The sequence below is a fragment of the Amblyomma mixtum genome, chromosome 1 (genome assembly GCF_055824585.1).
Source record: "Amblyomma mixtum isolate Tamu chromosome 1, ASM5582458v1, whole genome shotgun sequence".
NCBI lineage: Eukaryota > Metazoa > Arthropoda > Arachnida > Ixodida > Ixodidae > Amblyomma > Amblyomma mixtum.
The window spans coordinates 146705345-146777433 of NC_143012.1; the positions used below are offsets into that span (position 1 = coordinate 146705345).

The 72089-nt window shown below is 46.0% G+C and overlaps 1 protein-coding gene and 4 pseudogenes across 1 annotated transcript; all 5 read left to right on the plus strand.

Annotated features, from left to right (window-relative positions):
- Positions 1 to 6166: 6166 nt before the first annotated feature.
- Positions 6167 to 11176, plus strand: LOC149367875 (uncharacterized; annotated as a pseudogene).
- Positions 11177 to 23916: 12740 nt separating this feature from the next.
- LOC149367876 (uncharacterized) lies at positions 23917 to 26406 on the plus strand (annotated as a pseudogene).
- A 5133-nt stretch (positions 26407 to 31539) lies between these two features.
- LOC149367877 (uncharacterized) lies at positions 31540 to 37800 on the plus strand (annotated as a pseudogene).
- Positions 37801 to 37905: 105 nt separating this feature from the next.
- LOC149367878 (uncharacterized) lies at positions 37906 to 47946 on the plus strand. The gene is made up of 3 exons (XM_089575345.1): positions 37906 to 37922; positions 38844 to 39392; positions 47904 to 47946. The coding sequence occupies exons 1-3, from the start codon at positions 37906 to 37908 to the stop codon at positions 47944 to 47946; spliced, it is 609 nt and encodes a 202-aa protein (XP_089431471.1).
- Positions 47947 to 71482: 23536 nt separating this feature from the next.
- LOC149367879 (uncharacterized) overlaps positions 71483 to 72089 on the plus strand; it is a 2958-nt pseudogene continuing 2351 nt past the window's right edge.

The following is a 72089-nucleotide window of genomic DNA, read 5'->3' on the forward strand; positions in this document are numbered from 1 at the left end:
TTGGCTCGCAAGTGACTAATAATGCCTCGAGTGCCGGAGGAAGAACGAAGGCGTATAATAGATTTATCTTTAAGAGAATATTCTCAGCGGGCAATTCCTGCTATGACAAACCGTCCTCTTCCAACTGTCAACCGAATTATTCAGGCATACAGGGACAACGGTGCATTCAAGATGCCTCTCGGCAGCCCCGTCACTGAGTAACTACCAAAGAAAAAGACAGGGATATTGTGGCAGCCATAGCCGAACAACCAACCTCTTCTGTCCGCGTAATGCAGGCTGAGCTTGGCCTTCACCGTGTTTCAGCTACGACTATCAAGCGCCGCCTCTATGAGGCATGGCTGAAAAGCAGCACGGCAGTTAGGAAGCCACTTATGCGTGCGGACAACATGGTGAAGCAGCTCCAGTTCGCTGAAGATCACGCTGACTAGTCTGTAGCTGACTGGAAGCGTGTGGTCTTCACCGATGAGTCCACATTCACAACACGGTGGGATCAACGAACACGAGTTTGGCGTTCCGTCAACACGTGGTATGTAGCAGCGGTTGCAAACTTAAAAATTGTATATGTGCGAATGCAACCATTACATCTTGAGGGATTAGTTAGCTCTGATGCTATTTTGAAGTTTATTGTAACACCTTGTATTCTGGAGTGGAGTGATGGTCCTGTAACTGTGCAGTAATGATGTGTAGCAATTCAAGCGTGGAAGTTTACGAAAGATCACAGCTACCGCGGTGACATATTGAAACTAACGGGCTTTTTCTGAACACTTTAAATAATGTTAACATGTTAATTTATAGGGGTCTCATATAATGGAAACAGATTAAAGGATGGTATGTATTGCTGACGTGTAATAATACAAACTTAGCATCTCTTGGTGCTTCAATAGTCATAACAAAATCCCATGCCCAAGGTAAATTCAATACTCTTCGACCATTATAAGTTAGCAGCGCAAATGATGCAAAAATACTCCTTTCTTTTGTGAGCAGATAGTGCGAGTGATACAGAGCACGATAATTATTTGTTTCAGCTAAACGGATACACAGAGCAATGCTATGACTTTTCGTTTTTAGTAAAAAATCTATTCCAGTGCCTCTTTTCGGGTAGGTGTCACCTAAAACCATATGTAGTACATCCGGAAAATTTTCCCGCAAATCCATGAAACTCCTCACGTAAACGGGGAAAAGGACTCCATTACCTTTGCTTTCCAGAGGATGCATGTGTAGTGTATGGCCTCCGAGATGCGCGCAAGAAAATCTGCAGATGGCACGTAGCATAACTGCGAAATTGGACTGTAGTGGCGACGACAATATTGTCACGTTGGCGACGGTTCGCGCGTATCGCAGAGGTGACCAGCAGGTGCGTAGATGATCAGGAAAGAAGACCGGCGGGGCATCAGCAGTGGCGTAGTCCTGAAGCATTCACTCCAACAGCACTTCTTTCTTCTCTCGCTTGACACGTTCCTCTGTACGAGTGCTGGCGTCAATATTTCGTTGCTAGGTTTTTTGAAGTTTAAAAAACCTATTTTTGGTTATGAGAGAAGCCAACAGCCACAGAAACCAAGGAGCACAGGGGATTTTTTTTATTTATTTATTTGTGGTGTTGATCAAGTAAGAATATTACTGTCGCTTAAAGCTAATTGATTAAGTAAGACAGTAATATTCTTACTTGATCAACACCACAAATAAATAAATTAAAAAAATCCCCTGTGCTCCTTGGTTTCTGTGGCTGTTGGCTTCTCTCATATTTATAACGAGCCCCTCATTCCCCTTCCCTTGTTTGCTTATGTCCTTTTGATGGGAACGCAATTCGCTTCAGAAAGGCCGGCTTCATTTGATCCCCAGTGTCCCTTTAACACTATGACACCTATGAGGGAATGGAAATGTGAAATGAGTGTTCGCATTCCAGTGCTTATTCTTAATGTCACCAAGGCTGACATATGTTAGGGTGGGCTGTCTAAAAGGAAAGTAAAATAATAGAGCCCGGCCCGCAAGAAGGAAATCAAATGTACTTCTCCATTTTTTTTTTCACAGGTACACACCTCGGTACATCCAAAGGGGGCAATCACTAAAGATGGCCTCGGGCCCCTTGTTAGGATACTAGGCCGATTTACGGCTGAGAGCTACTGCTCCATCCTTGATGACGTCGCATTGCCGTTCCTTGTCGGTGAAGCGTTTCCGCAACAAGATTTCATCTTCTAGCAGGACCGTGCTCCCAACCACACCTCGAGGCTGGCTTCCTCTTTCCTAAAGCAGCGGGGAATCGTCGTGCTGAAATGGCCACCAGAATCCCTGGACCTGAACATTATTGAAAACTTGTGGGGCAATATCAAAACAGCATTGTGCTCCCAGAACCTGCACGGCTTGTCAGCAGACAACCTGTGGTCTGCAGTTTGAGAGCACTGGGAGGCCCTTAGGGCAAACGCTGAGCTGTGCCACACATTGTATGCATCTCTTCCGGGAAGGATGAGGGCCGTGATTGAAGCTGGTGGTGACGCAACCCGCTTCTAGACGATGAATAGTAGTGCCTACAACATAGCATTTCGTTGTTAAAGAAGTGTTGCTGACATCTAGCAGACTTGCGCAGTGCTTCTCTACATTGTCATACATCCTTAAAATCCAAGGAGACTACTGGCTGATTTGTTCAACTTGGAAAAAGAGCACAGGACTGCGACCAAAAGACCAGACACATGTGCCTGTGTTGGTCTTTTGCATACCGCCTGTTGAAAACTGTTCTGTTCATTCTTCTGTGCTGTATTCTTGAATGCCAAGTTATGAACTGCAATTTATTCTATTTTCTTATTTTTTGTCATTGTTTGCTCAGATGTGAAATTAAACATGTCCACATTTTTCTCTGGAACTACCTCATTGCAGTACATTGCAGCCGGTGCGCCCTACTAGAGCATGCATGCATGCTTTGCATCTATCTCTAGTATGCCGTGTATTTTATCATCGACTTTGGGGTGCCTAAGTTTGAAGTGATAAAAATCATTGTGTCAGTCGCGAGAATATTCTGGCTTATTGGTAGGAAGTAGCTAAGCAATTGACTTGAGGGAATGCCAGCACAGCAAAGAGCTTTGACTCAAGCACGCAGCAATTTGTACCGACGAGAGCCTTTACTTACGTGATCGCATGGAAAAAATAAAGAATATCTATTCTTTAACTTGGTTAAACATGGTTAGATGTTCGAAAGCACTGGCTTAACTTGGCTTTACTTGATTGGACTAGGAGTTTAGGTGAAAATGTTAACGTCATCATCATGTGGGGCACGGTCAATCATCATTTGACATCGATTTTAGTCGAAATCGGCCAAGGTCCAATTTGGGCTGCGGCCCAGGCCGAATTTTGGCAATGGCTCAGCTAATTTTGCAGGTCAACATCGAGTTGGGTACCATGAGTTATGTATGGTTCGACATCGATTTTGGTCTAAAAAGGCCAAGTTGAAATTCTGGCAGCAATGGCCCAGGCTAATTTTGCAGGTTACCGTCGTGTAGGGCACGGTCAATTCGTGGGTGGCTGGGCCCAAATTTGGAAATAATTATATGTTATGCTTATTTTAAGCCGACGTGGCTTCGCTGTTGCTAGACAATGGCACAAAAAGGAACGAAGAAAGAAAAATACTGATAGCTGTGCATAGCAAGAGCCAAGGTGGCCGCAAAGCTAGCGCGGTTCCGCTAGATCAGTGGACCCGCCGCGCTGTAGCAGACGACGCGGCCAAGGCCCCGCCTACAGCCGTCTCTGCGTCTGCGCGCGAGTTCCACAGGTGCCCCGCGGAGCGCTGGCTGCAGTGAGCGGTGTTCAAGATGGAAGTGGACGACCGTGTACAGTCACAATGAACGCTGGTTCGGGGACACTCTCCCCCACCTCGGTGAGCGGCCCCTGCTGCAAGGCGTTGACACGAATATGTGCTTGGCCATCTCTGTCGAGAAGCACGTTGCAGTGGCTATGTACAAGCTGTGCTCCTCGGTGGAGGATAGGTCTGTGGCCAATCTTTTCACCCTGGGGTGATCTGCTGTGAACACCATCTATCGGGAGTTTTGTGACACCGTAGTGTGCCTACTCGAGGACAAGTGGATCAACGTGCCCTCTACAGACGCAATGGGCCGCCGCGGTGGCTCAGTGGCTATGGTGCTCGGCTGCTGACCCAAAAGACGCGGGTTCGATCCCGGCCGCGGCGGCTAGAATTTCTTTGGAGGAGAAATTCTAGAGGCCCGTGTACTGTGCGATGTCAGTGCACGTTAAAGAACCCCAGGTGGTCGAAATTCCCGGAGCCCTCCACTACGGCGTCTCTCATAGCCTTAGTCGCTTTGGGACGTAAAACCCACAAAACCAAACCAACCAAACAGACGCAATGGGTGACCACATTAGAGAGTTCAGTGCTGTTTTCAATTTTCCGCAAGCCATAGGGGCACTCGACGGGTGCCATTATCCCGTGTCGCCGCCGAAGGAAAGCGCACCAGACTACTACATCTACAAAGGCTGGTGAGTTATCTCATACTTGGCTTATGTAGAGCTTGCATGTTGCAGCCATAAAGGCAGCATTGCAACAATATGAATTTGCTAATGCAAAAGTCTTCAGTTCACAACTCATTGTGCTTGTCCATGATTTGTGAAGAATTCTTTTAATGCTGTTTCTTTTTTTCACAGGCGCAGCATTGTGCTGCTCACCTTGGTAGATTACTGGTACCGCTTTCGGTACGTGAACGTTGGCTCGCCAGGGCGCTGCCACGATGCCTACATCTAACAACACTCCCAGCTGGCAGAGTTCATTGAAAGACCAACATTTCAGGCTCCAGCTGTAGTCATCAGTGGAACAGCTGTGCCTCCACTAATACTTTGCGATCAAGCATGTCCCCTCACAGCTCACTTAAACCCTTCAGCCACAGCTCCTATTTGGAGGCTGACATGAAAAGGTTAAATTACCACTTTCGAAGGCTAGAAGGGTGGTGGAGAGAACGCATTAGGCAGAATGAAGGCAAGATTTAGGTTCTTCATGAAGAGGATGGAGTGCAACCTAAATACAACTCCATTGTTGATTCATGCCTGCTGTACGCTGAACAACATCTGTGAAGTGTTTGGTGACCACGTCATGCAAGACTGGACCTTCGATGCAAAAGTTTCCGAGGCCCTGTTTGACCCTAGGACTCTATTGTGCGCAAACATTCCTGCAAGTCATCTTGCGGCCCCAGAGGAAGCACTTTCACCTTTGCAAGAGGCCTCATTCCATGTTATGCAGCGAAGCCATCGTCAACAAGCCAAGGGTGGAGCCACGGCTACAGGCTCCCTTCTTAACACACCGAAAGGGAAGATCGTGCTCTCTTCTCCAACACTCCTATGAAGAAACAGAAAACACTTTAACTATCTTTCCGAAATGGGAACAGAACATAGTGTGCGGCACGTAAGAACAAGAGGTGGTCCAACGCCTGCTCACAGACTTTCAACTCCCCTCTGGTTGGGGACTTATTTCGATGCGTGGACATGGCAAACTGACTGGTGATTGGTTTCACGGTTGTGCACTGTGACAACCCCACGAAACACATCATTTCAATCCAAAACCCTGTGGCATGGTGGTCATTCGCAAGATGGGAACAACCAAAGTAGCCATGCTCACTTTCGGGGGCTCCACTGTCCCCTGTCTCGTGCACTAAAACTGCAAGCTTGCCCCAGTTCGTGAGTACAAATGTACGATACCAGCCTGCTACGAATGTGGTGAACTGGGCTATCGAGTCGACATCTGTCCGGCTCTGGTCCGCACACGCTGCGGCCTATGTGGCCAAGTAGAGTTTTATGTTTTGCCCTTGAGTTGTTGCTATTTTTATATTGTGTACAATGTCGCCAAATATAGGAGTGATTGCATTTCTAGAGTTTACAGCTGTAAGTAAACTTAGGCAGGTTTCGTAGCGGTCCTTGAAAAACCCGGAATTTAAAAATAGCATTTTGAAGTCCTTAAATATACTTGAATTTCTTCAATAGGCTTTCGTTCAACCGGTTTTTAGCGGATGCCTCTTCAATGCCTTGCAACTATGTGCTCGGGCCAACCAAAGCATCCAATCCAATCCGTTTCTGTAGCCACAACACAGCAGCATGGTTACAGTTAGTTACAGTGGAGGCAACGACCGCAGCTAAGCCTACGTTCATTGTGGGAAAGTATGGTGCGCGAATAATTGCTGTCGCATCTTTCATAGCTGCAATATGCCGGGAAAGTGCAATTTCCAGCAGTCGTGGTTAAACAGTGCTGCTTATAGGGAGTGGATTTCTCCGGATACATCAAACTCGCATTGGGCAAAGTGCATGCATGTGGGAAAACCTTCGATGTATCATCAATGGGTGAGTTGGTCCTCAAAAGTCATATGAAGAGTGCAAAACACATTGCAAACACGAAAGCGACTGTGGCGCATAGCACCATGCGGAACTACTTGACAGCAATTGCTTATGAGCAACGCATCGAGCCGGCTCCATCAATGCCGTCGGATGTGAGCAGCCTGTGCAAAGCGCACGAGTGTGTGACTAACGCGGAGATACTGTGGACCCTGAAAATGGTAACACCACACTATTCCTACAACTCGTCATCATACACAGGGGAATTGTTCAAGAAAATGTTCCCGGATACTGAAATCGCTAAGTCATTTTCCTGCGGTGAAAGAAAACCTGCATACGTAGACCATTTTTTTCTCTCGTGCCTACAACCGTGAATTAGAGCAATCTGATGGGCTACACTGTTCTGTTTGATAAGTCTTTGAACGACTGCCTGCAGAAAAAACAGATGGACATCCATAGGTGGTACTGGAGTACTATGTCCGAGCGTATAACCACGAGATATTATACGTCAGTGTTCATGGGACATTCGACTACCGAAGACCTTGAAGAGAAGCTTCTGGCTGCCTTGGCAGATTTGCCGCTGGCAAAAGCTGTCCAGCTGTCTATGGATGGCCTCAGTGTGAACCTAAAGTGTTTTAGGGAAATGCAGGAATACTTGCAGCAGAACCATCAAGTTCAGTGTTTGGACCTGGGCACTTCATACAATACATAACGCTTACAGGGCGGGTGTTGTTGCCAGCAAATGGGGCATAGAGAATCTTCTTTCAAGCCTCAGTGCCATTTTTCATGATGCGCCAGCGCGAAGGGAAGACTTCTCTACTGTGACAGGCCAAATGACATTTTCTCTCAACTGTGTTGCTCATCGCTGGGTAGAAAATGTTGTGATCGAAAGTGCCATTGCGCTGAGGGGTGATGTGAAAAGCTACGTGGAATGTGCAAAAAAGAAAGGTGAACTTGCCAAAATGTGCGTCATTCACACAGCTCTCCGAATGTTACATATTTAGAAGAAACTGCGAAGGTGTGGCTGCCACTGTGAGTTGTCACACCGGTTGTGTTTCTGGGAAAATGGGTCAGCATGAGAGGCAAATCATTGCACAAAGTCGGAGCCCAAAGAGATGATCATAATGTTTAACAATTCTATTTCAGGCACCCAGACAGTGGCAGCATTTTGTGAAGAGAGTAACAGCTCCGTCCAAACTGAAGATGAATACTTGGATGAGCACTTCGTGTGGCACTCAACACCAAAAAAAAAAAAGTGTTTCAGATGTTGAGCACATCACTGAAGATGCGCACTGTACCTACGAGCCGTCCTTAACTGACTCAAGTACAGTGTAAGAGCATGTGACGAATTGCATGTTTTGGCTGATATGCAGCAGAGTCAGCAACTCCTTGACAATAGCCCTACTGCTCACATTTTACACGACAGGCTAGACTCATTTCCTTTCATATCTGCTTGTCCACTGTGTTCTGGCCACCTTACACTCTTTCATTGCAAGATACTCGTTGTGACACAGGACAGATTTTTTTTGTTGCTCTGATTAGTACTTGTGTTAATCGCAATGCACTGATGTAATGTACAGGTCCCCTGAAGCTGTCATATTGCCTTGACAGTTAAAGAAAAATAATTTTATGATAAACTCACTGATATCAGAAGCTGATGCTACATTATACATGAATCTTTCTTCCAGAAGTCCTGACTCCGCCAGTGTACAGAACCTGAGAAAATTCACTGCTTTCGAAGACAGGCTCGTTGAGCTGTACAAAAGTAGAAGTACCCATAGAGTTCTGCATTCTAATCGCAAAGGGACCAGTCTAGCCAAGAATGAATGTTTATAAGCTAGAAAAGACAAAAAAAAAATAACATAGATGTCGTCACCGATTAGTTATCGGTGTAGCCCAGAGGCTGGCCTACAACGCCAACGACTACATAAGGCCGCAACCCATCCTTTTCGGTAAAGACATCGTCAGTTTGAATTGGCCAGTGGTGAGATTTTTATATCCACCTTTCTAGTCTATAACTGAGTCTTTTGTTGCCGCACAAACGTCAGCATGGCCAGAAAGAGCCAGGTAATTAATTTTTATTGTGAGCAGTAAATGAATAGAGTTGTCTTTAGTGCCTCCCTGAATGATACTGCATTGGCACAAATGAGGGTTTTCGTCATGCCAAGGCAGGGTGTGCGCACAGGTCCTTGAAACCCTTGAAAACCCTTGAATTTGAAAATTGCGTTTTCAAGGCCCTTGAAAGTGCTTAATTTTTTTTAACCCTTGAAAGTCCTTGAAATTTCCTGTGCGAGATGGAAATCGCGATATACACAAAGAAAAATCGGTGCGAAACCCGTGCATAAAGTGGGAAAATGATTATTTTCTCAGCGCATAGTTTTCTACTGACCGTTACACGAAATTTCTTGAAATTTTAACAAGTTTGGTGGAGGCCGTTAGACAGCTGGCCACATTGAGGTGGCGTGATCGCCCGCTCAAAAGTGAACGGCCGTATCGCCATCGACATCACCGGCCGTTGGTTCGGCGTCTCGTGGTTTTGCGTTGCACGTGCGTACGCTGATGTTTACTCTGTGCAGCCGTGCGTTCAGACAGTTCTCTGCGTGTGACTGCAGCAATCCCGCGATCCGCAGAAATGCCCGGAAAGTGCAAATTTCAAAGCGCGTGGCTCAGTAACAGCGCCTACAAGGATTGGGTGGCACCGGATGCTATGAATCCACATCGAGCAAAATGCAAACCATGCGGGAAGTGCTTCGACCTGGTTGCTATGGGCGAGTCTGCACTGAAAAGCCACATGAAGAGTGCAAAGCACAGCGCCTGTATGAAGAGAGCAGCGGCAGGTTCTGTGCGCGACCCGTAGATACTCCATCGCAGTCGTCTGACGTCAATATCGCGTGCAAGGTAAACGAGCTGGTGACAGATGCGGAAATTTTATGGACGCTGAAGTTAGTCACATCCCGACGACGATCTGTAGGAGCAGTGGAAGTAGGCGAGTTGTTTAAACGAATGTTTCCTGATAGCGAGATCGCTAAAGGCTTCTCATGTGGCGAGAAGAAATGTGCTTACATAACCTGCCACGGCCTCAGACCTTTTTTTCTGTCATCGCTGCAACGAGATATAGAGCGGTGCGAGAACTATGTCGTACTTGATGAGTCTGCTAACGAATGCCTTCAAGAGAAGCAAATGGACGTGCACATAAGATTTTGGGATGCGTCCAGAAAGGTGGTAACGAAGTACTACACATCTGTTTTCATGGGGCACGCAACGGCTGAGGATATTAAAGACCAACTTTTGAGTGCACTAGAACTGTTGCCACTGGCGAAGATTCTTCAAATCTCAATGGACGGACCCAACGTGAACCTGAAGTTCTTCAAGATGCTGCAATCTCACCTGCAGGAGAACTTTCAAGTCCACTGTCTTGACTTGGGTACTTGCAGCCTCCACACTGTGCACAATGCTTACAAGGCAGGCGTCATAGCGAGCAAGTGGGGACTCGACACCCTTTTGTCCAGTCTGAGTGCACTGTTTGAGGATGCCCCTGCAAGGAGGCATGATTTTTCAGCACTCACTGGGAAGGCAGTATTTCCTCTGAAATATGTTGCCCATCGATGGGTTGAGAATGTGGCTGTCATCGAAAGAGCTCTGGAACTCTGGAGTGATGTGAAGAAGTTTGTGGAATCTGCAAGTGAGTCTGCCAAAGTGTGTGTCTTTTCAGAACATTGTTGAATTCATTCAGGACACATTAGTAGTGGCAAAGCTGAATTTTGCTCTTAGTGTTGCTGCCACACTGAAGCCATTCTTAATGGAATTCCAAACTGACAAACCGATGTTATTTCTTCTGGCAAGAGACTTGGAGACGATAGTCAGAAAGTTAATGACAAAATTTATCAAGTGTTCTACATTGTCTTCAGCAACGGGGATCACTGGCGTGCTGCAAATTGATATAGAGGACCCAAAGAATCATACACCACTGGAAAAAGTGGATGTTGGTCACACAGTCGAACAAATCCTGAAGAAGAGCAATGCAAGTGCAAAGGATATATTTCAGTTCAAGATGGAGTGTAAGCAGTTCCTAGTCGCAGTGACGAAGAAGGTCCTTGAGAAGAGCCCCTTGAGGTTCCCAGTGGTTGAGGCCTTTCCTCGCTTGACCCTCGACAAATGTGCTGCAGGCCTCAAGAAAGTGTTGGAAGCACTCATTGCGGCAGGGAGGCTGACAGATCAGCATCGAGACTCTGTACTTGCAGAGTACACGGAGCTGTTGCAAGAAAAACATCAACTGCTACTTTTCGAGAAAGCCACCAGTCTGGACACCTTTTTTAGTGAACTTCTGCAGTTCAATGCTTCTTATGCAGAGCTGTGGAAAGTTGTAAAATCTTTGCTTGTGCTAAGCCATGGTCAGGCAACTGTTGAGAGAGGCTTTAGCATAAACCGACAGATCTCCGTAGAGAACTTGAAAGGCCTCTCTTACATCTCACAACGAATTGTGTGCGATGCAGTGGAAAAAGCAGGTGGTATCTTTAACATTGTCATCACAAAAGATTTGAGGAAGGCGGTATCAGCTGCAAGGCATCATTATAGTGCTTACCTGGAAGCCCAGAAAAGGCTGGAACAAGAACGTGTCAAGCAGTCAAAAAAGTGCTGTGTTGAGGACCAGCTTGACAGCCTCAATAAAAAAAGGAAGATACTGGAAGCAGCTATTAGCGATCTGACTGCATCAGCAGACGACTATGCTGAAAAGGCGGAAGCAGCCAACGACCTCACTTACATAATCAAATCAAATTCTATGAGAAAAGCAGCAAAGGCTAAGGCTGAGCAATTGTTAAACCTGAACAAAGAGATTGAGGCAAAGCTTCAGCAGGTCTCTTGAACTTTCCTTGGTGTGTCTTGACGGATATGTTATTTTACATGGAGTGCAATAAAGATATTTATTTTTTGAAAATACTTTTGTGTTTCCCCCGCAGGGGCGTCTGATTTATGCAGACGATGGTGAGTTGCGACACCACGGGTACCTGAGCATCCGCAGGGACATCCCCGCAGGGGGATGATGGTGAGCAGTGTGCCACCACGGACCGAAGCACCCGCGCTTAGCCGTGCGTGGCATCGCCGTGTCCGGGGAAAAGGGGATCCTGGTGGTTGAGCCAATGCCGAGCGTTTGGACCCTTAAGGCCCCTCGGCGGAGGCAACACACCACTTTGGCCCCAGCTTCCTGTAGACGGCACCTCCGGCCTGACCCGACCGGGGAAAATTGGCAGTCGCCTTTTGCTGTTCTCCTCTCCATCTTTCACTTTCCTATCTCTTTCTTACAACTCTCCTGTCTCCTCCTCTCTTCTTAGTTTTTTCACTTTTCATAGGCGGCTAGGGTTAACCGTGTGTGAAAAACTACCCTGAGTTGAGTCATATTAGGTTATAGTTAAGGTGTACAGCTGGCATGGGCAGGACTTGCTCGCAAGTTCCTGTCCCATCCCCTTGTTGGGCTCCATGGTGGGTGGCTGGCACCATGACCGAAGAACCTGAATTTTTTATGGCTCCCCCCTTTCAAAACCTGATCACTCTCTCAAAAGAGGGCGGAACGAAGCAGATGACTTTTTTTCGAAAAAGAAAGCAACATTTGCCAAATTTCAGGTCATCCACAGTGAAGTTCAAGATAAACAGGCCAGAATTCTATCTCCATTCATGGTATCGAAATGCTTAACAGAAGCTTTGGGCCCCGGCTACAAAGTGTCAAAAATGACCAGTGGCGATTTATTGCTGGAACTCCGAGACAATGTCCAAACCACCAAACTCTGTAACATAGTGTCTATTGGGGACACACCTGTCTCCATCACAGCACACCGATCCCTCAACACTGTCCGTGGCGTCATCTCAGAAAATGATTTTCTACATCTCACAGAGAAAGAAATGCTGGAAGGCCTTTCCGACCAAAAAGTCATTGATGTGTACCGAATCAAAATCCGCAAGGACAACAAAGAAGTAGATACCAAACACCTGGTCCTGACCTTCAACACATGCACATTGCCTGAAAGCATCGACGGATACCTTAAAATAAATGTAAGGCACTACATCCCTAACCCCCAAAGGTGCTTCAATTGTCAGCGGTTTGGCCACGGATCACAGAGTTGCCGCGGCCGCAAAACTTGCGCGAAATGCGCGTCAAAGGACCACCATTCTGAGGAATGTGACGCAGCTCTATGCTGCGCTAACTGTGAAGGCGACCATGCTGCGTACTCCAGGGCATGTCCGTCCTGGAAAAAGGAGAAGGAAATAATCACCATAAAGACAAAGGAAAATATATCATTTCGAGAAGAAAAAGCGATTCGCACTCACGAACACTTTCTCTTTCACAGCAAAATCCAACTTCGCTGATGCGGTGCGCAGGGGCGTAGCACCACACAGCACTCCGGCACCTGCTGCGGCCACTTTCACCGATCCTAGGGCAGGGCCATCCACGCCCCAGGCAGGGACAGCGAAGGCTGCCCTGCCATCTTCAAAGCAGGGAGCGCCGGTCCATGGGTCGGCATCCCGCAAGGCTTCCCCCCGTCGGGGGAGGCCTGAAACCCACACACCCGCGGCTTTACCGCGGTCTTCCAGCACCTCTGACGAGGTGATGGATCTAACCCCCAGCCCGCCTGCTTTACAGCGGCGGAACAGCTCTCTTGAGCGGAAGAAGGACAGGGCCCTCATAACGGGCCCAGAAAATAAGTAAACCCTTTATCGTTCCTACCCCATACATAAACATGGCTTTTCTAGTTCAGTGGAATTGTAGAGGACTGTTGAAGAATTACAATGATATAACATATCTTAGCGTCAATGTTGCCTGTAGCTTTATGTCTACAAGAAACAAATCTTGGTCCACAACACATGAATATCCTGAAACGTTATAACACATTTAGACGAGATCGCGAGCAGGCAAATAAACTCTCAGGAGGCGTCGCGATTGTCGTTCAGAGTGGCGTCCCTGCTCAAGAGATCAGACTCAAAACAAAACTGGAGGCAGTTGCGGTCAGCATTGCCAGCTACAAAACCATAACTATGTGTTCTGTATATCTTCCTCCACATATAACAGTAACAGTCCGTGACCTACATGAACTCATCAATGAACTGCCAGAACCATATCTAGTAGTCGGGGATTTTAACGCTCACTCCCCTTTTTGGGGCAGCGAACGCTGTGACGCTAGGGGTCAGATGATCGAAGATTTTATTCTCACAAATAATATATGTCTTTTAAATACAGAAAAGGCCACATACTATTCCCCAACGTCTGGCAGAATGAGCTGTTTAGATTTGTCTTTTAGTTCGCCATCTGTTTTTAGCGATTTTAAATGGGATGTTAGACAACCCGTATGGGAGTGATCACCTACCAGTTTTTATTAGCCTATCATCCTCACCTGCCATCCTCCCATCTAAACCACGACGATGGAAGCTCCATGTAGCTGACTGGGCATTATTCAGCGAAAAAGCCTGTTTACAAAGCATTTTCGCAGACACACTCAGCATAGACGAACTAAATGAAAATCTCACGAAGTGTATCATCGATGCCGCACGCCTAGCTATTCCCCAGTCCACAGGAGTAGTGCGCCAAAACCGCAAGGTTTGGTGGACACAAGAATGTAGGATAGCGAAAAAACATCAAAATAAAGCCTGGGGCGTCTTTTGAAGGTATCCAAGTCACGAGAATCTCATAAGTTTCAAAAAGGCAAAAGCTAAAGCCCGATATATACGTCGTAACGCTGAAAAAACTTCTTGGCAAAGTTACGTGTCCTCCATAAACAGCACAATAACATAAAAAAAATGTGGGAGCAGGTTTGAAAAATAAATGGCAGCTACTCTCCATTCACAGTTCCTCTTCTAACAGACCCCTCTGTGCAGACGAGCATTAAAAAACAAGCAGACATTATGGGTCAACATTTTTCAACAGTTTCTAGTTCGTCACACTACACACAGTCATTCTTAGCATACAAAAACACAATCGAAAAACAAAGGCTCCCTACGGCAGGCAGCACAAAGGAACCCTACAATAATTTGATTACACTTCAGGAAATTCAGAGAGTACTGTCTATACGTAAAGAAACTGCACCAGGTCCTGATGAAATTCATTATGAAATGCTGTCTCATCTATCTGGACCCTCTGTAGAAGTTCTCCTACAATTTTTTAACAAAATATGGGTGGAAGGAAAAATACCAGCAGCTTGGAAAAAAGCAATTATTGTTCCATTCCTAAAATCAGGAAAACCACCAACCTCCCCTGGCAGTTACAGGCCTATAACTCTTACAAGCTGTCTAGCAAAATCTTTTGAAAGTGTTCTCAATATTAGGTTAATGTTTATTTTAGAATCTCGTGAGCTTCTTGATGTCCACCAGTGTGGTTTTAGAAAAGCATGCTCCACAGTTGACCATCTCGTCCGCCTGGAAAACACGGTCCGAGAGGCGTTTATACACAGACAACACTGCCGTGCTGTCTTCTTTGATATGGAGAAGGCATATGACACAACATGGAGGTTCGGGATTCTTCGTGACTTGGCAGAGCTTGGCATCCGCGGGAGAATGCTAAAATGTTTAAGCGACTTTGTGTCGAACCGTTCATTCCAAGTTCGTCTCGGTTTTACCCTCTCGAAGAATTTCACCCAGGAGAATGGTGTGCCTCAGGGATGCATTTTAAGTACTACATTGTTCATAGTAAAGATGAATTCTTTATCCAAAATAATTCCACAGTCCATTATGTACTCAGTCTACGTCGATGACCTCCAGATTTCGTGCACATCATCTAGCTTATCAACTTGTGAGAGACAAATACAGCTTACCATAAACAAATTAGCAATCTGGGCTGACAGAAATGGTTTTAGGTTTTCCCCACAAAAAACGGTTGCCGTTCTTTTCTCACTCCAAAGAGGACTGCAGATTGATCCCACCCTCCGCTTAAATGGAGCCGTACTTCCAGTAAAACAAGAACACAAATTTTTAGGCCTAACTTTCGACAAAAAGCTCACGTTCCTACCGCACATAAACACCCTAAAAAAGAAAGCAACCAAATCCCTGAATATACTTAAAGTGCTGTCACGAAAACGCTGGGGTTCTGATAGGATGTGCCTATTGCACATCTATCGGTCAGTAGTGCGCTCGTCCTTAGACTATGGATGTATAGTATACGGGTCTGCGAGGCCATTGTACCTTAAAAAGCTAGACCCAGTACTGAACCTTGGTTTGCGCCTCGCAACTGGGGCGTACAGAACATCCCCTGTAAATAGTCTTCATGTAGAAGCAAATGAGCCACCCCTCAACATAAGGAGAACAATGCTTACCTGTGCTTATGTACTTAAGGTCGTTGCCCAAGCATCTGTGTTGCCCCACAGTTACTAAATGCCCATCCAGAATACTCTTTACCAATAAACCTCAAGCTGTCAGACCACTCCTGCCCCGCTTCAAGGAAAAATGTCAAGAAATAAACATACTAGACGCACCTCCCGATGTTGCACGGAGACCTGATCCGTTGCCACCTTGGTACACGTTTCCTGATGTATGCGATTTTGCACTAACACACATTCAGAAAAGGCAAACCCCACAGGAATACATCCAGCAAGAGTTTTGTGCAGTATGAGAAAAATACTATAATTATGCTGATTTCTACATGGATGGTTCTAAAACAGCACTATATGTAGGGAGTTCGATAGTACAAGGTAAATGGGAGAAAGTAGTCAGGCTGCCCCAGTGCGCTTCAATTTTCACAGCAGAATGCTTCGCCATTGCTGTAGCTGTAGATCACATAATGAAGAAAAACATAAAGAACAGTGTTATCTACACTGACTCCCTCAGCGTAATTACAGCAATAAACCCCAAGAATGCAGTCGAACCCATAATAGGAAACATAATACACAATGCGATAAAAGCTCGCACACAAGAACATACAATAAAGTTCTGCTGGGTTCCTAGTCACGTGGGAATCAGCGGAAACGAGAGAGCTGATGCATGTGCCGCACTTGCCCGCAATCGTGAGATAAAACAAGTAAACATACCGCATAGGGACTGCATGAGGCTGGTTCAAAATAAACTTAGAGGGAAATGGCAAGCTTCATGGGACAACGAGGTAAACAACAAGCTGCACTTGGTAAAGCCCGTCTTGGGAGAATGGAAGACCTGCGGCACCAGGAACGCTTTATGGAAATAATTTTATGTCGTCTTCGCATTGGTCACACACACATTACACATAATTTCTTACTAACGAAACAAGACAAACCACTCTGTGAAAGATGTGGAGGCGAGCTCACAATAAATCATATTTTACTCTCATGTTCATACCTCGGAAAACTAAGGAAGAAACACTTTATCAAGTTTTATAAAGAATGCATTCCTTTACACCCTGCGTTGCTCAGGTGAAAATGCCATTGTTAAACCGTCTTGTGTTTTTAGCTTTTTAAAAGAAGCAGGTCTTCTTGAGAAACTGTAAATTTTAATCCACTGCTTCGTTTTTATATAATACACTTCAGCCTTGTTCTCATCCTCGAGAAGAAGTCTGAGGTCTTTATTTGATTGGCTGGGAACCTCAATTTCCTTGCCTAGCCAAGGACCGCTGATGAGGTTATCCGGCCTCCTTAAAAGCTTTTACTTCTAGATCTAGATAGTTCTAAAATTTCTTCTCTCTCTTATTACTCGGTACAAGAAACGTTATACCCTGTACACCATTTTTTCACATAACAGCACAAATCTGCATAAAAGAAATATCCTATACCTTGAGCTTGGCGCATGATAGCCTTAGCTGCTTATGCGCCATTAAACCCAACACAACGCAACACAAAAACTTTTGTGTTTCGAAACTACGAAATACAGCTTCGTAGCAAGTCCTTGAAAACCTCCTAGAAGGGCCTTGAAAGTCCTTGAATATCCTTGAATTTTTTTCTGTATAGCTTGTACGAACCCTGCAAGGCTTGAGCCTTTTTAAAAATTCAAAACGAAACAGGTTTTTGTGCATCTAATTTTGCTTCCAAATGAGAAGGCGAATAATCAGTTTTTATATTTTTGTAAATTTGCAGGCATAAAAAAGAAGCTCCTGACAACAGTTAAAACGAAAGGACTGCAAAGTGATTGAACCATGGGTGAAATCGATTGTTTCCCATTTATACCACTGCGCTCAATCGAGCCATGATGATGGCCAAGTGGTTGTCGATACTAAACTACATTTCAGAGATCCATAAAGACCACTAGGACATTTTTAAATCACGTGAGCATCCAAGTCATCTGCTGAAGAGGTGGATTAGGAAAGGTAAGCAACTTCATGCACTGCAATTGCCATTTCAGGCAATCTAAACATAGTGTTTCATTGTGTTCACAGTAATGAGTAGCGTTAGGACAAGTACTTGTAGACGCCATTGTAGTTCAAATGTATTTTTTGCAGAATGCATGACTTGGTTGTCTCACTTTACAGCTCTTAGTCTACCTTTAGAGAGCGCGTCTCTCATAGCCTTAATCGCTTTGGGACGTTAAACCCCATAAACCACCAAACCTTTAGACAGCATGCTTGCATTTCTTATCTATACTTGGCTTCTATATCAGGTGCAACGCTGTGAAAAGTAAGGAAGTAAGCCCACATGAAAAAATTAGGAATGTTATTCTGTGCTTGTTTAGTGGCAAAGTTCTCTAAGGTGTGAGAAAGTGACGGTACGCCATCAGCAATAACAACACATTTAATTAAGCTCTTGACAAATGTTTCATGCAATAAGCCTGCAGGCAAAGCATTTATTATTTCTTGCTCACCACAAGGAACATACGACTTTTTCACTGCAGATGCAGGCAGCACAAAAAGAGCACTTGTGTTGACAGAGTTGCACCTGATGTATGAAGTGGAGTATACAAACATGTTTACAAACAAACGAGGTGGTCAAGGTGGTGCTGCAGTCGTTAGCGACCTCGCGGTAGGTAAAAAGCGGCGAAGCTGCAGTCAGTTGCAGTGCAACCAAGCTATGCAGTAGCGAGTTGTCAGTCCTTTTTTTTGTCTGCAAGCTAGATAATGCTATCTGTAAGAGATTATTTTGTGAGCCTGAGTGGTGCGGACCAGAAGCGTTACATGGAGAAGCTCCATGTCTATGGCGTACAGCGTCCGGACCCGTACGCCGTGCTTGAAAGCTAGTGGGCGAAAGGCGTAGAAGAGAAGCGTCGATGTCCACCGGTGAAGTTGAGCAACGTGGTTGTTTATTTGCTGTTCTCTTCGAGCAAATTCACTGCAGAAAGCGTTGAAAATTACAAAGCTCTGGAGGCTTACAAGTACTACGAGTCAGGTAAGTTGCCCATGTGCCTTCTCGCGCCGCGCGTAAACAAACAGGGCGCGCAGACCGCGTAGCATGCCACGCACGAAGCATTGCTCGTGGTACTTTATTAGCACCATCGCATGGTACTTACAACTGCACGGCAAATAATTGTGTTAGCAAGGCAACGGTAGCAACACCAACATGCCGTAGCGACCACATGGCTGTGCAGTCCCTTGTTTCAGACGGTTGAAATCGCCACGTTGTGTGGTGTTTGTATCCGTTCTGTAGCTTTGCGTATCGCAGTCGGTTTTAACTATCGCATATCATAGAACAAAAAAGAACACTTTCGTATTCCCGCAATGGTACCTTTCAGCTATTTCTTCTAGTTGAATCGCTGCGGTAGCGCAGTGGCGGCAACGCACGCATCGCTTGCTGCGCGACGCATGGTCACGTTAAAAGAGCGTGTGTTCGTAATTACTCTGGAGCCTTCTCGTGTTAGAGATGACAAAAAAAGGGAGGAGGAGCGATTAAGGACACTTGACGCACACACAAATCATTGAGAATAAACAACGAATATATTACAGCGACAGCTCAATTGTTCGCGCACTTCCATAGGGCTCGCACTGTCCCATGCATGTTCGCTCGCCACGCTCTTGACCGCGCTTTCCACCGTCCACGCTGATGAGTCGACGCGCTGGACTCGCGAAAAACAAACATCACAAACACAAACGGCGTCCAGACAGCACTTGGAAGAGAGGAAAGAGGCAATGCAGTAGGCACTCTTATGGCCAGCACGCTGAGCCAGATGTCAAGTGCACCCCCCGAGGAGACGACTGCCGCCGTCTGGGCGGGAGCAGGTGCCGATGTGGAATTGCGTCATCTGATCGCTTACCCTCGGTAGCTTTCGTACTGTGGGACACCTACACGCTAAACTCCGGAGACCAAGCTGTTATCAGAGAAGTCCATATCTGATGTAGATACAACGGCTTTAGGTCAAAAAGTACCATTCGCCTTAAACGCTGGATATTTCACGCATTTAAATTTTTTGCCATCGCTGTGCCTTTGGATGAGAACATTGAGATTAAAAGCATATTTGTTAGTCTTGTGATGTTTTTCACTATCCCTCATGTGCAGGACTGGTCCGAAAGTGTCGACTGTAGAGGCCAGCCGATATGAAAATCAGTTTTGTGCGCGCCGAGGTAATGCCTTCGCAAACAGCGGCTGCAAAAGGCCACGATACAGGGGTGTGTGTCAATGACACATCAGGACAAATACTGGCAGGCCACTGCCAGTGCAAACCTGGGTAAGTTGACTTCTTCCTCTAAATCCTTCGTCGGAGTGATCATCAAGTGCATTGTTATGCAGGCTAGGTGAAGTGTGCAGCCACGTTGCGGCACTACTTTTTGTACTAGAGGCAGCCGCTCGTGGCAATGCAGATGTGGTATGCACCTCGCAGCCATGTGCTTGGGGTGCAGCTGTGTCCAAAAAAGTAAATTTAATACTGGCATGAGAAAACTTTCTTGAAACACGTAACACCTGCACTAAATTATTGTGCGTAATTGTGTTATATTTTAGGCCACCATGGTCCCAGCGGACAAGCTCAACTTGAGCAAGCCAGGCAAGAAGGCTCGAAAGCTTGCTGCGGAAGCCATTCACACCTCTCAGACCTACGACGCAAGGGACGTTGAAATATTTCAGCGGCTGAAGAAGACAAGCTCGAGTGCTGTCGTTCTCAGAAATATTCTGAAGATAAATTCAGAGGACACAGGCTCAGCATCAGAGGATGAAGAAATGTACACGTTTTTAAGATGAATGAACAGCCATCTTCGTACATTTCTCATGTTTGAGTGCCATAACCTGTCTTCATGAAAGCACATTTGCACAAAACTGGAGGTTACATGTATTAGTATGTTTTGTTATGTGTTTGCTGAATGGCAAATTCTTGTTGCCACTGTCATGCATAATTGAGTAACAGTTGAGGATCAACCCAGGATGTTCGTGTTCTGCTATTGCTTGCTTTTGTATATTTATTTCTCGATATGCAAGTTTCTGTGCTGCGTCAGGTAGCTACTACTAGCAGCTAAATTTTAAATCAACGCACAGGGGCGTCCACTTCTAGATTGAGCATGCGAACGGCATCACTACGCTCTTAAGAGCGCCAGTGTGTCCATTTCACACGTGCATCAAAGCAAAGTGGCATGCGACAAGAAGCACCAGCTGTAGGTCCTTTTACACCTGTGCCACTTTGCTTTGCTGCATGGCCATGTTGGACGCATTGGCTGTCCGAAGAGTGCTGCCGCACCTCTCGCACGTTCAAGCTAGGAATGGATGACCCTGTGCCTACTCTTTTGGAAAAACAATGCGTCCCATATTTTCAACTGCCTTTTTTGGTCATGCGAGAAGTGAATACATGACTCTGGATCTCGAACTCAAGCACATTCAATTGAAGCGCAAGCTGTAAAAAACAAAAATGAATAGGGGATCAATAAAAGCAGTAATAGCAGAACACACTGAAATGCTAGAAGGGTGACAGTACAAACAAGTGAAATGTGTGCAGATGCACTTAACTGCTCATAGTGAAAAAAATGGCATTACCATTTGCTTGCCAAGGCAGTGTAGATACTTTTTTAGGCCTGCACGTCTAGCTCTGAGTTTATCAGCTGGCGCATGAAAGCTAGTTGGTAACTGACATGGGTAATTATATGTCATTTAGCATTCCACCAACATGCACCTTTGATATTTTTTGCCCAATATTTTATTAAGTTGAAATGAGATGTTCAGCTTTTAACTGATTTTCCACCCAGGAAGGCTAAAAAAGTACGGAGCACTAAGGAAGAATTCTTTGAAGATATGTTTCTTCCACTAAGTGAAATTGAAAGAATTGAGAAATCCACGAGGCTAACGGCCAAATCACCGTAGTGGCATGAAGCCAGGTATGGAAGGTTCACTGGCACTACCATGCACTGGATGAGTTCATTTTTGCACTTGTAACTACTTGCTTATAGGGCCAGCATAGGAGCAAGTGAAGTAAAAGGGCTGCGTCTTTTTTTTTTAGATCCGAACACTGAAGGCAGGCACTTCTGAGCCACCAAGCAATATTGAATCTCCCCAACTCGTTGAGATTTAGAGACAGGGAGAACAACGCACCTCCTAAGAAGCCCGCTGTAACACAACCACGAATAACCGTGCAATCAGACGTTAAGGACACCATGGACGCCATGAGCGAGAATATGAGGCTAATGCACGAGAGCATGGTGCGAATAAACGAGAAAATGGACATATTTAGCACGCGAGTACAGAAAATGGAAATGTATCTAAACAACACAGTAGTACCGGCAATGGAGAGGATGAGTTCACAACACATCGATGGTCTCACTGCAAGCGAAGGGGGCTACAACACCAACATGGCAGTGACAAATAAGACACGCAATCTCCGCGTCTGGCAATGGAACTGCAGGGGGATCGCCTCCAAAAGGGCGGTCCTGCTGCAGATGGTCAAATCAGAAACCGAGAAGCCACACGTCATCCTGCTACAAGAAACACTCACAACCGAATTGTCCCTTACGGGCTATAAGGCCGAAGCCCACAGAAACGAGCAAGGCAGAGGCGTCGCTTTACTAATTGGAAAGAAGATCCCATACATTCGGCATGACATCCGCCACACAGCCTGCTATCTAGAGCACCTCACGATCGAGATCATACCGAACGACGACGTAGGGAACAAGCAAAGCATCTTCCTCACAAATCTGTACAGCAGACCTAAGGATACGAGGCAAGGGTTCAGAGGCATTCTGGGCAAGACTGCGCACATCGTCAAAGATGGTCTGCTGATTTTAGGTGGAGATTTCAACGCCCCACACCAGGCTTGGGGCTACATGTACCTCTAGCAAGGGAGATCGTCTTCACACGACAGCCTCCGATGTAGACTGCACACTGATCACAGACCCGGAAACCCCAACTAGATGTGGCACTTCCACACATCGAGACACCACACCGGACCTCACTTTCGTCCGGGGCTTAGAGAGAAATGTGCCGGCACAACTCGGGCAGTGACGACTATATTCTCCGAATCAATGCAGAGATACCGGGAAAGAAGCAAAGGGAGTACAAACTAATCAATTGGGACACATTTCATGCAATATGGACACAGCCATCCAGCTCACCAGGAGCAAACATAAAGCATTCATCAACTGCGAGTGCTTCACTATGGTGCACCTGAATCCTACTGATATATTGTAAAAGAGCTCGGGTCACGGCACTCCTTTAGTACTAATCTGCAGTTTATTTTAATAGGTCACAAAGCAGCTATTAGTGACAGAAGCACAGTGGATTTGGTGCGACCTCCTCAGTGTCGCCTACCAGATACGACAACCATTCTGTGCACACATCACTGGACTTCCAACAAGGGTCATTCTATGCCAACTGATCTAGACTTTGCGCTCTGCCATCTTCTATTATCTATAAAAGAATTTATTGTTTATATCACTACTATAGTCAGATACAATTGAAGAAAAAATAGAAATTTCCCCTCAAAGGGCCCCTCTGCAGTAAATCGCAATGACTGATTTTTAGAATGCCGTGGTTAACTCAATTAAGCTCTTGTTAACTGCCTCTGCTAAGCACTCCTTGCTATGTCACTCCCTGAGAACTGGTCGATGCCATTGTCTGGAGGGGGCTTCTTTGAGAGAAAATGCCGCTTTTTTTCAGCTCTATCCGACTATATGAAAAACATTATCCCTGCTATTTGTCGGAACCTGCAGTAGAAGCACCCTTGAAATTTTTTGACAAAATCTGGGTGTCGGGGAAAATACCCGAAGACGAATGCACGAAACTGGCCGCCGTATTCACAAGCAGCCCTCCACTCGAAGCGGCGCCCCCACTCCTGGGAGTGGAGGAAAGCGATCGTCCTCGGCCCGAGGAGCAATCGCACTTCACGAACACGCCTCGAAAATTCCTCCACCGAGGAGCTGGCCGAGTAGCCCTCCTCCACTCGACCGCTTTCGAGGAGGAGAACGAAAGTGCTGATGACGAGAGTATAAAATATTTATGCAATTAAAACACCACCTATTTGATAATATAGAAGAAAATTATCTATTTCAGGGTGAACTGCATAGTAAAAATAATTTTAATGCTGATTTCTGGTTTTCTCCATACAAAAAAAGTGTACTTTTAAAGGAAATAGCCAGTTTTCTTTCCCTGTCTGGCAACAGTTGCAGTTGGTCGGCGCGGCATTTTTGTGATGGTCCCTTCTCTTTTCTGTTTGCTCGCCGCGCGATCGTCTCGTCCGTTGGCTGCCTCCTATTCCTGGCTCGCTTCATGCAGCTTTGTTGGTTGCAGTGTGTCCTGCCCCCCCCCCCCCTTTTTTGCGTGCAAGATGTCAGACTACGACGAACTTCTGGAACCCAGCACGACACCGTCAGCATCCACTTCGGGCGCGTCCCAGCGCGCGAAGAAATGACCCGCAGGTCCGCGGTTCGTGTACACCGCAGATGAACGCGCTATTTTAAGGAATATTACAGCTAGATATCAAGCTGTTATAGAGAATAAAAAAAACTGATAATGCGTCAAAAAAGGCCAAAGACGAAGCCTAGGTGGGCCAAGGTTTGCGACGACTACAATAGCTTGGCCGGCACTCGTACTGTGTGCGTAGCACAGTTAAGAAAACTGTGGGATAATATGAAGTCCCGATGGAAGAAAAAGAAATCCGAAGAAACGAGGGAAATCTTTCGCACAGGTGAGCAAAACAGTTTTACATTCAAAAACTGACCCATACATTTTTCTGCATGTTCACACGTTTCATCTTCAGACATCATTTTAATCATAAGAATTTCGCGTGAATTCTTATTGTGACGAATCATCTCCGTACGTATTTTTGGCTCTTTCCTCGTTGCCGTTGCATAACCCACCGAGTGTGTTCGTCATATTTTGCCGTTTTCGTTTGTTTACTGGATATTTCAATTGCACTGATCTGTGCACCTTGCTTGAATTATTCGTGGCGGCGACTTCGGTTTTCCTGCGTTGCACTTACGCTGATACCGCGAAAACGTTGCCACGTTCAGGAATTGCCGAATAAGTGTTGTATTTGGCATACAAAGGAAAGTGACAGCTGGATGTATTCCTTCTAGGACTGTGGCAAGCAGTAGTCGACTGCTCACAAATTTATTTTTCTCTGGTGCAAAGTAAGGAGTGCAAACATTACAATAAAACCCAAGTCGCCACTACGAATAATTCAAACTAGGTGCACAGATCAGTGCAATGGAAACATCCAGTAAACAATCGAAAACTGGAAAATACGATGAATACACTCTTAGAGCGGAGAAGGAGGGGTGGCGCTGCGAGGAGGGTTATGCAACGCCAACGAGGAAAGACATTTTTGAGCAAAACATTACGTGTGTGCTGTTATAGTTATCGAAATGTGAACGAGATTTTTGTTTGTTTTCCTTTTCAAGCATTGCGTGCTGTGCACAGAATGCTTCACTTCAGTGTGTTCGGTGCTGTAGATGTATAATTAACAATTATACATTAAGAAGAATGTATAATAAAGAATTTGGTGGCACTCGAGAATGCCGGCCAATGAGCCCGACAACGGAACTGGTCGGCGCAGTCGCTGAGCACATGGCGACAAGGCTGCCAAATCCGTTTAACAGCGACGGGGCCCACGTCAGCGAGCCAGTGCTGTCCCTGCCACTTTGTTCGAGGCCATGGTGAATGGCAACGAGGCGAGCCAAGGAGACTTTTCCAGTAAATAAGGCTGCCCTCTTTAAATACTCGAAACCTGCGGCTGGGCTGGGTGCTCGGGAATCCAACAGCACTGCAGCAGGCGTTAGTTATTTTCTGCTTGTGTGTGCATGCACTGAAGCAGGCAAGGCCACATGCTTATTATTACTTCTTGGTGGGCTAGTACTGTGTCCATTTTTATCATCTCACATATATGTTGGAAAGTTTGTTTCTAGATGCCTATACTAGTCATGCCCATGTAAAGGAGTTTGTGATCCTCTGTTATGATCTGGACAGCATCTGTTTATGGCTGTATTTGTTCTTTGCATGTCATATCACACTAGTATGTACTGTGAGATGCAAGCCACTCGCCGCCCGGAACAGCCAAACTCATAAGTGGCCTGGCAACCCTGACTGGCTCCGCGCGTTCCCTCTCGGAGTGCCGAGGCGGGGAGAGAGCCTTCGGCCGCGAGCGGAGACGCCGCCGTCTGTATTTCAAGCCCTTTGTTTGTAACTGTTGTTCAACGGTAGAATAAATGCATCCGTGCTCACATATGGCGCAGTCGACGTCCCGAACCTCGGTGTAGCCCGCCCATTCGAAGCCGCAAGCCACTTCACCGAAAGCCAGAGTCAACACACATTGACTCGTTACGTAAGCATGAGTACACCAATTTTTTAACAGCATTGCAGAGTTGTCAAGAAGGCATAGTATATGTGTGCGCAGTATTGTGTTTGCGTGTTTTTGCAGGTGAGGTTCCTGCACCCCTTACAGGTGCACTTCCTGCACAGGAAGAAAGTACTTCACAGACACCTACTGAAGCTGCAGGCACACCACCAGTGGTCGTGTCAAGAACTGCAACCATATTGGAGAGCACGACCCTAACCCCAAGTGCTCGCTCGAGGGCAGGTGGCCCCCGTGTTGCTGCGGTGGAGCGGACGCTGGCTCCTGAAGTAGCCGCAAGAATCAAGGCTATTGAAGCAGAAGATCGGCGCAAGGAGGAGCTGCACCAGCTGGATGTAAAAATCCGCAGGAGCCAGCTGGCCGAGCAGCGTATGAAAAACTAAAATGCAGCGCAAGCTGCTTTCACTGGACATCGAAATCAGGGAACGCCAGCTGGCCGCAATGAAGCACCCAATGGAGCACTAAAATAAATTTGTACATATTTGTTTTGGAACACCTCTGTGTATAATTATCAACACTGTCGTCATTGTGATGCAGTTGTACAGTATTTGCTCATTCTTTCAATTCCTTAATAACAATGTCCTTTATTTAACACACTGCGCATGTACAAACAGGACAAAGAAATATAATATGGAAAGAATCAAGCAAGAAAAATGGAGGTAGCCTAAAAGCGGCCAAAAAGAAATCGGCCATTGGCAGAAAAATGGAAGTGCCATAGTCCTTCACAAGGATGCCCAGGGGTGTGACTCCCTTTTTGTTAAGGTTGTTTCGAAGCATGCTCTCTCATTTATTTTCTGCAGGAAGCATGCGCTGCAAGTCATTAGACAATGCCAGTGGTGAAGGGTGTCAGGCAGGGAGACACGTTCTCTCCAATACTATTCGCCACGTGCTTACAGGATATATTCACAAAACTGGAGAGGAAAGAACTGTGGACAAAATTTAACGGCGAATGCCTTAATAATCTCCGATTTTCTAAAAATATTTCACTGCTAACTGACTGGGGACAAGCATCCAAACGTGATTGAAGACAGACAGTCAAAGCAGAAAAGTGGGTGTAAAAATGAATATTGAATTCTACAGTTACGTTCACAAGCCCAGAAGGGAACAGCAGCCTACAAGCAAAGCAATAAGTTGCAAGGTAAATGCATCTATTTAGAGCATAGTAACCGCAGATCCGCACCACGTATAAAATGACTAGCAGAGTAAGAATGACGGTGCAGTGTATTTGGCAGGCACTCCCCTGCCATGCATGGCAGTTAAATAGTATCCCTCAACAGCCGTATATTGTGGGGCAGAGCCTATACCCTATGTGGCAGATATAGCACCGCGAACTGCGACAAGGAAAATGATAGACGCAACTGCTAACGAGCAGAATGGGTCAGGGAATAAATGCGAGTCAATGATATTCTAGCATAAATGCGAGTCAATGATATTCTAGCTGGAATCAAGAAGAAGAAATGGGCAGGGCATGCAGTGTGAATTCAACATAAATGTTGGACCACTGGTAACAGACTGGATTCCAAAAGAAGTCAAGCATGGCAGGAGGTGTTAGAAAAAATAAGGTGGGCTGATGAGATTTGGAAGTTTGCAGGAACAAGGTGGCCGTAGCTGGCACAGGACAGGGTTAATTGGAAAGATACGGGAGAGACCACGTACTCCCGCGGATGAAGTTGAGCTGATGATCACATTACATGCCAAATGAGCACATAGTTCAAAGAATGCAGATACCATAAAAGTATCAGTTGTATAACACTAGAAAGATATGTACGTTTTCTGAGAAGGTAATCTAAGGGCATCTAATGGAATGATCTGGCTATAAGCCCCACCCGAACATGAGGCCCATTCACTGTGTCGGCACGAAGCTGTGGTGGCACGCTGGGCCGTGGCTGCTGGGTGACGGGGAGGGCCACAGCAGGTGGCTCCGGGTCCTTCCGTAGAACGGCGAGGTTGTGAAGGGTGCCGCAAGCAGTTATATTCTGGAGTTGCAGATCTGAAGTCCACTGATGCTATGTCGTTTCAGAGTGTCCTTTGCTTTGTGGAGCGATTTCCAGCCTTACTGCCACTAGAGCAGCAAGCATCCAGAGACAGAGCTCTAAACTCTCTGGAACTGAATCTGTCAAACTGCAGGCATTTGACATACCTCGAGATGTGTTACAAGAAGAACAGGCCTACAAGCAGTGGAACACAATCTCCCAGCTGAAAGGCGGAGATGGGCTTTTAAAATTTAGCCGTATATCAGCAGTAATGCTCGGAATCCTCTGTATACCACATAACAGCGCTGAATGCGAAAGGCAGTGCAGCATTGTCAAAGAAATTCGCACCCAGTTCTGATCATGTCAGACACAACCCTCGGTCACATTCTTTTGGCAAAATGTCGCAGGGGTGAACAATGTTACTCTTAGCAGTACTTTCTGAAGGACTTTCTGAAGAAGGCAGCACCTGCCAAATCGAGGATTTGGCAAAAGTGATCAGTGATGTGGCATGCTGGAGGCTTACAACCCAATTGCCACTCTTCGTTGAACATTAACTACTAGGTCCTTGTAAATGGCATGAGATAAAAGACAGGCTGGCTAGATAAAAATTCACATTAGGACATTCTAAATGGGGAACTAAAGAGGCATTTTAAAATGATCATATTGAAGCTGTGTGCAGTCTCAGTCAGCATGCAAACAATATTTTTCAGACAAGACTGCAGTGCCACAGCATCACCTTGTCAAAAGAAGAAAATGCAGAGATTTCATATTGTTCTTACTACGACAGGCTAGCTCACGCCTGTGCATCGACAATTCTTTGTGTGTACAGAAAAATTGCGGTTCATCGTTGTGTGGCCTAAAAATGGTTTACGACGTTTACATAAAGTCTGTGCTCAACAATGTTAAGAAAGTAACGTCGTCAGTGCTCATAAAAGCATTTCACCCGAAGAGCATAAATGATTTTACGGTGAGACACATGTGTACTGGGAGAGGGATGAAAAAACTAAGGGCGGCTATTATGACGCAGAAATCCTTCAAATGAGAGGTAAGAACACCTTTATTATTGTCACAGTACTTTTGTAATTTGTACCTTCCGGTAGCTGCGGCTGAGATAGGAAAAAGCCTCAGCATAACACCCACTGAGATGGAAATATTTTTTGCCATTTCAATCACCATGGCCTGCCTAGGCTACTCTGGGCAAAACGAACGAGAATGCCTTTAGTGGGAAACAACATGACAAGGGAGTGTTATTTCGCACTAAGGTCGCGGCTAAAAGTTGTGAGTGTCCTCCAGGTAGATGAAGTAAGAGCGCAGGACAGGTTGTGGAGGTGCTGAAAGGTTGTCATCGTCTTCCCTGTGAAGAACTCGTTAGTATTGACGAGCAAATGATTAATTTCAATGATTGTACCCAACTGAAGAAATCTGTTCCTAGAAAACCCAATCTAGAAGGGTTAAAGAACTTTGTTTTAGTCACCCCATCTGGCCTTGATATATCTTGATTTCGAGATATATCTTGAGAAAAAACAGCGCTTGCAGACAAAGGACCAGAACAAGAAGGACACACAACTGCGCTCCTTCTTCTCCGGGGCCCTTGCTCGAGATATATCAGGGGAAAAAGCCGCTTCTGCATCCGGGGAGCTCTGGCATTCGTGAATCTGCCATGTTGAGGCTGACGCAAAGCCTGACTAAAGAGACGAAGCTCTTCTTCAACAGGTATTTTACTTCTCGGGGGCCCTTAGACAAGCTAGCCGAAAAGGAGGCTGCAGAGACTGGTATAGTTATGAATAACCGTGTGCCAAAGAGCGTCAAGCTTTCATCTGAATCACAGCTTAAAGTGCAAGGGTGAGGCACATCAGAGATGTGGGTGCAGAACGACGACAAACAGATCGTTGTCAGATGGTATGACAACAAACCAGCGACACTCATGTCATAATTGCATGCAAAACAACTAGAAGGCGCTTGTCGGCGGTCGCGCGCAAAAGAAAAAAGGCACATAGATGTCCCGAGAGCCCACATTGTGCAGGCATACAATGTTAACACAGGGGGGAGTTGACATGGTCGATCGCATGTTAAGCTTCTACCGCATGAAGGCACGCCTCAAGAAGTGGACCATACGCTGCATTTTCCACCTGTTTGACATGGCACTGCACTGTGTATTGCATGGATCCTGTACATGCAAGACATGCGCAGCTTATAGAAGACGCAAAAAGACATCTTAAAATTTTTAGTTTCGGATGTCGGTAGCTGAGGTTCTTGTCGCCCAGTGCAGCGAGCCAAGCAGTGATGGTGACGACACTCCCTGGTGTCCCCCGGAAAAACCGGCTGCCCTGCCTTCAGCTGAGGCTAAAACGAAAACATTGGGCCACATACCCAGGCTGGCCGACATCCCCCATGCTTCTCGTTGCAGGTGGGAAGGAAGTTTGATGAAAACAAAATTCTTCTGCACAAAATGCCAAATGTTCTTTTGCATCACCAAAGACAGATGCTGCTGCTGTGAGGAAGCATACTCAAAGCATTGATGTTTTGCTAGAGTAATTTTGTGCAGCACCGTTATTTTGATGTTTGTTTTCTTCAAATTATTGTGCAATCCCTGTACTAACAGAAATGACAAAAAATGTTGAAACAATGTCAAACAATGAAGGTTCTTGAAATACAGAAGTGCAAGGTATATTTAAAATAAACAGCTGTATTTCTGCTGAAAAGTTTATTTGCTTTATCACGCTAATATTTTCATGCAGTTATTTTGTCTTCTTTGTTTCTAGAACAATTTCACTTTACTTGTTTCTTCAGCAATATAGGTACACAAAGGCCATGAGCCCTGATGTCCAATATATTGGACATTATCCCATGCCCAAAGAATTTATGATGCCGCAAAAGTGCGTGACACATCTACTAATGAACTCGGAAAGGCATTTCTAAAAGTTTCACCAAAAGTCATGATCCTAATTTCACCCTGGGTCTCAGGAGGATATGCTAACCACCGGCAGGCCTCTAGTGATGGAAAAAAGAAAAGAGATTGGACACAGATCAGTAATGATATGTGCTAGCATGGACACATGTAAACCAGCACTGATTGCAAAAGAAAGTTCAAGAGGCTTAAGCAGATCAACATCATGAGCATAAAAGACAAGACAGGAGGAGAACGTTTGGAACGGAGTGGTCTCATCAATATTGGAGCAGAAGTATCATGTTACCATGCTTGGTTGTTAGGTAAAAGTCACATTCATACAATTGTGAAGATATGAGTTTAATTTGCAGGATCCTATATTAAACAGAAACCTGCAGTTTTGTTACGTCTTTCGAAACAGCATCCTAACTTCTTTTAGAGCTCTTTTGAGCTTATTCCACCCAACACTGTCTGTAACAACCTCAGTACATACAACTTGCCAAAATAGCATAGGGCTGAACGACCTGTTTTGCCTGTTCACCTTTTGCTCAGCATTTATAAGCCCATATTAGACAACATATTTTTATTCCTTGTAGTTCCACCTTGCAAAAGGAGTGGTCATCAGTGCCTCAAGTGCATTGAAAATAATGACAGCCAGAAAGCCAACTATTTTGCGCAAGGACACCGTGGAGGCTATATGGACCAGTGAAGTCCTGGCAACATGAAGCCTCAGTGGCAATGTTAGGGGCCTGGGCGAGCCATCCAGGCAGCCACTTACTCCTGAGGAAGTGGACGCGGTTGCAGGTAAGAAGGAGTGCTTATCTGGTGGTTTCTTGTGTTGAAGTGTGTGGGGCTGCTTTTCGTGACATGTGGCAGATCATGCTGGGCGCATGCTTTGGCACTTATATCTGTTTGTTACGTACTGCCCGTTATATACTTATTATCACAAGTGCATTCGGTATCTGTGCTACAGAGATAACGTATAGTTTCTCTTCATGCTATAGTAAAAAAAAAGTGTCACCATTGTAGTTACAGCTAGTGCTAGTAATTGCTGCAGATGTGGAATTTATATTGCTCATCTGCCTGTCGCGCTTAATTTGACATGCAAGCAACAACTAATATGTTTTTCATTGCATATGCAGAGACAGTTCGCTACTGGGGGCGCAAGAAAGGTGTTGACGTGGAGCAAACAGTCGCTGCAGTGCCGAAGCTCCTCTCAGAGAAAATACAAGATTTGCGGAGAACTGTGAACAGGCAGATGAAATAAATGGTTTCAGCCAGAAATGCAGTAGTGACCCATATTTCCTTAAATTGTTCATCACATTGTGCCATGTAATTCATTACATGACTGCAAAGTGAACAGCTTTTGACCCTACATGCATTCAGTACAGGCAGCATAAGTAGCTGAATATAAAAACTGGTATAACTGGTCCCAGTTGGCACTAGTCGGAGTTTAGACCAGAAGCCAACTGGTTCCAGCTGAGAACTGTTCCATAACCCAGATGAACTGCCAGTGAGGATTTTTTCACCTGGGTTGCATGACGTTCTAAGAACATGCACTCATGGCAAGTTCCTAAAAGTGCTAGAAACACCGACACACAGCAGCCCAAACACTACCACTGACAACAGAAGTAGCAACAGCTAAAATTGTTCACACCTTTCAATGAGTGCACCAGTTACTCCTGTACAGATGTGTACACGGGTCTGGTATTTGATGGAAGTGCTTTCGAAACCCCACATACTTTGCAGGTAATAACAGTAAAGCTTGCCTGCAGTTGTACAGAGATAAGTTTGAAGTGTGCAACCCACTCCTCAGCAAGAGGGGAAAAAATAAAACGACAGCTGTCTACTTCTCAGTGCTAAATTTTGATGAAAATTGTGGTTAGCACTCTCAGGTGTTCACTAATACTACTAGTCAAAAATGAACATATTGCCACGTATGGATTCTCAAAGATTCTTGAGCTATACATAACAGATGTCAGAATATTGAAAAAATCATTGCATGAATGTGAGTGGGAACCTGGTATAAGAATCTGTCATCATTTTCACAGGTGACTATTTATCTAGCCACAGAATAGGCATTCAAATGAACATTCCATTAAGGGAGAATTTGTACGTACTGCGTGGCTCTGCGAAGCGAAATTAACCACAAGCAATGCGCGGGTAACTTTGTGCTTCGCTCATCAGAAGGGCAATAACACCACTTAGGCATGCACAGCAGAGCGCAGTGCTACCAACTCTGTCACTCTATGGGGCAAAGAGCCATGTGCTCTTTTGTGCTCTGAATGATCCAACACACCTTCCATTGGATTTAACGCACGACCTGCACAAAGGAATCCATTTGTGCTCCACCATATATTAGTTTTGTTGGGAGCTGATTGAACAGTGCCGACAGACAGGACGGAAGAGAAGAACACAGACACAAGCACACAAGTGCTGTGTTGTTCTTTTCCGTCCTGTCTGTTAGCACTGTTCAATCGTTAACACGTTTTGGCGGGCTAGTTGGTTAAGCATCTTGAATAAACAGCGCGAATGAAGACGAGCACAAAAGACAAGAAAACGGACACAGAGCTGTGTCGTCCGTTTTCTTGTCTTTTGTGCTTGTCTTCGTTCGCGCTCTTTATTCAAGCTGTTCAATCGGTTTCTAGCAACATGCCTCAACCAGCCCGACTAAGCCCTCTTCTGGAATAATTTTGCTATTGAACAATGGTTCCTTTCACTTGGTGATTTGAACAAAAGCATTTCAGAATAGATTTACAATCTATCTTCAAGTAAAAGTTGTTTTGAAGGGATTCGCAACACAAATGTTTTGCCTATTTCGTGCCCTAACCTTTTTTGCAGAGGATAACATTCCTTCAGACAACAGAGTTAGGCAGTGTTACCTACTTGTCATAGACATTTTGAAATTGTCACGAGACAAAATTCGTTTCACATAGTGCCTACTTGCAACAAAAGATTCATGTTTTTTGTCCAGACTTTCAAGCACTGTTTCCTTGAGTATCACTTCCATGTAAACTACACTACCTTTACACTGCCCTTCGTATGTATAGGACCATCAAGCCTGCTATGGGCAATGCGATTTGACGCCAAGCACCAGTACTTTAAAGATACTGCTCGAAAAATACACCACTGGAAGAATCTTTCTCACAGTCTTGCAATGAGGCAGCAGCTCTTGCAGAGTTATTTACTGACTGCAGCTGACGACAAACCAATTCCTTGTAATTCAAAAGAAAACATTCGACAATCTATCTGGTTGGGAAAGGAAGTGAAGTTGGAAAATGCCACCCTCTGTCTATGGTCAGTGAAGCGGTGGCTGACTAAACGAGGGCTTAAAAAGTCAAGCTGCAACTCGCCCACTGTCACACCTGATGAAGGTACAGAGTAGGTTCTGAAACATCGCGATTTTCATTTTTAGTTGCCGTTCTTTTCTAACTTAAATTCCTTTCCCAGTCAGAGACTTCTGTCGAATGTTTTCTTTTGAATCTATATGCCAGGACTTTGGCACCGACATCATGCAGCTAGTAAAGCGGTACATCAACATCACCAAGGGCATTGCTGCCTTCTGGACACATCTCATCTTCAACACGAACCGCAAGGAGAAGGACGTTATACCCATGAGTCTTTGCCTCAAGCGCCCTGTCACCACACGAGAAGGCCTAAGGCTGGTGTCCAAAGCTGTGTGTCTGCCAAGCATGCGCGTACACGAGTGCAGCTTCGTTCCACGCAAAAAAGGAGCTGGACGTGTTCTTCAACCGATGTCAGCTGGAACACAGGATACTGGGACTCTTGCCATATATAGAAACTTTTGCCAGAGACGCCACAGCAACTGACGCCAACAAGCACCACACCTCGCAAGAAAGAAACTCTACGCTACCAAAGCGGCAACAAAAGCAACGAAACCCATCAACCAGAGGCTTGAGACCTCTCATCCCATAAACCAACCTCACATGAATCCTCAGTCCTTGCAAAAGGGTGCGGGTACCACCTGTCTTCTGTTCCCCCCCTTCCAAAAATCATCACAGCTGTTGAGGACAGTATGCAGTGCCTGGAGCCGCATTGGTATCATCGCCTCAAAGCTTCCGAGTAACCTGTCCCTGCAAGAAAGAAAGGCTCTAAATCGACTCTGAGACGACGCAACTATTGTTATCCTCCCAGCTGACAAAGGCAGCTCTACTTTAGTGATGGACCGCTGCAACTATGAAGACAGGCTTTGACACCGCTAAGCAGTGGGGCATATCAAAAGCTTCGTAGGGATCCAACCTCATGACCCCAAACCAACCTCAATAAAACCCTTGCAGAGATATTCAAATGACACCTAGATTTCAAAAGGCTCTATCTACATCCACCGCGTTTCCTAAAATGGTTCAGCTCCAAGCTTCTACAGCCTACCAAAAATTCACAAACCTACCGACATCCCTTTATGGCCAACAGTGGACTTCATCCTGTCTCCGCTACGGCATCTTTCGGACTACCTTCACAAGGTACTAGCCCCACTTGCCACAGAACACTGACTCACGTGCGACACTCAAGACATTTCTTCTAATTTGTCTTGGATCTGACCATTGAGGATGATGAGAGCTTGAACTTTTTTGACGTGGTGTCATTATTAACCAGCGTTGCATTGCCCCTGGCGGTGCCCGTCGCTTACAGCACACTACCGAACGACCGAACAACCCAGACTTTCATCCTTACCAAGTTTCCTATAATATTCACAGTCAATATTTGGAACGTGAGCTCACAGACAGCACTGGCGTCACCATGAGTGGCACATTGGTGCAGAAACTGTGTGAACACCTGAAGGAAATGATGATGAAAGTGACCAGAAATCTGAAAGGAAGACGTGCATCCTTCGAACGTTGAGAAAATGAATATGCTAGGCGTCATGCAGGTGTTTTTGCCCCAAGTCATTGCGGCGCTAGAGCATCTTCAGAACTCGCGAGGCAACTGTGCTCTTTCCGCCTTCAAGGATCCAACATCTACGATCAACTTCATGAAAGTGATGAAGAAATGGTTTGACATTCATGACACAACATACAAGGCAAGTGAGTGCAAAATGCCTGCCTCCAAAGAAATGATGACCGACTACTGTGGCTGCAGTATGAGTTTTGCAGCTAAGTGAAGAAGATTCATGACTGTTCCAGCACCACTGGTGTTAGATAAAACACACAATGCCCTGCACGAAGTCCACCTCAGTCGAAAAAACAATTGATTCCAATTGGCAAAATTCCAATTGGTACCAACTGGAATTTTCCAATAGTAAACTAGTACACAATTGGACCTATTGAAGCCAACCTATTGAAGTACGTCGTGCCACTGCGCATCCTGCCAGCACTTCATCAAGGGACGAAAGAATTGTTCATGTGAACCAGATGAAATGATTCCGGCCACCATATATCGACCAAGTACTGCTAGACCCACACCCAACGCCACTTCCATCATCAATTGAAAGTGCTGTGCACAGTGAAAGTGATGATATATCTGAACTCCCTCTTGAAACATCTGAAGTTATCACGGACTGTGTTTATGAGAACACTGAGAACATTGCTCAGGCAGAGCAGCTTGCCTGTGTTTCCGGTCACTCCTTGCGTCATACTCGGCCGCCGAGGTGGCTGGAAGACTATGAGAAGTAAAGAGAATGGGAGATTTTTTAAAGAGGGGTGGGATGTGAGGACTGCCATAATATAACTTCCGTGACGCCCGTGCCAGTGCACGTGTGCGCGCCTCGTTACTTGAGCCGGGCGAACGCGAACGGCCGCGCCAGCCCCGCACGCACCTCGGACTTACTCTCTCTCTTTCTACGCGTCGACGACATGTACCACGCCAGTGCCTGTTTTTGTTTGTTTTAAGCAGTACTCGCATATCCCAAGAGAGGCCGCTGGCTTGCTAAGCAGTCAGTTGAGTGCCACCGGGCTCGCCGGACGCCCATTCTCAAATAAACAGTTTTACTTCTCCACCTGCGCCTTCGTCTGCCCGGACACCCATCCACCTCACACCGGTAATGAAAATGTTCCTACTTCAGGCCATTAGTGTGACACAGCACCTCAGCCAACCGGTCACCTCACCTATACGCAAATTCCTGGGCAAGCACTTGCACACTCCCACAAGAAAGTCCCCACGCAAGCGAAAGCAGGTGTGATGCTATATATAAACACCTAGAACCTCAGGTCAAAACTGTTTCTTCTTCAGGACGTGTCTACAGCACAAACTCCCAGCTCAGTAGCAGCATCACAATGGAAATCTCCACGTAAGTGCTTGCAGGTAACATGTAAAAGGTAGAAGATGCACTGTCTCCTCTGACACACTCTTACTGCCTCAGCAGACGTCTACACCTGTTCTAGCAAGCTCAAGGATGCACAATGAGAACCAAGGCGCAACGAGCCCGGCCAAAACAGCAGTGAAAGTGCAACATAAGGTATGCACATGCAGACTATTAAGAAAGCTTCGTTGCAGACGCCATATCCTATTCCCCACAGACAACACCATCTCTGAAAAGCTGCAGCAAAAGAAAGGAGTAAGCCATGATCACCCGTGCAGTGCTTCACAATTTCCAAGAACTCGACTGTGGACAGTCAAGAAAAAGCTCTGTCATGCGAAGAAAACTCTATTCAGCCACACAACAGTTAAAAGAAGCAAAGAAAAGAATTACTGACCTCAAAAGCCTTCTAAATGAAATGAAAGAAAAACAACTGATTTCTCCGAATGGACAAGAAGCACTGGAGGCATTTGGAGAACTGCCACAAGAGCTTGTACAAAGCTGGCGCTCTAACAAGCCCAAAGCACCATCACAAAGACAATACAGTGAGAAGATGAGGAGTTCACCACTACACTGTATTATCAGTCTCCAAGGGCATATGAATATGTGGCCAGCATTTCCCCAATTCAACAGGATAGCGCTTGTTCCTGTGTATTCTTCCTTTCGTCCCCGTTTGTTCGCGCTGTTTTTTTGCATAATTTTCCCAATGCCCAGCAGGCAGACAATTCGCACCTGGTTTAAAGTGATTGACGCATCGCCAGGGTTTACAAGTGAAGCTCTCAATCATCTCAAAACATCATTTGAAACAAAAAAGTGACCGAGAGCGGCTTTGTTGCCTGATGCTAGACGGAATGAGCATTAGAAAAAGGTGTGAAATGGATACTAACACAGAAAAACTAATTGGCTACGTTGACTTGGGGAACAGTCAGAGTCCACTGGACACAGATGACACATCATTAGCTGGAGATGCACTTGTGCTCATGGCAGTTGGTGTGGCAGCTCCATGGAAAATTTCCTTCGGGTATTTCCTCAATAACGGACTAAGTGGGGAGCAACTGAGAAACATAGTAAATGAGGCCATTGAGCAGCTGACACAATGTTCCCTGAATGTTGTTGCTGTTGTGTGCGATGCTCTAGCAGCTAACGTATCCATGGGCAAGATGCTTGGCTGTCGGATCCATGAAGCCACAAGTGAGCAGTTTGTGACGGCTTTTCCACATCCCTGCAACCAATCAAAGACCGTGTCCCTGGTATTCGATGCTGCCCATGGATTAAGATTACTCAGAGACCTCCTGGGCGATAAGAAAACACTGCACAGCAAAGAATTTGGAGTAAGATATTCAAGCTTGATGTAGTGTAATTTGCCTCTAATATGTTTATTGTCTTTTGCAGTTAATTGAATGGGGCTTCATCGAAACACTGCAAGACCTGCAAGACGCTGAAGGTCTCTGAGCGGCAAATAAGCTCCGGAGAGCTCATATTGAGTACTACAGACAAATTATGAAAGTGCGACTGGCTGCACAAACATTCAGTGCATCAGTGAGCAAAAGCCTAAAGTTTGCCCAGGAGCTGGGAATTCAAAACTTCAGTGGCTACAAAACAAACAAGCTAAGCAATAACTATGCCGCTGTGAGCACTACTAGAAACTGCACTCACTGGATAAGCTTTCATTGTTTTTCACTTCACTGCATTAACAAGGAACTAGGAATGGAGACATATTCTCTCCATTCTGTTTGCCAAGGCAGGAAAACAATTGAAAAATATCACGGTGTTTTCATTTTCATTACAGCTACACTTGTACATACAGGCTTAGCCAAGACCACCTTGAAATGTCCTTCAGTTGCATCCACCAAAAAGGGGGATGGAACAATAACCCCTCGGCTCTGCAGTTCCGCTACGCATACAGAAGCCTACTGGTGCATGCAGATGTGCGGCCTGTGACAACCGGCAATGTTGCCCCAGATTTTATGGGAACTGCAACAGTGGCCCATGACCCTGTGCACAGAAGCAACGATGACGAAGCTGATGAGTCGCCAGATATGTATATTGCTACTGCCACAACTCACCATGACTACAGCAGTCCTGGCTACGGACTAGCTAATTTTAGCACTGAGGTTGTCACTTACATAGGTGGTTTTATTGCGAGGGTTGTGTCAAAAAGCATAAACTGCAGTTCGTGCTTAGAGATGCTTGTACAGGACGATATCACAAGTGTCCTCATATTCATTCGAAACAATAGAGGCCTGATAATGCCTTCAGAGCTCGTAATTCACACTCTGTGCACTGTGGAGCACATTTTCCACTGCTGCAACGAGGAAGGGCACAAAAATTTGAACAATTGCGCAAATTTGATCAACAATGAAAGGAGCTTCGTAGTTGACCACTGCAAAAGCTGTTCAAATTGTCGTCCCGAATTCAAGAAAACTAGATTTTTGAAGAGTGGAAAAGATAGAACTGAGAGAGAGATTGTTGAAGCATAGTTTATCGAGAAAGCTGGAAGCAAATGCGTTAGCGGGCCTTCCATTATTCTTAGCAGTGCCGAGACAACTTTTCTAGAAGGTTTTTTGTAGATCACAGGTTTCCCTTGGTTTCGTTCTTTTATTTCGTATTTCGTCCTTTCTTTTGGTGTTTTCCAATTTTTAGAACCTTTGACGCTAAGACAACTGTTCTTTAGGAATGATCTTCAGTTTTTTCACTTGATGCCAGGCGCTGTATCTTCAGACTTCATTCCCAGACTTCATCCCCACGTCATTGTTGGTCATGTCTTTTCCGGGTTGCTGTTGGTCATCTGCTTTTATTTTTCCCGTGGTTTTACCACTTAGTCGTCCGATTCTTGCTCTTTTTCGCTTTGACCACGCGTTTCATAAATTGTTGGTGTAGACTTGTCATGCCCCAGTGCCTTTTTGCTTTGGTTGTTGTTATGTTTCTGCTGGCCAGAAAAGATGTTGGCATCCCAAGCTTGGTTTAGGGAAGATTCCGTAGTAATCAGTGACACTGTGTTTCCAGTGTTCAGATAAATTGCCGATTGATATGTTCAATGTTGATGCATTTGTTGATACGGCTTGGTTGTAGTACAAAAAGGCAGGCTTGCTGCAATAAACCTCAGTTGAAAATTGGCGTCAGTCCTGTCTTTTGTGTGCCTTCCGTGTCCTTGTTTCTGGAGCCATTAACGGTTTTTTCTTTCAACACCACCCAAACCATTCACAAGTTTACAGTGTTGCTAGCATAATTGCTATCACTGCTACTTCATAGCAAAAGATTCCAATTTTTAATCAGTATTTTATAATCCCTTTTAGTTCCTCAAAAATAACCTTTATTATTTAGCACCTTATTGTAATTTATTAATTAAGGAAAGACAGTTAAGGAAGGAAAATCGCATCCCATATTCTGCCTTTCTACGGGTACTCGTGAGACAAAAGGGCAAAGTGACATCGACAGCAGACGAAAATGGCGTCTATCCTATTTGTGCAGGAACCACGAGCACCCTGGTGAGGGTAATTGTTTGGATTAGAAATAGTAATGGAGCCGCCGAACAAGCGCAAAAAGCGTGGACACTACAAAAAATATTTGAATCCCGGTGCCCCGTTCTGAGCGCCAAGATCCGCAGATACATCGGTGCAGACGCGAGCGGCAAAGGCTGCAGGTGTGGCTCAATCAAATATACCACTTTGCTTTCTAGTTTGGCAAATGAATGCTTCAAAGTAGCCAGACAGTGATATGTGCAGAACTCTGAACGGGACGTCGTCTCACGTGATATTCACCTGGCGCCAACGCTGCTCCTGGATGACAGCAGAATGCCTCAAAAATGCAGCGGTGAGGCGGCTGCGCCAGTCACCGCAAGTACAGACCTCACAGAAACCCAGAAAGTTCATGCAGCGCCTGTCATACACTCTAAACACTCCATCACGGGCACGCGCGAAAGTGTCCATCACAGAATTGTAGACCTGGTAAGCTCAAAAATGATGTTCTCGTTGATCAGACCAAATTACAAAAATACTTTTCTCCAATTTTCACAGTTCATGTGCACTCACAAAAACTTTTGTTTGTAGGAAGTTCCTGACTCAGATACACATGTGGAAACTTTTGATCAAGACGAGGACATCACTCAGCAAAGTGCACTAGAGGAAGTTACAGAACAAGATGTCCTTTCCTGCCAGTTGGATTCCTGTTCTAGCATACCACTACTAAGGGAAACTGTTCAGCCACATTGTTAAGGAGAAAGTTGCAGTGTCAAAGGGTGACATTCTGCTTATGGCCCTAAAGTATGCCGTCAAGAACAGCTTGCCATTTTCGGCACTTACAGGTTTGATTGAGATGATTAACTTGATTTTTGAAATTCCAGTCCTTCCCCAGTCACAATACATGCTGAACAAAGTAACTGAGGGGGCTGGCACATCAATGAGATTTCACTTCTTTTGCCCAAAATGTTCCATCTACATAGGTTGCATTAAGTCGGATTCATCCTTTCAGTGCTCGGTGTGCAAAAGTGGCATATCCTTTTCATCAGTCAACAACGTTTCTTTTTTTTGTGCTTTTTGATGTGCCATCACAGCTCCAAAAAACACTAAAGGGATGTGATATCCAGGATTCGACAGTACCTCTTGAAACTAAAGATACATTTTCAGACATTTGTGATGGGGAACAGTACCGTGCCTTTGTAGCATCAACAGCAAATGCTGGGCACAGAATTAGTTTTTTGCTTAATGCAGATGGTGCACTCCCTTTTTAAGTCAAGTGGCACTGCAATTTGGCCGATCCAGCCGCTTAGAGAATGCAAAAGTTGATCTTAGCTGCCTTATGGTTTGGCAAGAAGAAACCGGACATCGTGCTGTTTCAAGATGCATTTGTTGAGACAGTGAATGAACTTTCCGAAAAAGGCTTCATCCCTCAATATCAAGGCAAGGAAAAGAACTTCAAGGCCTTTTGCATTTGTTACGCAGTGGACTCAGTTGCCAGGGCACCAATGCAAGGCATAATGCAGTTTAATGCACACCAGGGCTGCAACTGGTGCCTTCAAAGGGCACAAAGAGTCTTCAATGCTACAAAATATCCAGTAGAACTAGAAACGGAGGAGAGAACGGAGCTCCAAATGATAGAAGACATGCAAACAGCAGTAGTAGTTAAAGGAAAGACAGTGAATGAGGTCAGAACTGTTTCGCCACTCATCGAGTTGCAGCAATTTTATATAGTGTGGGGGTTTGTCCCTGACTATATGCGTTGTATAGTACTTGGAGTGGCGAGGCAGTTCATGGAAATCTGGCTGGATGACACGAGTTGCCAGTTTTATGTTGGACCTCGACAAGGTGCCATTGATGCAAAAAATAATGGCAATCACACCTCCAGGACTCATAAAAAGAATGCCAAGGCCGACAAAAGAGAGAAAATTTTTGAAGGCGAAGGAGTGGGAAAATTGGCTTCTTTATTATAGGTTGCCTGTGTTAGAGAGTATACTCGAGCGGTCATGTGTCGAGCGGTCATTGGGCCTGCCGTGTTGAGGCCTTGCATATAATAGGTCCGTTCGATTCAGAACTGGTTCTCTGCACCAATTCCAGTTTTTTGGTACAGGTGCAGAACGTCAGCAGCGCCATAAATCACTGGTGCAGAGATTTTCAATCGAGCGCGTGCACGCACAAGCCTTGCCGTCTGCTATCCGGTTCTCGGTCCGTCGTGGTGTATTGTGTTGCGGTGCATCGCGTCTGTTTTTCGTGCCTCGTGGAGTCATGGACGACGACATCGCCGAATCCATTTCTATGGAATTTTCGGAATCGTCCGACAGCGAAGATGAGGAAGTCGACGCGGTGCTTTCTTTTACAGCAACACAGTTAGTTCGGATGAACCGCTACAGAATCCCTTACTACTACGAAAGCGTAGTAGCTAGGTGTTTCAGCTTCGAATTCAAGAGGCGTCGCAGAATGACGCCGGATCCGTCGATCACGGGGAAAACTTCCTTTAGTTGTCCATTGATGTTAACAAATATTTCGTCGGCTGCACGCGTCGTCTGCTTACGCCGTCAAACAAGTGCACCACTATCCTGCACCTCCGTCTCTGAGGGTGCCGGGGTTCTTTGCACCGAAGCAGCACCACGACTGCACCAAAATCAATCGCGGACGGTGGTGCAGGGGCGCTGTGAATCGAGCGCTTTGGTGAAGCGCACCGTGAACCGGTTCCGGCGGTGCAGAGAACCACGGCTGAATCGAATGCAGCTAATGCTGCAAAAAGAAATAACAGCATCTCAGCTGACTGTTGCTAAGGAACTCTTGCTTGAGTTCCATGCACATGCTCAGCTGCTATATGGGAAGAGTTGCATCACCTTTAACATGCACCAGCTGACCCATATTGGGAAGAGCGTGCATCAGCGGGGACTGCTATGGGCACATTTAGCATTCCCATTTGAGGTGGGTAACGGCAGCCTGAAGAAGGCAGCAAAAGTGGTAAACGTAATCCCTTATCAGATCTGCCGTGCGTTGCAAATTGAAGACACAGTTGATGTGCTCTAGGCCACAGCTGCCAAACCAACAGTTATTGTTTACTGCACCTCACTGGATGGCACGAAAGCACAGAAGACTGTAGAAGTAAAAATGGGCCAAATCCATTTCTTTAGAAAGGGGGAACTCCGTACATGCTAAAGGGAAGTGTTATTCTCACTAACAGCAAGTATGCTGCAGGAAAAAGAAGCAATAGTTCCATACTGCAGCTCCAGGACAAATCACATGCCGTTACAGAGAACATAATATGCAGGAACAGCACTGAGGATTTTGTTACTGTCAAGCCCATTCAGTGCATTGCACTGAAGTACAATCTCGTGACAATGCACTACATGCTTAAGGCTGTCAAAGAAACATCATCGAGTACTGTAATTCCAGCTGCAGCTATCCGGACCGCTTGCGTACTTGTAAAGATGGAAGTACCTATATCTCACCGCTACCAAGCTCTTTCACAATGTAACTTATTTGGTAAATAGTAGCATCAATACACCTTGCTTTTAATATATGCTGCAATACCTTTTAGCAAAATAGGTTCTGAGATTAGTCTCGAGAAGTTAATATATCTTTTTTACTGCACCCAGATTGCAGCAATGTTTCTGTGTAGATTGTGTTAAAAGTTGGGGCCATACAGGATACTAATGAATGTCTCTGGGTTACTTGTAGCATTTTTTTTCACCTATGGAGGCTCCTTGCTATTTCTAACAACTTTTTTTCCCACCACATAAGCCTATGCAGACTTCAAGAAAGCCAACTTGTCAGTTTTCCAATGCAAAGTATGCACAAAATTTTGTAAAAAGCATTAAAAACGTTGTAAATTATAAGACTGGAACACAAGAATTAGTCCACTGTGTTCATGAGATTACATATTTTTTTCCGAAAATGCTCATGATGCTAGAATTTATAAGCAAAATTGTATTATGTACTGAAAACCAGTCTGCATGAATGTGTCAAAAAATGTACTGCCAAGATCAGTGTTGTGAGAAATATTTCTTGCATTTTATGGATAACATACAAAAGAATCAAATTTGTGCTATGAGGAGTGCTGAATTTGTCTGCAAAAAAATAAATCCTTTCCAGCTGTAGCACACTTTTTGAAAATCGTGCAAAGATGTCTTTTGTGTTATGACCACTTATCAATATGTAGTGTAGCTATTCAGCTTGTGTATTAGGACTGAGTAGTAGAGTGCAACCGCTGGACACTTGATGCAGTGGGCTTTGCTGCGTCGCATATTCATTTTGTTCACCTCATGTACCAATGGAGTTTTAAGTACTGCACACGAGTTTAGGCTGTTCGCTTTAGTTCGTGTTTGATGTTCCATGAGCTTTAGTCGAAAGATTTCCGACAGCTTGCTGCTAGAAATGATTCTCTAGCTTGACATATAATTTGTTTATATAGTGATTTCGTATGCATTTTGTATGTAACACGCAAGATTCTTAACTTTCCTTTTTGTCATTGTGCTTTTTGTATGCAGTTTGTTTTTTGGTGCATTTCTGCTATGTAAAATAAGTCCTAGCTGGCTGATGCAAGCATGAGGTTGTTTTATGTATTTTTTGAAACTGAAAATATTTGCATGAAAATACTTAATGTGCAATTTGGTGTGTATTTTGTATGTAATACTAAAGAAACTTCCCTTTACGTCACTGTGCTCTTTTTATGCAATTTGTCTTTTAGCTGCATTTTATGCTGTATAAAAAATGTGTCCCTTGGCGGGCTTGTGCAAGCTTGAGGTTGAGTCATTTTATACTTTTTTAGAAACTGAAAAGATCTACATGATGCCTTGGCAAAGATATCGGCAAGTCTCATTGCAGGGCGGATCTTCATGGTTTCTTCTTGGAGCGTGCGCAGATTGATGCAGATTTCTTCCAACGAGTAATTAGAAAGTTGAATTTGCAAATATAAATTAACAAGCAACTCTAAATGTCAGATTCAGGCACTTATCTCACATTTATGTAATATGTATAGCAAATGCAGTTTGATTTTGTTTGAGCAAGCCTAAGCATGCCAAAAGTTGCAGAGCTTTAATACATAATGTGCCTAAGAAGAAGATTCATGGTGAGTTTCTTGTGACGACTTAGTCAGCAAATGTCCCAGCAGTCAGAAAAACACAGCTAGTGTGCTGTAGTACTGCTCATGACTAAACAAAATGAGAAAAAGTAGCTAAGCGTATGTTTACGATTTTCTCGAGCGAGGTACCCCATCAGGGCATCCCTTCACTGTCGTAACAAGTCCAATGGTTGGCACATATTTGCAGGCTAGATACATTCGATTCCAACAAAAGCCACAACAGCACAAGATTTCTCAGCAAGCACATCAGTTCTGTTGTGGCATCGCATCAGTTTGACCAGCTGTACCAGACTTCTGATGGTCATGAAGAGTGCATCATTGAAGCTGAATGTTTTTCAAGAAGTTGCAAATTCATTTCATAGACTAGTTCGGTTCTGTTTGTAATAGCGAGCATTCCGATTTCAACTGCAGGTTCAATTTGGAACTGTTACAAATTGTTCTGTCTTACTGCAGGTCTAAATGGAGTCAGCAGCCGTCTTCAGCTTATTTCAAGCAACTGGAAATAAATTTTTTGTGATTCATTGTGAGCAATTAGAATTTACCAAAATAATTGACTCCAAATTACTATATACACCTGGTGCATTTCAAGTCTCTTCTTCAGCCCAGTGAAGGAAACTGTTTTTTTTGCCAGATGGTTCCAACTTCACTGAACGGTATATGGCTGACCGTATATTTTTTTTTACCCAATCATAACCAACCCCAAGTAAGCTTTCTTGGTAGGCAGCCACAGAGGTCCTTGACTTCGTCAAAAGTATGACATTTTATCATTTTGGTCATCCGCCTTCTATTTATATTGATACGTGTTGCTCCGTGAGCAAAACAGATTACTTTCAAGGAAGCGCATTCGGCCCCAGTGCGCACTTCCAATGCGCGATAAAAAGAGTGGGCACAAGTATGTCACATGCCGTAGCAGACGACTCGGTTGTCTCCACCCTAGCAGAGGGCGCGCGTGCCAAAGGCGCGCATTGGGGCACCTTTAGTGCAGTGGGGTCCCCAGCTTTCACCCCTGCCGTCCCCTGACAGCAGAACAGGGCCTTCTTCTAGGGTGCCTCGATGCCAGCACCGCTTTTCAGGGTGGGGACAGCCTTTGAATCACACTGGGCCGCCTCTCAGCGCCATGTTGGTTCTTCCCCACAGGCCATCGACCTGAACAGACGTGCGTGTGTGTGCTTCGTTTCACTGTCCTTGTGGTGTTGTGGAGCAATAGCTTGTGTTTTGTGTAGTGCCTTATGATGTGTGTGCTTGTTAACAAAACATGACTAGCTGTTGTGTCCCTCTGTGCACTAGATCTAGCGCGAAAGGGCAACGGGTATTTCGTTTCCCCTGTGACTCTGAACGAAGGAAAAAATGGGCAGCGCAAGTAAAACACGACAACTGAGCACCGACGGACACAACGAAAACATGCGAGGTAAAGTACAGCCTTTGTCAAAAGTTTGGAGCCCAGGGGGTTTGCTTCTGAAGCACATTGTCTGGTTCGTAATGCATATCCAGCGCTCCAAATTCGCTGAAGGTGAGAAGATTCCTGGCCCTGCCTCCTCCAATGGGTAGGACTACCACGAATGTTACAGGAGTCCCACTGCGAGGCTTAGGAGTAAACCCCCTGGGCTCTAAACTTTTGACAAAGACTGTACATGATTTTGTGATACAGCGTTAAGAATATGTTCCTTTCTATTCCTTTTCATTTTCATAAAGAAGCAGCAAGTAATCTTGGCGTGCCTTTTGTAGTGATAAGGCGGCAGTATGGTGTGATCGGTTTGACTGGTTGCTACGGCGTAGGTTTATACTAGACGGGTGTGAACTGAGCTTTTTTTTTTCTAGCTAGAAGTGTCGGGGAACTTAGGAACTTGTTTCTTTGATGAGTTCGTTTGTTGGTTTGTATAGGCATGAGTAGTAATTTGTACGACACGGGTGTGTGTGAGGCAAGTGCATTACGATTCTGCTAGCTGACTCGTTGTTCAATGACATACTGTTGTTGGCTTTTCATTGTTGCAGCTCCACTTCAAGCAGGATCAATTTGAATTGAATCGTCAGGATGGATGACGGCTGCTCAAGTGGAATGCCTTGCCTACTCTCTTCGATTTCAGGCGTACGTAAATCTGAATATTTTTTTTTACTTTTGATGTTGTGTGAAATTTCTAAAGGGTGCAGTCATATTTCATGTGCTTTTTTTCTTTCTTTTTCTCTTATCAATTCTTTAATACAGTACATGGTTCATGTACAAATTTATTGCTTTTGTTCTCCTCCGACTGCACTCATTTAAGGTTTCTTTGTGCATGTTATGTGCACATGTTGCGTGCATGCTCATTATGAAGACGTTTAACAAAACTTGCAAGCGAGTTTGAGCAGTGCAAGCGTATATTAATTTTGTTTTTATGTATTTGTTGCTCTCATTGTTAGCAGGCTTTTTTCTCAAAGTCGCTGTCCTCCCTTTTCTTTCACCATGAATTTATGTATAATTTACTGAGACTGCCCAAACTGCGTACAAGCTTTGAAGCTTCAGCTAGGTGGTTTTTAGATATGTTTGATAATGCATAGATGGCTTGGTTTGTTTATGGACTTTAAACATCCGAAAGCGACTCTGGCTATGAGAGACATAGATGCTTATGATAAGTATATTATGTTTTGTCAGCCTCCCCAGGAGCAAAACCATATCGAGGCAAAGCGAAATGCCCTGCATGGTATTGCGTGCTTTGAGCGGTGAAACTTTATGACAGAGACTTGATACGTCTTTCTAGAAGTAAATGTTTCTTCGTAGCATGCTAATGCATAAGTCTGTTCAAGCATTTGCTCCATAGCAGCTTGAAAGCAACTTTGTATGTACATATAAAAATAACATTTTCTTTGTGCATGGACAAATCGTTCGGGACATCGCCATTTGTATACCTGATATTTACATTTCAGGGACGTTTCCAGCTCACCCTAAAACTTTTGTCGCATTTTCATGAATTTTATTATTTTTTAATTTTTCCACCTCGGCCCAGCCACAGAAAGCCTCCATGTCCGCAAACACTGCCAACAGCCCCTGTCATCGATCCTTCTCAGAGTCCACCTGTTGCACAAGGGGATTGTGAGGAGAGTAATGACTCCTCCGACATTACTGAGCACAACAAGAATGTGAAACAATCCAGTGATATCTTTTCTCTGCAACCAAGCAAGTTGATTAAGAAGTTGCAGGACTTGCAAAAAAAGAATACTGCACTCAATGAGCAGCTGTTACATTCCAGGAAGAAACTAAAGAAAGAGGCAAAACAAAGAAAGCGTCTTCAAGATAACATTTCTGCTTTGACTTCCAATCTGAAGTTTCTCATTGAGGACCAGAAGTCTGCCTCACACAAAAGAAACAGAAAGGAATGCGTGTGGAGTGCTGAGACTGTGAAAAAGGCTCTCCAGCTTAAGTGTGCCTGTGGCTCAACGGGCCATGACGCCTTGTTAGAGCAGGGACATCCGCTGCCCTCTAGAACTCTTTGCAGGCGTCTTCAGCATCTGTGATTTCAGCCTGGTGTCCTTAAAGAGATATTCGACATCATTGAAACAAAGGTTGCGGCAATGACAGACATTGAAAAAGACTGCGTTCTTTTTATGGACGAGATGGAAATAAGAAAGGGACTAGAACTCGACCGTGGCAGTGACACATTCCTTGGCACAATGACGCTTCCAGAGAGTGACCAACCTGCCAACCATGCACTTGTCTTTATGGTGGGTGTCATGAACACCCGATGGAAGCAGGTGATCGCCTACCACTTTACTGGGGCATATGTTTCCGGAGACACATTGAAAGACACTTGATCAGTCTGTGTACACTAATATTGATACAGCTCAGAAGTGGAGGAAGAAGAAGTGCTTCGCCATCTCGCTTGAGACCGCTCAGCAGTCTAGAACAGTTCTTGCGTCCCTAACTGTGTGGCGTGTAATATTCGTGACAAATCTGGAGGAGGTGCCAGGTACGCTTCGAGACCCGCGTAGGCTACCGACCAGTACGGATCTCACCCCAGTTCACCAGCGCCACAGCCTCCGCCTCCGTGGAGCGTCCCCTGAATTCAGACTCCTTCCGGCTGCAACCAGGGCTGCGCAACCTCGGTCTTCGGAGGCACCTGCTGCCATGGCAACTGAGATCAGGCTCCCGGCGCACATCCTCAGTCACCAGCCACAAACACCCCCGTCGTTTCATGGCGACGTGTTCGAGGACACCGAGGATTGGCTGGAGATCTTTGAGCGTGTTGCCCGTTACAACGGCTGGAGCGACGACCGTAAGGTCCACAATGTTTATTTTGAGCTTGAAGAATCGGCTCGGACATGGTTCGTAAACCATGAAGCTTCGTTCACATCCTGGGAAGCCTTCTGCTGCAATCTTATACTACTTTCCCGAATGCAGACCGTTGAGAACGAGCAGAAACTGCATTACTTGCGCAACCAGCGCCACAACGAGAGTGTACGCATGCACTACGAGGACATGACCCGCCTTTTTAAACGCACGGATCCCAACATGACGGAGGAGAAGAAGCTTTGCCACCTCATGCGGGGTGTCAAGCAAGAGCTCTTCGCCGGACTTGTGCGCAGCCCACCAAGCACTGTGGCAGAGTTTCTCACCGAGGCGGCAACTATGGAGAAGACGCTGGAACAGCGAGCCCGCCAATACAATCGTGATGTCAACACCTTTGGGTATGATCCCATCTCTATGCCTCTCGGTATCGACGTGACCTTTCTACGCGAGCTGGTCCGATCTGTCGTCAGAGAGGAACTGCGGGCCTTCCGGATGCCGTCCGATACACCATCTTTCCCGCCACTGAGTGAAGTCGTCCGGGATGAGGTGCGCCTGGCAGCACAACAGCACCAAATTTCTGAGGTTCCTCGCCAGCATGATGCAAGGCCCACGTATGCGTCCATCCTAAGTCAGGCCTCTGGGTATGACGTCAATGCTGCGACTCCAGCAGTGCTCTCGCCGAGCTCCCCTCGTGGCCACGCTCCGCCAGCCTACCAGCGACCGCGAAAGAGTGAAAAGTGGGGTGCCCCAAATCGTCGGCCCCCTCTGTTATCAGTGTGGTGAGACGGGTCACCTCTACAGGGCGTGCCCATACCGCCACGTGGGCCTGCGTAGTTTTGCGCTGGACGACCCGTGCCCACAGAACAGGGAACGACCGCATGAAATAGCGTATCATCTGTCGTTGCGCCAGAACCAAATCACGTCAGACCACCGCGAGGCTCGATCCCCGTCGCCGAGGCGCTACCGTTCTCCAAGCCCCCGTTAAGCCGCAGGATACTCCGGACGCCGTTCACCCAGTCCACGCTGGAAAAACTGATTCCAGCGGCCTCTGGAGGCAAGGCTGCTGATGCCGGGACTTGTGAAGATCCTCCTGCGCCACTACAACGCGACGATGTTTCTCCGGGAGTGAGTAGCGACAGCATCCGGCGCGCTGCCTCCGATTTGTACGTTAAAATTGATGGAGTCGACGTGACCACTGTGCTGGATACTGGTGCCGATTATTCTGTGATGTGCCTTGCCCTTGCCTTAGAACTGAAGAAAGTATTGACGGGGTGGTCGGGGCCTGGATGAAAGCCCATTCATGGGAAACCCCTGCCTTTATCATCAAATGCGCAAGGAACATTGTTGATAAATGGGCCGGGATCCGTGAAGACACCATGGCAGATTGTTTCAGAGAATATGTGATTCGACTGTCGGAGGGCCTCGAACTCAAGAAGTGAGCAATCGAGGATCAGCGCCCATGAAAAAAAAAAAATGGTCTGAGAGGGTGAGGTCAGCGCATTCCTTTTGGATATGTGGCCCAGGTTGGCTTCTCGCCACCCGAGGGTGGCGGGCCCGAGAGCGAGCGGTGATTCAAGCCAGGGCAGGAACCCAGCAAAGTCGGGTGTGAGATCCGTAGTGGACGCGGTGAGGGGGTGGATCTGACCCGTTGCGCGTGACTGGGACTGGGGTGGTCGGGGCCTAGCATTCGCACTGCTGGGGGTCATCTGATTATCCCCGCCGGCAGGTGCACAGCTCGTGTCGATATTTGTGGTTTTGTGTACGTCGGCGAATTTGTAATCCTCCGAGAGTGTTCGAGGGACTTGATCCTCGGTCTCGACTTTCTCCAGACGAACGATGAGGTCATTGACCTGCACGAAGCACGGGTCACGTTCTCGACGAAGCGGGCCGTGGAACGCACTGACACAGACGATTCACGCTTCACTGCTCTGCGACTTGTTGACGACGACGTAATGGTGCCACCCCGGTCCAGTGCGCTAGTTCTCGTAAGGAATGATTTATTCCACGACTAAGAAGGTGTCGCTGATAGCCACGTACCCCTGCTGCTTGAGAAGAGAGTAGCCGTCGCTCGCGGGCTCGTCCAACTACAAGACGGTTGTGCTAGTGTGGTCCTTACAAATCTTGCCAACGAGTTGCAGCACCTCGCCAATGGCACGGCTGTCGCCTTCCTGCATGACTTCGCCGTGGTGCCTCAAGTGTGCGTCCTGGAGACAAGCCCTAAAGGCCAGGCCCCACCATGCCCTGCCCTTCCGTCCGTCAGAATCAATCCGGATTTGGCGCCTGAGCAGAAGGCTCTTCTCTCAGCGCTTCTAACCGACTTCGTGGGTTGTTTTGCTACAAGCTCCAGGGTCGGTCGTACGCCTGTTGCAAAGCATCGCATCATAACCGACGAGACTACACCACCCGTATGCCAGTGCCCATGCTGCGTTTCTTCGACGGAACACGAAGCCATTAAAAGGCAAGTGGACAAAATGCTCGCCAACGATGTCATTCAACCGTCGACAATCCCATGGGCATCACCAGTGGTCCTCGTGAAAAAGAAAGACAATACCTTGAGATTTTGTGTCGATTACCGCAAACTGAACAACGTGACCAAAAAGGACGTTTACCCGCTCCCCAGGATTGATGATGCACTCGACAGACTACGTGATGCCAGGTTCTTTTCCTCGTTAGATCTCAAAAGTGGCTACTGGCAGATAGAGGTGAACGAGCAAGACCGCGAGAAAACTGCTTTTGTGACGCCTGATGATCTATACGAATTTAAGGTGCTCCCGTTTGGACTATGCTCAGCGCTGCCCACTTTCCTTAGGGTGCCCATCTGTTAGCTTATTTTGTTTTGCACAGAGCCTGTGATGTATACAACTTGCTTTTCGCCTCAATCACATAAGAAAAATTAGCAATTTCCAGAGAATGTTTGGAAGTAACTCGTAACGTAAAAAAGTGCACCAACCGTCAAATCCCTTTCATCATTTCATTTAAATTTCGCAATGAGATTTTGCTTCAAACATGCTGCAGTGCCTGTTGCTCACCGAAATAAGGCTTATCTGCATGCTTATGTCATTTGATCTGTTTATTTTTTTTTGTATTGAGCTCATTTTGTAGGAGAACAGTAAGCGAGAAATGCGATGCCGCTTAACAGAAACTTCTCACATTTGTCTTCAGATACCTCGCTTCGGGAAATGCAATAATGAAAATTGCCCAAGAGTTTCGACTAGAACTAGAAACACCACGAGAGGCTATGCATCTTACCTGTCAAGGGTTGTGGCAAGAGCTGGAGCCATGTTACATGAAGGTATGTGTAACTGCACACCAAGGTAAGTAGGAAAGCTATATACTTCAATGCCGAGCTCACGTTAAGTTGAAGAAAGAATGTTATATATAATTAGAAGGTACAAAAGGCTGGCGTTACAAACTTCATGAGGACATGAGGTGTTCCATGAGGCCATATCAAATTTAGTTGTTTTGAAAATTCTGCAATCTAGTTGTTCGCGCAGGCGCCCTGCCATCTTCTCACAGAATAACTATGCAGTAGCACTCGAAAAATTGTCACAACAGTTTCAAAAATGCAAATATGCGCTACTTCAGGCACCCACTGAGAAAGGGTGGCTGGAAATCGCAGCCGGCAGCATTGGCAGTTTCCGAACTGGCTCAGAGCTGTCAATGGCAAGCACGTGCAAACTGAAAAGCCTCCCAGTATGGGCAGCCTGTATTACAACTATAAGATATGTTCAAATGTCGGACATTCTGTGTCTGCGGATTCATGGCACAAACATAATTCAGTTGTATATGCTGCTCCATGGTTCTGCATGCAGTAAAACTATTCTTGTCTTCTTGCAGGGCACTTTTTCCATCGTTTTGATGGTGGTAGCTGAGAGCAGATACTCGTTTCGACTGATCGATGTCGATGCCCCGAGACATATCAGTCAGTGATGGCGGGGTGTTCAAGCGATCGCCAATGGGCAAGCGGCTAAATGCAGGATTGCTGGATATGCCACCATAAAACCAGCTGCCAGGCTCCCAGAACACTCTGCCATGTGTTTTCGTCGGCGACGAAGCCTTTCAACTTCAGATCGACTTCATGAGGCCATACCCGAGTTCCAGAGAAACAGCCTCTGAGAGGGTGTTCAACTATTGGCTCAGTTGTGCACGGTAGGTCTACGCAGCACTGTTTGTCTGGTATATCTTTATTTATGTTGTGTACGATAGCATACCATCTAAATTTACTTTCGCACGACACGAATGTGGCTCGAACATTTGAGGCTTAAAATGAAATTATAATATTTGTACATTTATTTCCTTTACATGATATAGAGAAAGTTAATTTCGCACAACAGAACAGCTTCTTTAAGACAAGTTAAATTACAGAAAACTATATTTGGGCTAGCTGTTAAGCACAATAAAGTTTTCTGCTAATAATTGGGGTTTGTTTTACACAAAACGGCAGCTATACACTCTGCAGATGTGTATTTTGCTGAATAATAATTTTTAGTGAGAATCAGCTATACGTAGTTCGATTATTGATCAAATTTTTCGCATAGCCAACACTTGGCTTCTTTGCTTTTAAACAACGGAGTGAGCTGCCACATAAAAAAAAAAAAACCCTATGCCTGTTATATTTTTCAGGCTTGACTTAATTACCTGGCTTAAAATGATTTGAAGCCGGAAAAAAATGGTTCGTACTATATATGATCATTTCAATGAAATTACTTTATAGGAGATGTGTGGAGAATGCCTTTGGGATTATGAGGGCACGATTTCGGATCTTCCGAGGGCCGATGAAGCTGAAGCCGAAGAATGCCGAAGGAGTAGTCAAGGCTGCATGTGCCCTGCACAATTTTCCATGCACTGAAGGCAGTGGGTGCGCCCTTTATGGTGACCATGAGGACATCTTTGGAAGCACCATCGATGGCGCATGGAGAGCTAACATTGAAGCAGACATAGCCACATTTGCTTTGAAGCCTACGTGTGCCAGGAACACCCTGAGATCGGCGCAGGAGTTATGCGCGTCATATGCTAGTTTTTTTGCAAGAGAAGGGCAAGTCCCCTAGCAGGGGATCTGTTAGAGATACCCAGCCAAACAGCTAGGCATCCATGAACTCTAAACAAAAGAAGAGAATTCTGTGTAAAATAGATGAACTGTAAAATAGGGAGAGCGTATGTATAATAAGGTATTTAGAAATTAACAAGAATAACAGCAGTGGAGAGATAATCCTCTTTGTTGTTGCCGTCTGCCTTCTACTCGTGGCATAGGCAGACTTCGTCGTTGTCTGCCTATTTTAATATATACAAAATGACTCAGCCTGTGACCACCAGACGGGCTGGCGACGAAACGCCTGCCAATCACGGCCTTTGGGGCCCCCCTGAGTGACCACAAAGGTATGAGCCATGTAACAGGAGGAAAAAACAACAGCGTGGGAAATGTCACGAAGCATTCGGATCTAAAATTCAAACACAAAATGCGGCTCACGGGATTATTTTCAAGTGCATCAAAGGCGAATCGGCAGTGGTAAATGACGAAGACGTCAACTCATGGCTGTCTACAAACTTCACCCATATGGAGATTGCCGCCACGGGGCAACGTGAGTCGGACGCTCTGCACATGGGCTCTGGCTAAATGTGTGTGTGTTTCCCTGGAAATTTTCGTCACAGCGGCCAACCAACTGTTCAAGCAAGCGCCAAACATCACCAGGGACCTACGCAAGTCCAGGTGTGTGAGCCTGAACTCATCCTTTTCTGGATTCCGGCCTGGTTCTGTGCAGCTGCGGAACGCCACCTCGATAAGCCCAACGGCGGCCTCACCAAAGCGCCAAGCCGGCGAGCCCGGCCTCCCCATGGAGATACAGGTGGAGGGAAGCACAGTCCCAGAACATGAACTTCAGTCCGGCGACTGGATCGCCGCGTTGGGCCGTTCTTACAAGACTCAGGCAGAAAGGAAAACGATTGCAGCAGCCACCTATAACCAGCTTCAAATGCCTGGCACCGCCGGCAACGCTAACCCAAATGGCAGGAACGCCCAGCTCTCCGCTGCGACAAACGAGTTTGTCGCAGCGCAACGGGTGCCGCCGAGCACATGTGCTTCCCTCCTCGTCTCCCAGTGAAACAGACGAATACCGCCTTTGCCCCTAGAAGCAATCAGGGTTGTCTTCCGCCCGCGAGGTGAGCTCCTGCTCTCTACCATGCCCAGAATGAAAATACGAGCTGCAGTTCAAGCCCAACTAACCAAGCCTCTGCCAGCCAATGCTGTGCTTCGTATCCACCCAACTAACAATACATTTACAATAGCCACAACGTACATCGAAAGTGTCCAACGCCTGATAGGAGTCACGCACCTGTCCATCGACGACAAACAGTACGAGTGCACAGCTTATGCGACACTGCCCTCAGGCGCCACTAGAGGAGTATGCACGAAGAGACGCCCGAGGAAATCTACAAATATATCGTGCAAGGGAACCCAGACCACACCATCTTGGCTGCACTCAGAATGAGGAAGACCAACTCAATCCTCATGGAAGCTTGTCCAAGTAGCCAAGACTATTGCTATCAGCTACGAAATTCTGTGATTAGGCTTCTGTCAACAATGCCCTGTTGTAGCATAATAGCCTGGCGGCTCTCGGGCAAATTTCTTGTACTGCCTGTGGAGTGGCGCTATGTTGAGTGGTTGGTTTTGACTAATGCTTCCATTGTACGAGGTTTAAGACTCTGTTGTGTGCTCGCAGAGACATTCAAGAAGGCATCCCACGCTACAAACTAAGCCCATCTCTCCTTGGCAAGTGATTGTGACCACTGGCCGATCGAGATTCTCCTGGCCGCGGAGGAGCTGTTAAGAACGGCGCCAACAGGAAGCAGCCAGCACCCACGTTTCGCCTGGATGATTCCGAGAAACGCCTATCGACTCGACGCCGTTTGCCTCAAGTCGTGAACGCGAGATTTTCAACACTGGGACGCTCCCTGGGATGGCGTCCAGGTCTGCGTCTCTCCGAGCCTGCACGTCATCATCATGGAGTGTGTTGCGTGTTCGGACTGGTCAGCCACTGGGACGCTCACAAGGAAGGCGCCCAAGCCTGCCAGGCCAATCAGCCACCAAGACGCTCCTGACTGGACGAAAAGGGGCGGGAGTCTGTGCCCACTCTATGTAAGGGCTCCCGTCTCCTTTGTTTATGTCTTTCCCTGCTGTGTTCCATCTTGGCACGTAGCGTGCTTTTCATTGCTTCTTGTAAATATGTAAATAAGTTCAGTCTTCTTTCGCCACCTCTTAACCCCTTCGCCCAGCGGCACTCCTGTCCTGGTGGTGGGAACGGGCGTCGTCTTGACCGTGGTTCCGTCGAGCCACGACCCCAAATCTTCATCCTCAACAACATGCTTTCCCTGTGTAATGTAATGTCGTGCCTGCATATTTCAAGAATATTTTTTCCAAAGCGAAAGCCACGCACTATGTCTTACTTCATCGTTAATTTATTTTGATATCTTTCTTGATTTTCTTTTTCAGGCACTTTGGAAAAGAACCCAGCTACAACACGGAAGAGGTAGACAAAGTGTCAAAAACATTAGGCCATGGTCCTCACAAAAGACATGTGAGTTGAGAAGGAAGCGGCCTAAGATGGCAGACCGAAGAAATGACATTTGTTTCATTTCATTTCATTTATTCTTCCTTTAAAGGCCTAAAGGCATCACATAAGGGGAGAGCAAAATCAATCTTTTTGTGACAACAAGAACACATCAAAACAGAAAAAGAATAATTGGATAAAGGAAAACTTTAAGAATAATAACAATATGCGGCAGTTAAATGATCTTGTAAGGGGTATACAATGCTAACTGGAATGCATGGGATTGGGAAAAAAATTTATATATGAAACACTTGAGCAATACAAGAGCACACACAGCGCAAAAGGCACAACATCAAAAAGAAAAGTAATAAGAATAAGCTGCTTGAAGCGCCGAGATAAATATGACGGAAAAGACTACCCTCATGAAAAATGGTTTAGTTTTTCCCAGAATGATCTGCGGTCAGTGCATGGTGTGATGGTATTTGGCAGGCCATTCCACTGTGCTATCGCGTCCGGGAAAAATAAAGACTTGTGGGGATCCATGCTGCCCCTCGGCCGCCTGAAGCAGCCTTCTCTCTCTCATGTCGCCTACAGCGGTTCTTCCCCTACCAGCCCCCCATGGCGCGGCAGCGGAGAAAGCAGAGGGGAGGCGCCCATGTCTATGCGACATCACGTGGGCAGCCCTCCTTTCCCGCCGTCTCAGTCTCGGCGGCCGCGATCAGTATGTTAGAGCCAGGGCGAGGTCACATGATGCACTTGCTGTTAACCTGCTGTGGGTGTTAGCAGGCATTGCAGATGACCTTGGAAATTTCGAGATTGGTGAAATTCTCGACGACGAGGCCTCAATGAGGTCGGATAACTATTTTGAAGTCACTTTTGGGTACAGGTGGGAGACGGACACGGGACCGCAGCTCTCGAGGTTGGTCGCAGAGACGCGGTCAGTCATCGGAATATGCGACGAGACACTGCTTCCGTCCAAAGGGCTGTCGGCAATTCTGGCGGCTTTCCGGAGATTCCTGGTCTTGTATTTGCTCATCGCTCTCTTCCAGCCATCCTGCTAGGAGGTTTCAGGCGAAGAGTCGGGAGATGAGCAAATTGTCGGCCTTACACTTAGGCGCCCACACCTACGCGGTCAACAGATACGTGCCGTACAGCACCCAAGAACGGAGGGGAGTCATACATGGCATTAACGACAGTGAAGCCCCTGAAGCAATCAAAGCCGGCATTCGCATCCGCATGCACAGCGTTACATTACTGAATGCCAGAAGAATGGGCAAGACATCTTCGATGCTGCTCACCTTCGATGGCCCCATCACCCCCAAATGTGTCTACTACGAAGGAGCAGAGATCCGGTGCCTCCCTTACCGTGCTGCGAGACAGTTCTGCTACATGTGTATGCAGCCGGGTCACCGCTCCGACTTCTGCCCAGACCCAGACACTGTAGCCTGCAGGCAGTGTGGGGAAAAGAACCAACCCGACGGCCATCGATGCCAGCCAAAGAGCACTTTGCGCGATGAAGCGCACACGATGGGCAGCTGGGACTGCCCAAACCGGCTAAAACCGCTCAAGCCGATGCCTCCCCCGGCCTCCTCTACCGAGCAGCAACGCCACTCCCGTAAGGACAGCGCACCACAATCCCACTCCCGGAGATGGTTCAGCAGAGAGGATGAGTCGTCCAGCTGTAGCAGAAGCCGTAGCAGAAGCGGGTCCAGGTCGGCCTCTGCCACCTGATCCACCATCAACGCTCCCCAGCATCCCTAGTCGAAGGGGAAACCAGTGCAGAGACATACCAAGTCCAACAACAAACAGATGAGCTGGGCAAAGCTTGTCAAGGGCTCCTCTCTTCCTCAGAATGCTCCCACACCACCAAAATGTGTGGAATGTGACACACTGGCACGCACAGTAGCCAAATTGCAGAGCCAAATCATAAATTTGACTCAAAAGATCACCCCTCCTATACTACCCCCAGGAAAAACGGCAAAACCACCACCTGGAACCTTATCGCCGACGTCTTCCCAACCCACTCCAACACCTGTAATGCCTACACCCCCCCAGACCGAGGCTACCGCCTCCCCCAAGTTCTTCTGCGATATGAAAACTCGTATCGAATCCCATATCCTGGCTAGCGTACGACCCCTCCTACAATCGATCAGCTTGCAAATGGCGCAATTTGCTGGGAAACCGGAGACATTTAAGGCAGAGCTCACAGCCCGGCTAGCCTTTATCGACACAAAGACATCCAACTGTAAACACCTGACAACTACAGACAGACAATCCTCGAGCAAAGGTGTATAAAGGCGCAAACGCGTCCACGGCTGTCGCTGTAAGCAGTGACAATGAGTCTATCAAGAGCTTCACTAGTGCTCAAGATGGTCTCGCTTCTAAGTCACACACTACCGACAGAGTTGAAATCTGGCAGTGGAACTGTTGAGCCTTCAGGAAGAAACAAAGTCTCCGGAAGAAATACATTCAAGTAACCCCGATTCGACCAGACATGATCTGCCTACAGGAGATCGGAGGAGACACGGACCCGACACTAATGGGATATTACACCATTTAGAATAGTGATTCGCTAAAAGTGGCCACCCTTGTTTCTAAGGACATCACGGTAGTCAAACACTCTTTGAGAGAACAGGAGATCAACTACAGCATGGCTGAGGTTATCTCCAACAAGAGGGGCTGTAAGAGCACCTTCATTATGAACGTGTATGTATCAGCCCCCACAAGCAGCCAAGGCCAATTTCTCTGACATACTTCAAGAGGCAGATCAGCTAGCTGTTTCGCATCAGCTTATCGCACTCGAGGACTTTAATGCTCAACACAGTGAATGGGGCTACAAAACCAACTCGCCACATGGTCTGAGAGTGGTACGAGCTCGGGATGGCCTGGGCCTGGAAATACTGACTCTTTATACCCAACCCGCAAAGGAAACAGCGTCACACACGATTTATGCCCTCACCTTACAATCATCATGAACATCCCTAACACTACGTGGACGAATCTCGGAGAGAGCTTAGGAAGAAATCACTACATCGTCAGCACGTCTATCACCTCCACAAATGTTCGCCACACCCTGGGCCCTTATAAAAATGGTCTATAGACTTTCTATAGACTTTTATAGACTCTATAGAAATCCTATAGACCTTTACTTTTGTCTATAGACAGTCTATAGAAAATCTATAGACTAAAGTCTATAGCTGTCTCAATTTCCTTTTGTCTATAGACTGTCTATAGACTCTCTATAGACTAAAGTCTATAGCAGCCTCAATTTCTTTTAGTCTATAGACGGTCTATAGATTCTCTATAGACTTAAGTCTATAAATACCTCAATTTCCTTTCGTCTATAGACGGTCTATAGACACTCTGTAGACTAAAGTCTATAGCTGGCTCAATTTCCTTTTGTCTATAGACGGTCTATTATCTATAGACGAAGGTCTATAGCTGTCTCAATTTCCTTTCGTCTATAGACGGTCTATAGACTATCTATAGACTAAGGTCTATAGCTGTCTCAATTTCCTTTCGTCTATAGATGGTCTATAGACTCCCTATAGACTTAGGTCTATAACTACCTCAATTTCCTTTCGTCTATAGACAGTCTATAGACTTGCTATAGCCTAAGGTCTATAGCTGCCTCAATTTCCTTTTGTCTATAGACTCTCTATAGACTAAAGTCTATAATTGCTTCAATTTCCTTTCGTCTATAGACGGTCTATAGACTCGATATAGACTAAGGTCTATAGCTGCCACAATTTCCTTTTGTCTATAGACGGTCTATAGACTCTCTATAGACCAAGGTCTATAGTTGCCTCAATATATTTTTGTCTATAGACGTTCTATAGACTAAAGTCTATAGCTGGCTCAATTTTCTTCCGTCTATAGATGGTCTATAGACTGTCTATTGACTAAGGTCTATAGCCTCAATTTGCTTTCGTCTGTAGACGGCCTATAGACTCTCTATAGACTACGGTCTATAGCTGCTTCAATTTCCTTTCGTCTATAGACGGTCTATAGACTCTCTATAGACTAAAGTCTACAACTACCTCAATTTCCTTTCGTCTATGCACTGTACACTATAGATAGTCTGCTGTCTATAGACCAGTCTATAACAATCCTAATTTTATCTAACACTGTTCGATACACTGACTTTCGACGAAGTATAGAACAATGTCAATTTTTTTTGCACTGCATGCTGCGGGGACCTGCATCTGGTGACCGCAACTATGTCGGGAGTGCTCCACCTCCTTCGCTATTACGGAAATTAAAAAAGTATTGCGTGAGGACATTACAACACCCTCCTGTATATTTTCAGGAGCCTTGACAAGCTCCTTTTCGTTATATCGTGACGTATATTGTCAATACAATTAAATATTTAATGCTAACAAGTAAGCCGCGGAAAGGCAGCCGTTCTTGAAGTAAGGGCGCCCCAAACTGTTTTACATCAATGAATACGCTGTCCCTTAGAGTAATCGCTCGACACAATTCCATTCCATCTTTCGATCGTTACTGTCCAACGCGCTGAAATCAGAAACATTTCATCAACGCTTCTACATTTCTCTTTAAAATGTCCTGAAAATAAAGGGGGAAAGACGGGTGTGAGAATTCAAGGAAGCGCCCATCCCTTAGAAACACCTCAGAATAGTCCTCTGTGCGATTAACATCTCCCATTTATACCTTTGCAGTTTGTATTCACGTGAATAAGTGCACCGACGCAACAATCACAAAGCCAGTATTTTTTCGTTCCTACCCTTGCACTTGTTGCTTCGGAGCCGATGACACGCTGATGTCGAGCATATCAGTTTTCTAAACACGAACACACGCAAGAAAGACGTTATGCTATGCAACATTATAATTATTATTTGAGAATTGTACCACATACTATTCGGTGGGAGAGGCGGCGCGTATTGTTGTTGTTGTTGTTGTCCTCTAGAAAATGGCGCATACCCACTGCGGGGGATTGGCCAAGACACAGGCGGCAACTGATAGGTGTACAAAATGTTAAACAAGAAAATAATTGTGGGGAAAAATAAAATAATCATGATAATAATAGCAATTAGGAAATAAATGAAAGGATCTCAAATGTGTAATTGAAATAGGTTAAACAAATGCTGTGAGATCGGTGACTGAAATAGAGAACGGGGCTAAATATTCCACGATTCAGAAAGCTTTCATTCCAGAGAAATATTGGTCATGAGAAAGACCAGAGCTTAAGACGGCAGCCGTTTAGTGTCTGTAAGGAAGTTTTGCATGGCGGAGAGCACATTCCAGTTGCTGTGCCCAAGGGAGGAAGCCCCAAGAGACAGAGCAACCCCAGCTGACAGACTTAGACCAAGCTGTCGTAACGGAAGCTCCAGCAGGCGGCTCCGTAAAGAGGAGAAACGGCGGCAGGACAACAAGAAATGATCTATCGTTTCGGGTTCTCCGCAGAACGGGCACAATGGGGAGACCGCCAGACCAGATCTATAAAGGTAGAAGTTTAAAAGAGGCACGCGACAACGTAGACGAGTGAAGGAAACCTCAAGCTTGCGTGATCGCCATCCTTTACTGCACCACGGGTAAAGGAGATGCCGGAATTCGGGAGAGGAGGTCAGAGCTGATGCTGCGAATTCTTTCAGGAGCAGATACCTGCGAAACCTGGCCGCGGTAATATATGCGCTGGGTGGAAGCATAGATACGACTCGGCCTTGAAGAGATGCCTTCGCCAGGGTATCAGCAACCTCATTCAAATGGATTCCTCTGTGCCCAGGCACCCAGACCAACCGTAATGAACACACGTGGGGTGGAACCAAGCATTTGAATAACCGAAGTGCCTGAGATGTTGTAGGCGCGGTGAGAGAGGAACACAACGATAATGAATCTGTCATAATTATGACAGAAGACAAGGAGCTGTTTAATTTGCGCAACGCTAAGACTACTGCTAGAAATTCGGCCAAATAAATAGGTGTGTAATCGGGAAGGCGGAGTGAGAATGACCAGTCAAGGGAGATGGAGAAAATGCCAACTCCGGCCTTTTCTTCACACTGTGAGGCGTCTGTCGCTATGAGCACATGAGATTTAAAGCACAGCAGGTAATCCTGCAATAAACCGCTGAGCAAATGAAAAGGCATTAACTTTGCATGTTTTGGAAAGATGTCATCGAAGAAAATCTGAATAGATGAGTTGGCGCATACCGGACGGATGTCCGAAATGCGGACGTTTAAGGGGTCCAGGAGGGATTGCACCAAACATATCTGAGGGGTACGGAAACGAGACCAGGTTTCGTTGAAAAATAGCCGAGGCTGACGAAGGAAGATCAAATTGGAGGCATGGAGCGAAGAATCGCACATTCTTACGAACGTTTTCACCGTTAAGAGCCTAAATCTAGAAGTCAATGATGGAGTACGCGCTTCCAGGTACAAAACGGAATTCGCCACAAATTTTGGAAGGCCCAAACAAAGGCGCAACGCCTCCCGTTCCAAGAGAATCAAGGGGCGAAGTTTATACGCTGGTGCACCAGAGAATAAAACACAGCCGAACTCTAAGACTGGACGGACGTACATTCTATAAATCATAAGAAGTGAGTGCCTTCTCATGCCAGAACGAACACTGCTCAGCCTGCGCAGCATACCGACTGCTCGGACTCCTTTCACAGTGATCTGCTCGATATGGGCCGCCCAGGAAAGAGAAGGATCATAAATTACTCCAAGGTATTTGACACTTTGCACTTGAGGAATTACATGGTTCCGGTAAACAATAGAGATATTAACTGGACGAGAGAGCGGAAAAACCAATAAAGCACATTTATTGACATTAAGGGACAGATTAATGTCTCCTAACCATTGGTCTAGGACATTGAGGTAGGACTGTAAGGACTGGTACAAAGAGGAAATGTCGTTCTCTGAAGCAAAAAAGGCGATGTCATCAGCATACACATAGGTGGCCACCTGAGGACTGCAGGGAATACTGCTGAGTAAGATGTTAAAAAGTACAGGGGAGAGGACCGCCCCTTGGGGCACTCCTCTCGATTGTCGAAATTTGCTTGATGAAACACCGTTCTGAAAGCAGTAAAATTCCCTGTCAGCAAGGAATTCAGCAACCCAAGCCACAAAGTATCTCGGAAGTCCTACTGCCTGCAGTCTTTGCAAGAGCGTCCTGTGCTCAACGCTGTCATAGGCTTTAGATACATCTAAAGTAACAAGCGCTGCGTATTGATTTCGGCGCCGAGCTAACTGTATGCGGCTCTCCAGATCGGTATGGGCACACCATATAGAGCATCCTGGTCTGAAACCAATCTGGCAAGGGTTCAACAACCCAGCCTCTGAAATAACAGACATTATTCTACCATGCAACACCCTCTCAATTAGCTTAACGAGATTCGAAGTTAAAGAAATTGGCCTTATATTGTCTAACACATAACCATCTCCCTGCTTTTTAAGCAACGGGATAATCTTTGCTAAACGCCACTCATTTGGAATCCATGGCCCCTTAAGAGAGTAATTTATAAGCGCCAGTAAGTCGTTGGGAGATTCCTCGAACAATATTTTAATCATAGAAGAAGTCACACCATCAGGCCCAGGGGCCGCGGGTGGAAGGCGGGATACAGTGTTCGAGAGCTCAGTGAGGGTGACCTCCTCGAAATCGTCCAAAGTGGCAAGAAATCTCTGAGGAGAAGGAAGAAGAGCCGTAAACCGGCGCTCAAGACCTCTGCCTATCTCTTCCAGGGACTGTGCAAGTTCAGCCGGTGACTGAACTAGGGAGACAGCGTTCATGGTGGACGAGATTAGTTTCCTGGATTTTAGGTAATTGAATAGAGCACGCCTATTACCAGATTTTGAAAGGAATTCGTAGCGTTCAGTATCGTGCAACTCCTTTGCACGAGATACGGTGCGCTTAAACGTAGCTGCAACGAACTTATAATCGATCCAGTTTTTGGGACACTGATTATGGAGAAGTTTCTTCCAAGCAGCCTTTCGGCGCCTATAATCGCGAGCGCACTCTGCGTTCTACCAAAGGCACGGCGATGTTCCCTTATGTGCCTGAACCAAGAACTCCGATTTTTTACGAGCTCCATCCAAAATTGAACAAATGCGGATGGCATTATCTCCACTGTTGGAATGAGATAATTCCTGAAGGTCTGCTTTGAGGGCATTTTTAAAACTGTCGTAATTTATGAATGTGCGCCGTGTGCTGTTAGGAGAGGTCAACTGGCACATAACTTGGAAGCTGATCGGAAGGTGATCACTATTGGAGGCACAGTCAACTGGCGCCCAAGAGGACACAGTTATTCCGGGGGAAGAAAATGACAAGTCTAACGCTGAGCGAGCCTGACCACGGACAAATGTGGGGAGACCCGAATTTAAACATATTAGGTTATTCACACAAGCCCAGTCCCATAAGAGCGTACCGCAGCGATCTGTACGAAACCCCCACGAAATATGATGCGAGTTGAAGTCTCCAACAATTAAAACCGGTTTCCTGCAACTAGACAAAAACGAGTCAAGAGGCCGAACGTCATGCACACCTGTTGGAAAATATACATTAGCCAGAGTGAGTGGCTGATATCCAGGAATATTGAGATCAAGGTCAAGCAGTTAGATTTCGGTTCTGTTTTCACGAAAACAATAAGGTTTTTAGAGGGTATGCGAAGAATTTACGCTTATAAACCAGTTGCCTTCTGTGATTTTGGATATCAGATCAAGCTGCACACGGCAAGAGTGCGAGCGATAAAGATACGACCGTGAAATGGGTTTCTGTTTCACGTTTTACCGTTTTACCGCGAGACGGTGGAAAATCATTCGGGCTGCAAACAACCCTGTGCGTGGCTGCATCGGTGGCGTCGGCGTTTTGTTCGCGGATTACGTTTTCTTCAAAATCCAGCTTCATCGTCCGCTTACGGTAAGTCTATACGTTTATATTTTATTCATTTGGTCTCCTAAACCACTCTAAGCAGAGTTGTGTGTGCGGAACAGATTATGTGCGCAGTGACAAACGTTCTATCTTCGTTTCTAAGGCGGAAGCCATCGGGTTCTCGACTAATGCCGCTTATCTCTGTGCCGCTGTCTTTACTAACGCGCGGAAAGGCAGTCTGTGCGATGCCCTTGATGATAAGCCGCTCCTCGCGAGCTGTCTGCTAGAGTTTTCGTGTTTCAAGGTAGATGCGCGGCCAGAAATGTCGTTTAGCCTGTGAATGACGGCCGAAATGGAACTGTGCGTTAGTTAGCGCCGTGTGAGCTCAATTTACTTTGCACCTCCGAAAAAGTACTTACATACACTCTCGTTCTGTGGTGGATTACTTTTATTTTCTAATATTTGTGTTATCGCCTGTCTGGACCTCGGAGTGCTGTTCTTTTCGAGGTGTGCATTTCCATGCCACGTATGGACGCTCGCTCGGTGCGCGTCGTGGACGCCGACGTTTCAGCAAAGGTGTCTTGTAACGCTACAGACTGGAGCGCGAGACGCTTGTCAAAGTTGTAGTCAAGCGGCGCTGGAGGAATGCTTATAGTGTGATGGTATAAAATTCATTGCCGGCGCGAATGGCCGGCGTGCTCAAACACCGCGAAGAACCCACGAGCTCCATCCCGTCTCCCCTTCGTTGCACACGTACGGATTCCTCCATGTCTGTCATCAGAGCCGTTGGCCGCCCCCGCTGGTCTGCGGGCACTTCATTTTGAAAGCTGGGTAAAGGTCGGCTCGACAAGAGGTGGCTTACATTTCGTTCCGAGTGGTTCGTTCATGAATCCCGCTCACGCGTGCTCAGATTTCTCTAATACCATTGCGCGCGAGAGGCAAAGTATGTGTTTCTGATTTCAGACTGCTAAGTTACGAAAGCGCCGATGTAATTCGCCGCTTATTTGCGCCTAAAATTAAATTAAGCTCTCGTGTTATTATAGCTGCGCCTGTTGAAGGCGTTAATTGTTTCGTTTAAATACTTCCTACTTTGAGCGCGTTCAATGCTTTCGTTGATTTTTCTAGCAGCGTTGGGTTAGGCTACCTCCATGCAAGAAACACTCATTACTGCGCTGTTGGACCTGCACTTGAAGGAAAAACTAAGTGAATTTCAGACGGTATTTTATCGTGACAGTAATTTGTTGTCTCAAACTCGCGCCTGCTTTTGAAACGGCGCAGCTGCAGCCTCTGTGTGCTGTATGAGTTTTGTGAGCGCGGCATGGAAGCGCTGCAACCCGCTTGTTTCTAAGAGCGCGCGCAGATGTATGAGTATGCTGTTCCATCTTTGTGCTTCAAGTTATAGGCGCAAATCTGTGGTGGACTGGTTGCTTCTGCCTGCCTGGTTTTGTATAGCTTGTGCCCGTTTGTGTATCGGCTTACGTACACCCGGCCAAATCTTTAACTGGCTCTGGTGTTGCATCGATAAATGAACCTTGTAAAAAAGGTGCCTTTTGGCTGCACTGCTGGAATATTCATGGTGTAATTTGACACGTGAGATGGGATTTCATAGTTTATTTTTGTTAAGATAGCGTTTGAGTGGAGTACTTGCGTGTTTCGATCAAAGTTATCAGAAATGTTCATCGTCTGCTGCTACGAACAGCCGAAACAAGCGGAATACGCAGCAATGGTTCTGGTGGCGCATTCGCACTTACTCGGGGTAAACGACTTGTCCGCCATGAATGGAGTGGTAGTTTACCCAGAGGATGAGGCCATATGGACCAGATTCATTGCTGCGTCTGCCGCTTGTTTCAGCTGTTCGTAGTGGCAGACGAATATTTCTGATAACGTTGATCTAATCACGCAAGTACTGCACTCAAACATTATATGAACAAAAAGGAACCATGAAATGACATTTCACTCGTCAAATTACAGCATGAATATGCCAGCAGTGTAGCTAAAAGGCACCTTTCTTACAAGGTGCATCTAGCGATGCAACACCAGAGCCAGTTAAAAATTTGGACGGGTATACCAGGCTTCACGCAGGGTATTTTGAAGTGCTTCTTCTATAGCGGTTATAAGAATAAATGCTGCAATATTCTCCTTTTTGGATCCCTGTGTAAGGTGCACTGAATCTGTATTTTATGGAGGTGGCATTCTTAACAGCTCCTTGCGAGTCAATGCAGATATGTGGCACAATTGTTCGAAGTCTTCTGTTACAAATAATGTAAAAGGATTTATTGCCATACAGAAATCAGTATCAGTACTGGATTCAGAGTAGAGTGCTCCAGGGATTATTGTTCTTTGTTACAATGTTTTATGAAGACACTTATAATCTGTCGTGTATTTACTGAAATTATTGTGCCGGCGTGATAGCTCAGTGGCTATCATGTTCGTCTGGCGACCTGAAAGATGCAGGTTCGATTCCGGCTTAGGCGGTCGCATTTTAATAGAGGCAAAATGCTAAAGGCCTGTGTGCTCTGCACAGTTGGCTGAAACTATTCCGCAGCCTTTCACGCAGCCTGTCGCCTTGGGTCTTTGAACCCCATAAAACCAAACCAAAAAATCAAGATTGCCTTTCTAGAATGGCATAGCCAGGATATGCCTTGCATTGTAAAGCACATGTGTAGAGATGGAATGGGAATTTTTTTTTTCAGTTCCTCTTATTTTTCCCTTTGTGCTGTACAGGTGAACATGCCCGGATGATTGACTGCAGACAACAGGCCGCAAGAATGCTTCTGAGGAAACTAGCCGGACTGTTATTTTCAACATTTATGTTATTGTGGTGCATTCTTATGGTCCATGTATTGCATATTCCCATCCTGGATAGCTTGGAAATAAAACTAAATTTGTAAGTATATTGATTGTGTCATTTGCGAACTCTGTCTGGTGACTTTTTTTCAACGGTTGTAGACTGTCTATAGGCAGTTTATAGATAATGGTCTACTAATAGTTTAGTAGACAGAGGTCTATAGACTGTCTATAGACAATGGTCTATAGCACTGCCAGGCCACACACCTATGGAATGTCTATAGACGGTCTATAGACAACTCTATAGGAAATGTATGACCATAAGTCTATAGATCGTCTATAGACTGTCTATAGACATGTGTCTACAGACTTCCTATAGACCTATAGACTTTCAGTAGACATTTGTCTATAGACTGTCTATAGACAAAAGTCTACTAAAAGTGTATGGCCATAAATCTATAGACTGTCTATAGACCAGTCTAAAGGATTTGTCTATAGACAGTCTATGGACTTCATAGACTAAAGTCTATAGACAGTCTATGGACTTTCTATAGAAATTTTTATAAGGGGGAACAGCCAAAATCACGGACTGGACTAAATACCAAGCACAGCCCATCTCATAAGAACCCACCAATCAATCAGCGAATGGAATGAACAGATTTGGAAAGCACACAAGGAGGCTGCCACCGAAGTACAATGCACACCCGATAATCCGGCAGTCGATCGTCACCTTCTCAAGTTGTGGCAGATCCGATGGACTCCGGTGCACAAATGGAAACGCCAACACCTCAATCGTCTCCTGAGACAACGGATAGCACAGATCACGGCAGAAGCACAAGACTATGCACAACACCTCTCTCAACAGAATTGGCAAGAATTTTGTGAGTCACTACGCGGCACGCTGGGGACCTCCCGCACCTGGGCGATACTCCACAGCATCGTCGATCCACAAACATCGTGGTCTGTCACTAACGGTACACTCAAGAAGATCGCCCATCTATACGGGAGCCCCTTATGAGAGGCTGGATGCCCCCATCATCGCTGCCCAGGTTTACGCCGCGGCTTGATCTGCCAAACGCAACACGGCAGCTGGTGCGGACAAGATCACCAACAGGATGATACGAAACCTGAGCAAGTCGCAGATCGAGGTCCTCCACTACCAACCAACATAAATGACACCCTGCGGGAGGCAGAAGAGCTCCCTGCAGAGTGAAAACACTCCGAAATAATTACTCCCAAAACCCAAACCCAAAATCCCAAAACCAGGCAAACCACCAAGCCTGGAAGCCTCACTACCCATCTCCCTCACCTCATGCCTGGGCAAACTATATGAGCGCGTTATCCAGACCCGCCTCCAAAATTACACAGAGGACAACAACCTCCTTCCAACCACTACGATCGGCTTCAGGAAAGGTCTCTTTACACAAGACGCTTTCCTCCTTCTCAAAGAAGAAGTGCTCAGTAACATACCGAGAGGCGGCGAGCACCTCATTATGGCACTTGATCTGAAAGGCACTTTTGACAAAGTTTCTCACGACGCCATCTTGAAAGAGCGCAACGCCCTCGACTGCGGACCCAAGACCTTCAACTACATGAAAAACTTTCTCAGCAGCCGCACGGCCACGATTGGCATGGGAGATGTCGCTCTGACACAGAGCAGACACCCAACAAAGGCATTCCCCAAGGCTCTATCATCTCTCCTTTCCTCTTCAATATAGCCATGATCGGCATGGCAAGAACACTCAAGGCTATCGAAGGCATCGGCTATACTATCTACACCAATGATATCACCATCTGGTCCACCCAGGGTTCCCTTGCTGACAAAGAAAACACCCATTCACGTGTGTAGACAAGCAGCAAAATTGCGGCCTCCGCTGCGCACCCGACAAGTCTGAAATTATCCGCATTCAGGACTATGCCTACAAATCTCCAGGCGACACCTAGGTTTACCTCGAAGGCAAGAATAAAGGAAGTCTCTCTCATCTGCATCCTGAGCCTCTGGCTTCAGAACAACGGGAAAGCCACCCACACGTTACAGCGTCTCCGGACTACTGCCCTCCAGATCTCCCGCATGATTCGGCGCATCACCCGCAACCGAAAAGGCATGAGAGAGGAGGATACAATCCGATTGATACAGGCTCTAGTCATGAGCCGTCTGTCATATGGTCTCCCCATTCCTACCAGGGGACAATATGCAAATGCGTTCTTTGGCACGCAAAGTCACCGGCTGGGTACCGCCTTCTTCAGGAGACTGGTTGGTGTCTTGTCTCTACCAATTCGGTCTACTCTCAAGCGATACATTGGCGCATGTACTGGAGAAGTAGTGTCCTCTCTCATCAAACAGCACCTTCACGCAGAAGTGAAACTGCACTCCAAGGAGGTAAATAATTTTTTTCCTAGAGCTAAAAATATCAGAGCCATGGTCTTGTGTAATTCTTGCAGGCTCGCTGTGGGCCCCTAGTGATGGATGAGAGGTCCCCGAAGCAAGCTGCAGTGTATCAAAAACAGTCAGATGCTGTGCTTGGATTGGTGGACCTTGGAGGTGCTGAAGTGGACTTTGGCTTAGAAGAGGAACTGGCGACTCATCTGCTCTGTTTTGTCTTTGTAGGACCTTCTACCCACTACAGGTATATAGGATATTTGGCTGGTGCCTGTGAGTGTCATGTGGACCCGTGCAAATTGTTTTTAATCCCTCAAGGGAATATCTTGTCATTCACCTGACACTGCGTACTTTTTACAAAAACTTCAAGCTCCCTGTAGGGCATTACTTTACTAAGGGTCTGACAGTAGAGCAGCTTGAGCTCCTTGCACTGCAAGTGATGAGATCAATTGAAGAAGCTGGCTTTGAGGTGGTGAGGTTAGTCGCTGATAACCACAGCACTAACTGCAACTTTTTGCCAGCTTGTCAGGCAGCCACATACTCCCTGTCACACCACGTGTGTAGTTGTTAAGCCAGACTTTCGGCATAGGTTGCAAAGCCTTTTATTATGGATAGATCTCCTCTCATAACTGCAAAATATGCTGAAAGCGAATATGTACGGTTAACAGTTTCACTGACTTGCTAACAGTA

Excerpts from the sequence above, each read along its gene's own strand:
- LOC149367878 (XM_089575345.1), top strand. Across the intron at positions 39,393-47,903 it reads GGGCACAAAAATTTGAACAA|GCTCATTATGAAGACGTTTA; the intron begins TTGCGCAAATTT and ends TGTTGCGTGCAT.